At 47.7% G+C, this 60,948-nt stretch overlaps 2 protein-coding genes across 2 annotated transcripts; one reads left to right on the top strand and one right to left on the bottom strand.

Moving 5' to 3' along the window:
• Positions 1 to 11,087: 11,087 nt before the first annotated feature.
• Positions 11,088 to 11,874, top strand: LOC131282867 (uncharacterized). The gene is made up of 3 exons (XM_058312411.1): positions 11,088 to 11,187; positions 11,249 to 11,649; positions 11,716 to 11,874. The coding sequence occupies exons 1-3, from the start codon at positions 11,088 to 11,090 to the stop codon at positions 11,872 to 11,874; spliced, it is 660 nt and encodes a 219-aa protein (XP_058168394.1).
• Positions 11,875 to 17,525: 5,651 nt separating this feature from the next.
• On the bottom strand, positions 17,526 to 41,239 carry LOC131282367 (protein gustavus). The gene is made up of 3 exons (XM_058311804.1): positions 39,697 to 41,239; positions 17,816 to 18,726; positions 17,526 to 17,735 (listed from the first exon to the last, which is right to left on the bottom strand). The coding sequence occupies exons 1-3, from the start codon at positions 39,714 to 39,716 to the stop codon at positions 17,596 to 17,598; spliced, it is 1,071 nt and encodes a 356-aa protein (XP_058167787.1). The 5' UTR covers positions 39,717 to 41,239; the 3' UTR covers positions 17,526 to 17,595.
• Positions 41,240 to 60,948: the final 19,709 nt, after the last annotated feature.

Here is a 60,948-nt window from a genome sequence, read left to right as displayed (position 1 = left end):
AGCATCTTCGCGCATCATCTCGGGTGCATCATTAGTCAGCTTTATCTGATGCGCTTCGCATGCAAGCTGCAAAATGACGCGGTGTGAGGATAGGTCAGGTTGCGCGATTCCCGAGTCCCGAGTGAAAGTTGGCCCCTTCGTAAAGATGGAAGTTGATTGGACATTATCCTGTGGATTAAAATTGAACAATATTGACAAAGGGGAGAGCATTTGAATTTATTGTGCGGGTTATCAAAGTTATGCGCGGTTCACTGTGGTAACATAACGGTCGAAGTTGGATAAAGCAGACTCGTGGTCTGGTTTTATGGTACTGTTTTTTATTAGAAAAAGGTGAAGATCGATAAATTTGATAACATTTTAATTACATTCCTGTCCCATCTTTTTATGACAAAGTTAAAATTAAGTAAGATGACTTGTGGTCTGGTTTCATGATTCTTTTATTATTAAAAATAGGTGCTGGCTGATAAATTGGATACATTTCCAGCATCTTCGCTATCCATCCTTTATTTTACAAAGAAAAAGTTAAGTAAGATGACTCGTGATCTATTTTTTGTTGGTTTTAAAAAAGAGAGAGCACCATAAATATGTTTTTAATATGTTCAATCCGTTTTTGCAAACAAAAAGTTAAGCAAAATTTCTGTTTTTACCTGTTTTTTATAGTAGAAAAATTTAGTTTTTAGTAGAAAAAGATGAAGATCGTTTCATTTGATAACATTTTCAATACATCACTGTCCCATCTTTTTTGGCGAAGGTAAAATTAAGTTAGATGACATGTGAGCTGGTCTAATGATTCTATTATTATTTTAAAAAAATTAAACCCTGATAAATTGGATAAATTTTAAACTACACCTCTCTATAACTTTTGTTAAACAAAGAAACATTTTTCTAAGATGACTTGTGGTCTAGTTTTATGATTTTTTTATTTAAAAAAAAATAGGTAGAGGCTAATAAATTGGATAAACTTTTCAATACGTCTCTTTCCAGCCATTTTTGACAAGAAAAACTTCAGTAATATGGCCCGTGGTTTGGTTTTATGATTCTGTTAATTATAATTAAAAAAAGAGATAGAGGTTGATATTTTGGACACATTTCTATCTTTTCTCTATCACTATTGTATTTTACAAATGTAAAATTACTCGTAGTCTATTTTTTAGGTTCCTGCTGGCTTAAAAAAGAGAGAGCACCAGTGTAATCTTTTTATATGTTTCCGTTCAACCTGTTTTTGCAAACGGAAAGTTAAGTAAGCCCAAATCCTATAAAATATCGAATTAAAATTCCTCCCTTGAGCGTCGTTTATGGGGCTCGAATAATTGTAATTGACACGCAAAACCTGAACCGCAACCCGACGTACAGCATAAGCATTACAAAACCAACCCCGGACCGGACAATTCCGGACGAAATAAAGGCAAACGATCGCTAAACACTTTCCTCCCCGCTTGCATACGCGCCGTGCAGTAACAAATTGAGAGAGGAAAATTAAACATAAAAGAAAACAAAAACATAAAAAAGCATAACTACAAACCAGCGCAGACAACACGAACGCTCAATCACTTTTACTCCCTTCAATCGCGGGCACATGCGCGGGCGAGCTCCCATTTCGGCGTTGAAAATGAAAGCGATCCCGGGGTCGGCCCGGCAAGTGTTTGCGTGTGTGTGTGTGTGAACGGTTGAGTTTTGGGGTGAAAATACTTTCCGGTCCGGGCCGGCCGGTGCGCCGGTGGACACCGGAGAGAGGAAATCATAATTAACTCCACGGCGGATCACGGATCCACGCCGTCCAGACGTAGCGTGTACCAATTGCTTTGCGATTCCTTCATCGCAGACACGCACCTTCTGGTGATCCTTCGATCGGTTTGATGCGATGGGCGCGTCAACGCCATCCGCGAGCGTCGTAAAACGCCCCGAGGAAAAACCCTGGAGGGGCAAGACCTAATACAAAAGATTTGCGACCGGCGACAAGCGACGAACCCTTCGTGGAGGTCTCTCGGTCTGAGGTGAGGGTGAAAGAAACCACATAGAAAGGCCTCCACTATGTACCGTACAAGGCCATAATGGTGATCCTGAATGGAGTGAATGATGGTACGAAGGAATTTCCACATCTACACATTCCCCACTCCGGTTCCCTTGCTTAACCTGCCGGAGGGATAACAAGTTAAACACAGGGAACTCAATGGAATCCGCCGAGGATCGTTTCGAATTTTCGTCTCGGAACAGCATCGGGAACGAAAGCTGTGGGGAAAAAAAGTACGTCAACACATACAGACGCCGGGTTGGTGAAGGTGATGGAAAAAGCATCACCGGCTTTAGGGTTGAACGCCATAAGGGACACACCGTGGCCGGGCTGCAGGATGGCGTGTGCGCTTTGGTGGCAGCAAAATGGCGCAGAAAGAAAGTGACAAAACCCGTTTCGGCTTTCCGTGGCAGCCCTGCAGCCCTTGCTGCACACATTCAGGGCGGCCAGGTCGATCCAATTGATGGCCGTGATTCGCGCGTTCCTTTCCAAAAGTGAAACGCGCGCCTTCACTGGACAGAGAACCGGAACGAACGGTTCCGAGGTCCAGCTGGTGGCGGATCTGCGTGCGTCTGCGCTCTTCGAGCCGGATGGATTCGACCAACTCGAGGAGGCAAATAATCGGCGGACCCATCATAAGCGAAACCCGACGGCGGGTTCGATCCGGTACGGTGTGCCGGACTAATTTAAACAGTCAAACAACGATGGGGACAGGGTTGGCCGTCCGGAGACCATTACGCGGATCGCCTCGGCGGGGAAAACAATTCGGGGAACAAACACTTACTAATTGAAATCGCTTTTTCGAACGCGGCGAAAGCATGTCCCGCCCGCGGCCAGCTCCCAATCGCGTCCGGGCCGGAATCCGTTTCCCGCAACAAGCGCTTGAGTAACACTCGAAACGAGCGCAAACAATTGATCACCAACGGGCGTAGGGTCGCCGTCCCCGTTCGGTAACGGGGGAAAGCTGATGACGTTTTCCGTCAATCGCCACTTGCGATCTGTGCTTCGCTGCCAGATTCGATCATCCATCACCATCCGGCCGACCAGAACACCGTGGTGACGCAACCGAAACTTCCCCGCGGGGGGTCTGCGTGGATGGATGGAGAAACAAATCGGACCTTAACATATTCCAAACTGCCTGGAGTTATCGTTTCATTTGGAGCATTTACAAAGTGAATTAAAATTCCCATCAACCGTTTCGCCATGAGAAATTGCATTTACAAGACATTAGAAAGTGTGGATACGATGGGCTGACTTATTGTCACTTAAGTCTCTTTTCCAAGAGTCAAATGACACAACGGTTGGTTTTTGCATTTGTTAGCATTTTTTAAGCATATTATACAGCGATGTTATACAAAATTCGCTGTTTACGCAAAGCCAATGTTATAACAAATTTAAACGTAAGGACAGAATATAATGTATCGAGTAACGCAAAAGTATAAATTGACCTAATTCATTTTTGCTCGACCTAAAACGCTTGCTATTGGTTTTTACTCAACAATGTGTATTATTCACATCTCTTTTGGCAGTCAAACCAAGCATTTTATTTGTTTCCGGTTTTTAACATTGTAAATATCTTCTAACATTGACGTTAAAATGTCTTCGACTATACTTTTGATTGAAAATGTGAACTTTAGTACTAAGTTTGTTCTCCTAGTTTGTATTTTGTTTTTTGGTACTTGTGTTTTGTTATTCTAGCTTAGAAAAAATAGAGTGATTCATGTTTCTAGAAGCGGAAATGGATTTATGCAGATTTATAATAAGTTTTGGTCTCTCAAATCAAAATAATTTCTTTTAGCAAACAACGTAAACCAAATTACTACGCTTTTTTGTTGCTTAGAAACACGGAATTTCCTTTTTGAAAACTTGTGTTGGCTATCAAATGATGTCATTAAAATAAGCTTTTAACGTGTTCTGATTAAAGTTATATTGTAATTATTCTTATTAGTAAAGTAGATTCAGTAGAGATTGATTATTGTGTTAGAGGCTTGTACTGGCTGACTAGAGTTGTGTAATTTAGATTCTGAATAACTCTTTGCTCAGTTTTCGAGGTTCATGAATCCGACAGATTCATAATTCCCAAAGATTCATTAATGGGTAAAGGTCAGGAAAGTAAAGCCAAAAACTGGGAAGAGAAACTAACACTAGCCGCCAAATTAACGCCTAAGAAACAATAATTAAGCTTCGTGAAAGATTCATCAAAGATTCGTAAAGATTCGTTAAGCTTTAGAAAGATTCAGCAATATTTTAAGATTTGAATCCCAAAAGCGTCATGAATCAATGTGAATGAATCTTAGGTAAAAGAATCATATGAATGAATTTCGCCTAAAGATTTATAAGGCACAACACTAGTCCTGCTCTGTTTTCAAGCAATGTTTTACGAGAAAAACGACTTGAGTCAAGCCTTGTGAAGTGTACCGAAAGCGTTCGAGAAAGTATTTCCCAAAACATTTCATAAATGGAATTTACTGTTTAGATATTTTAAGAATGATTCAAGACACCTCAAGCCACCGTTCCAGAATTTCACACTTTCGTCGGACGCAACGCTTCCTTTCGACGCAACATTACCATACCGGGTTGGGTTGGGTCGCGGCCGCGCTCCACTAACGGGGTTTCTCTTTCCCTCCACGCGTGCCCCCTTCCGCTGAGGCCCTCGGTTAGGAAGTGTGGCAGTGTGTCACCTCGCCGTGCGTCGACTTTACGGGGCTGACCAGATGGGGTTTGTCGCGTCGCCACTCGGACACAAATCGCGCGCCAGGGAATATGAAATTACAACAACGTTTTTCCCTTCCCAGCGGCGAAGCCAATGCAATGGAGCCGACGGACCCCGTTACCTTCGTCCTAAGGGGTAAGACCTTCCGCCCGGGAATGGGAAGTGTTGGATGGAAAACCGCACAACTGTAGCAAACTTTCTCGGGGAGGTTCGAACCGTGCAAGAAGAATGAAGTTTCCCATCCCACGCGCTCGGCTGGTTCCACTGCACTTATCACCCCCGGGGGGGGGGGGGGGGGGCGGAAGGGTGACGAGGGAAAGGTTGCACATGCAATTTTGTAATACGCGCAAGATTTCCCGCAAGAGATTGTGACGGGCGTCGTACGGTGGCCGTCGAAATCGGACGATCTTTCCGAATAATGGCAAACCCTTTGTGCCGCCCGGTCCGGCTTTAATTAGCCGTTAAGTGTGCACACAATGGCGCTCCTTTGGTTCGCGGTCGTGGCGCAACCCATTCATCATCACCGTTCGTTTCCTCCCAACCCCTAACCGACCCCACCTTGGCTCATTCAACACCGAGGAACCGGACTTCGAGCTCTGGCCCCGTTAGAGCGCGCGCGAACTTGCCACATTCTGGAAGCAATTCTGGAAAGAGTCTCGTGTCTTCGGCGCCCCAAGCGACGCCCTCCGATGGGAATGTCATCGAACCCGTGCGCGATGAAAGGACCGTTAGACCGAGCCGGATGCCGAGCTGCCGTTGGGACAACAACAAGTGAACCGGTTCCGCGAAGACGGACCCCAACGGGACCGGAGCTGCAAAGTGCTTCGCTGAAGAGAAAAAAGGGGGCCGTTTGAATGAGGCTTGCCGTTCAGGGCCCGGCTTCAGCCAGCTCAAGTGCAGCTCCAATCCGTTTGCAATCAATCGCATTCCGGGGCCGCGATTCGGTGCATCTCCACCGGTTGCCGGGTTCCGGCGGTGGCACAACCAACCAACAAAGAAAGGAAACCGGTCGTTGATGTGAAAAGCGCAAACGTATTGTGAGCAAACTTTTACTTTTACACCGGCCGAGACAGCATCCGTCCTCATCGTCGTCGTCGTCGTCGGTTTGGTGGCTCAAAACGAAAGTGCTTCGGTCGTTTTGTGGCTGCCAAAGGAAGGGAGACCGCCTTGTTTTTCTTGCCCTGGCCCTCGAATCGGAACCTGAACCCAGGTTATGTTTGGTTTGCAATTTGCCAAGCCGCTTTTCCAACGCATTGCAATGCGCGCTGGTGAACCACGAAGAGGGTTCGTGAGTGGTGTGAGGGGGGGTTTTCCCGCTCGTAATACGAATTTTATTATCTCGTGATTATCGATCAAACGGGAGACACTTTTTTAAATTCACAAAGCAACCGTTTCCCAGTGCTTCCGCCGGGAAAGGGAACATCATCAATCATTGGGAGGGAGGGGGTGCCACTCGGGAAGCATAAATAATAATCATCAATATATTAGAGTCATAAAATGGATTAATTTATATGTTTTCCCAACAGACCCTTCGTTTCGTAGTGGCAATTTAATTTCACTCAAATTCACTCATGTTCTATGTGTTTACATGTGCGCAAGAGAAATGGCATCTGAATGAGAAATGGTGATTAGAAAGCATTCATTTAACTTTTAGCCTTTTGATAACTATGTACTTTCAAAATTAGGCTACTAGTTGTTAAATCAAAATTTGTTAGAAATAATTCTTCGTTCTTTAACGTTGTATGATTCTTCTTGCACTTTCGGAATGTTTTCGATGCCAATGTTTTTATTCCAACATCGAAGGATTTTTCCAGTATGTTTATTACTAACCCTGCTTAACCCAAACATTTTGGTGAGCATTGTTTATAAATTGCTAAATACACTTTTAAGTGTCAGTCAGCTATTTTTAATTTTTTTAAGGGCAAATTTAAGAATCCCCTGTTTTTGAATTCGAGCTTTTGATGAACGCAAAAGAATTGAATAAAAATTGTTTGCTCGGATTACTCTTGTAATTTTCAGAGGTTGATATATGGTGTTTTCCTGATGAAGTTATTATGTTTATGTATAATTTTCGGGACTAAACTTAGAAGCGATTTTTATGCCGCTTTCGAACATCCACTGAAAACAATCGTAAAAATTACTTGTTTTAGTGTTGACGAAGGCCGAAATTGACATAGATCATTCCTAAAGTTGCTAATAGACGGATGCAATATTTCAATACAATGAAATACAATATGACTCTTCAGCCAAAAGCGACAGTCATTGCAATATTCCTGTTCTGAAATATTGCAATGACTGTCATTGTTGGTAGAAATGTCAAATTTTATTTCATTGCATTGAATTATTGTATCCGTCTATAAGCAGCTTAACATGTGGTTAGGAATGAGACTTAACTGCGTCTCTTTCTCAAGTTACCATGAATTCGTCCTAAACTCCTTTGGAAACAGATGATCCTCGTTGTAGAAATTTCCCCTTTTACGAAACATAAAATGCTGCCGTGAAATTCATGAGAATGTGCATATGTTGTTGCAAACTTGTTCTCTCTTGATTTTTCATTTATTAACCATTCTATTTTGTTGCTACGCAACGATCAAGCCCCGGTTTTTAAATCCGTTGTTCATTTTGAGTCCTTATGGCTAAATTTAATTTATTAATTTCTGCTACGTAGGTAGTTTTTCCATTCTTTACATTTAATGTTAACCAGAAAAACCGCAGTAATGCTTATCAAGCTTCATAAATCGTTTCAGAATAGAGAAAAATTAAGCAATGGCATACACATTTGATGAATTTCAAAAGTAAACGACTCCTTATGACTGGTCCAAAACAAAGGCAACAATGATATCTTCCCTTCAATTTGCTTCATGTGAACCTACTTTCGGGCAATTGTTTGTCTCTTTAGAAAACAGTAGTTTGTTGTCGGTTATTATTGCAGTTACCCTCATAGCACGGTGGCTAATCCCCTAGCTGACCTTTGAGGCGACCCGTTGCAACACTCATTCGTATGCAAGGCTCGTGTCAATGGCGCTGCGCTGCAAGAATACATCCCATCCATCCTGTCCCCGGGGGTGTGCTGTCGTAATTCTGCGGCGTCTCGTAACCACGTTTCCGAAAAGGGCACGGACACGGACACCCCTCACACAGATGCGCTGCAAGTCGTGTCAAGCCGCAGCTTGCCCGCCAACCGCATTATGTGTACCGAAAACACCTTCGACATATGCCGCTCGGAGACGTATGTGAGGTTGCCGCTTTTCCGTGTAATGTTTTCTTTTTTTCGAGACGTGCTCAAAATCGTGCCATCCATGTACGATCACCTTATTTGTCTTTTCGCCCGAACAATGACGACGGCATGCGGGCTATTTTTTGTAAGGGGTTTTATTATTCGGACCGTATGCCTCTTTGCCACCACCCGAAACGGGAGAAAGTTTCCGGGGCGTCCGGGAAAAAGGCACTTGAGCTCTTGCTCGAAAAATTGCATCACGCATCAAGAGGTGAATAAAGAACTGTGTCACTAGAGATGGAGCCCTCCACCTTCCTCTCTAGTGGGCCATCAGAAGCAGGAGGCAACGGGTGCATCTCTTCGGCGATTACGTCATCGACGGCCCTACTGGCCTACTCTTCTCCGTGGAAGCCTTCCAATAGCCTCCGAGGAGACTCAACGCTACTCAAACGGCGAAGGGTGGCCTCGGCTTGACAAGCCTTTCGCAACACAACCGCCACCACCATCACCGGTTGCTCATTATCGCACCACAACGATGTACCCTGCCCGTACCCGGTTCCCATTCCCGGCCTCTCCTGCAACCCGAGTCTCTAAGGTCCGGTTAGAGGCCTCGACGTCGACTTCGTCGTACATATATTGACATATATGCGGTGCAGCAGCATCGTAAAACTACCAACCAAGCAACTAGCCTTGGCGAAAGAATGAAGACACCGTTAGCAAAATTCATAAACCCACACACACACACACACCTAAACACATTCCTTGTGCAGAAGGAGAAGAAGGTGCATCTTCGCGTGACCAGATCCGTGGCCAAGATGGGCGCACTTCTGGCGACTTGGCGTTGCACAATCACCATTTCCAAGCATTTCGACGAACCCGACGACGACTTCTTGAGAGACTCGGTGCCTCGGGGTGGCATCCATCCACGCCATCCTCGTGTGAGTGATCGATGAATGATCGAGTTAATGTCTTGATTGGTCACGCGAACACAAACGGATTAATAGAACCCTCCCCTCCTCCCTCTTTCGAGTCCTTGGATGCCAGTTTTTCGGAGGAGTTGATTGGCTTCGGTTCGGGTCTTCTGTCGATAGCCGATCCTTCCTCTGCTGGCCGGGGATCGCGAGCCAAATTGCCGACCCCGTTGTCGGTGGGTTCGTTAAGGGTTCAATTATTCATAATTGCCACCGCAAATGACACCCCGTGGCTCGCGGGGGTTTTCGTTAGCTTCCTCGCCTTGAAAGCGACCAGCAGAAGGAAGCAGCAACCTTCCGTTCCGTTCCCTTTGTGCTGCGCAATTGGTGTTTGATCATGTACTTCCTAATGCTAGGATTGATCGATCCGGAACTGCGGAAGAGATAAAATCCCACCAAACAGAAGTGGATCTACCTATGAGCGGATTGAGTGGGCTGAAAACCTAAGAAAACAAATATATTATTTGTCACTTATATTTTGCCCTTTTGGATATTGACAGCGAGCGAGATCAAACATATTTTGGCATACTTTGATAGTGCTTTATCATTGTTGATTTTCTCCTTCAACACGTTGACTGCTATGCGGTTTTAGCTCACTTTTTAGTACAAGTTTTTTTGATACCATTTGTTTATAATACACAATTAAACCGATGATTTTCGAAGACCAAACCAGGACTTAGTTTCCCAAAGAATGAGTTTTCAATACTATAGTTTTTATGTTGAATTTGCATTTATTTATTAGACACAAATACTTTTTTGAACTAATTACAGCTGGCTATAATAAATGATAGTCATGGCAGGCAAAGTGTGCTTTGGTAGAATATGGTTTCTTTTCCCTTGCGGATGCGGATCTACTCTATTGATTGAATAAGAATTGTTAGACAAAATTGATAAAATGAAACTACGAGAAGTCCGCCAGAAAGTTGATTGATTATAGAATAAAAGTAATAGCTAACATTGGTTTTGTTGAAAAGTATATAATCAAGACGTTCATTTTACCGCTAAGGGCTCCTATGAGTATAAACCCGCCACTGGATACTAGGACACTTTTTAAACTTGTTAAGATTGCTTAGGTCAATATGATGACTTACATATACAACAACATGCAAATAGTGGAAAAGGAAATGTGAATTACTCATCACATCCAATTTTTGATATAGAAATAATTGGAAACTGAATTCGATCGGAAATTATAAAACAAATAAAGCGGCTTCAAACTGTAGCAATTCTTTCAATTCTTCTCCGGATATTTCTCATGTAGATCAGTTAAAGTTAATTATTATAAAATATTTGTCAGGGTTAGAAAGAATAGCAAAATACTTGTTTGGATTTTATTGAAAATCATAACAATTGTATGACAATACCGCAAACAATCGATTACAAGCTTTTTTAAAACAAACAAGTTCAACTTTGGTCTTTGGTACATATGTACGCATGTAAACATGTAGGGTAATGGAAATATCTAGAGGGCGTCGAATACCCTGCCGCTTGTGGCCCCGGAATCGATCGATCCACCATTCTGCCGCCAAGGTTGTGCTGTTTACTTTGCCTGTTTACTACGCCGTTCGTTGGGTTTCCCTTGGCGGAACTGGAAGAGAAAGCAGCTACCAAGCGGTGGAGTAACCAACCGTGGCCACGGTTCATCCAAATTCAATACACCTCCGGGGGTGGAAAACTAGCACACACTACATCCGTACCGAAGTGAAGGTTAGCTGCAGTGAGGGTTGTCATTTGGTTCCGATCATAAACGATCGTTCAATCATCGGCCAACAAAACGCCCAACGTAATCAATTTCATCTGTGTAAGAAGGAAAATAAATGACAAACAACAATCAAACATTGTAGCGATCGGAGGGTGGGGCGTTGGAAGCTGGATTTTGGATAAGGAACAGGGCAGGGGATTGGTTTCGGATGCACGTTGTGTCCACGTGAAGTACAGATGGGTTTGGCAGTGTGGACAATACGTTTGCCGTGGTGACCTCCATCGAGCCGAACGAGGTCTGGTGGGAAACGGTTGTCGATGTGTCTCCCACTCGATCGCGATCGAGAAATATGGCGCCAAAGTGTGATGTTTTTGGAGACCTTTGAGACCTGGTTTGGTTCTGGGACGGTCTTTGACTTTGGAATGTATTAACAGGTGGTTTCCTTTTCTTCTTGCAGCGCCACCGACACCGACATGTCTGTTCTGCGGACCCTGACGCTGCTGGCCATCGGAGCCACCGTCGCCCTGGCCCAGCGCCGCCTTGCCCTGCCCGATCCCCGAAGCTGCGCGAACCGTAAGTAACGCATTCCACTGATCCTCGAATCCGCTTCTCATTGGACCTCTTTCCTACGCAGGTGTCCGACATGCGACGTACCGCGATGCCCGGGGAGTGGCCCACTCGTACTTCTTCAGCTGGGAGCACACGCCGACGCGCAGCCTCGAGGTGGATTGGCTGGACGCGCGCAACATCTGCCGCCGGCACTGCATGGACGCCGTCTCGATGGAGACGCCGCAGGAGAACGAGTTCATCAAGCAGCGCATCGCCCGCGGCAACGTGCGCTACATCTGGACGTCCGGCCGGAAGTGCAACTTTGCCGGCTGCGACCGGCCGGATCTGCAGCCGCCGAACGAGAACGGCTGGTTCTGGTCCGGTTCGGGCGTTAAGATTGGACCGACGACGCAGCGGAACACCGGCGACTGGAGCTACACCGGCGGATACGGCCAACCCCAGCCGGACAACCGTGAAGCCGCTCAGGTATGACGGAGAGAGATTCGAAGGCGTCGAAGCACCTGACTAACCCCATCACCTTTTCCTTTCCAGGGTAACGACGAGTCGTGCCTTTCGATCCTGAACAACTTCTACAACGACGGCCTCAAGTGGCACGACGTCGCCTGCCACCATCTGAAGCCGTTCGTGTGCGAAGACTCGGACGAGCTGCTGAACTTTGTCCGCTCGCGCAACCCGGGCATCCGTCTGTAGAGCACCTCGACACCGGAAATGGGTGTTTCCCACCCCCGTCGATCAATCCTTGCGATTCCGAGCAAGTTTTCACCCCACTGATAGTTGACCTAATCTCAATCCACAATCTCACCCCTCGATCCGATTGAACGGAAGATTCGAAAAAAAAGGTTACATCGCACGGGAAACAAAACAAAACAAAACAAAACAGCTAAGGCAAGTCGCAGGAGTGAGCTTTAACTGTGGAGCTGCGCTGCATTAACTGTGTTTAATTTCTATTTATTGTATTATAAGATCGTCGTTTCGTGCGTGTTTTTGTTTTCAACAAACATCGTCCTCCCTCGCCGGAGGGGATGCAAAAAGATAAGCGGAAAGGAGAGAAAGTGAAGAAGAAAAAAAAACAAATGAAATTTAAGTATTGTTATATCTTGCGCTGATCGAAAGGATCGTAAAGGAGAACGTATTTCGTAATACACATACACACACGCAAAAATGTCAAAACAGAACCGGAGAACATGTTGGATGGATTATTGTTTTTAAATTTGTAAGTTTTTGTTTTCGATCGAAAGAGAATAAAAAGTACTTAAAACAATCGATATGGAAAGACTCAAATGTTTTTTTTGTTTTGTTTATTAGCTGCGATCTCACTGTTTGGGATCTTTTGCCTTGAAATGAAATGAAACAGGTGTATTTTATAATTTATTAACGAGTAAAGTGAACAAAAAATACTACAACGTTTTTACAAACTTAAATTTTCCCTCTAAATTTACAAAATAAATTTTTAAATAAAGATTCCCAAGAAAAATATTTTTTGGTCGCTTGATGGTTTTGACTGGTCCACTTTGATACGATTTGCATTTTTCGTACCAGGAACCAAGAAACAAGAGAAGGTATTTTTTTTTTTATAAAATTGGCATTTATTTAAACACGTACAACATTTTTTTCTTACGTATTATTTTACAATATTACATGTTGGACGGGAAACAAAGGTATTATTTTACATACAGAATGCTTTTAAAAGGAACATGGAAGGACATCTACATCAATCGCAACATCATTGTTTCCAATCATGTGGATGGTGTAGTTTGAAAAAAAAACGGAGAGTATTGCACTACGTGTGACCGCTCTTATCCTGTTTTTTTTTTAATTTATTAACGAGTAAGATGAACAAAATACATTGCCACGTTATTACAAACTTCAATGTTGCCCAAAAATTTAGATAATAAATTTTTAAATTAAGATCCCCAAGAAAAATATGTTTCAGTCGCTTCCGCTTAGCGCTGAGCGTTCCGCTACCGATACGATTTGGATTTTTCGCACCAGGAACCAAAAATCGCAAGAAGGTATCCCGAAAGAATACAAAAATACGTTGCTGTCTTTCTGACCTTCGACTTCGTTATCATTTTAAAAGCCATCTGTTGATCGACGGTGATTGGTTTTTCTAGTTTGATTTAGATTTCGTTATCATTTAGGAAGCCATGTTAGATCGATCGGTTGATTGACGTTGATTGGTTGGCCTGTCACCCGGCCCATTTAGAACGCCAGGTGATATCTCCTATCAATCCTGCGACCCTGGTATCAGAGCTGGCGCAAACATTGGTTTTATTTTGAAGATTCGAGAGTAGAGATTTTGGGGGAAAACGATAGACGATTTCGATTCTTCATACCAGGCACTAAGAATCGAGGGAAGGTAACCCGAAAACTATTTCTACAATACGTTGGCTTCTCTCTCTTTCTCTAACCTTTGCCATATTTGAGTGATCCGGTGATCGACGCTGATTGATTGGCCTATCACCCCGGTCCATTTCCACACCAGGGGACATCTATCGATCCTGCGATCCTGGTCGAACTTGCCACAAAACTCCGTTTTGACGGGATCAGTTTTGCGACGAGTTCGAGTGTTTTGATCCCTTGCACAACTTGCATACAAACTGCATAGCTCGGCTTGCAAGCAAGCAAGGCCTGCTTCGGTTTATTGTACGATACATTGCATACAAATTACTTTGCGGAAAAATTATAGCAATTTGAAACATTTATTTAAAAAATTAATAAGATTTTTTTAAAACTTCAACACTAGAACTACCGCGGTTTTTTGGGTTTCATTATTAAAAAGAAAATTTTATTTTTGAATACATAAAAATTAACATTCCATTGGATGTGTGAAAGTTATGCATTAACGTTTGGTAGAATTGTTCAGCCTTAAGAAATACATGTGATTGAAAAAGTACCTGACCAGTCAGAATGACTGGTCCGGTAGTTCTAGTGTTAAATAAAATAGTATATGATACAACAAAAAAAAAAACAACTGCAAATATTATTCGTTACCTGTAAATGTACCATTCAATAATAAAATTAAAAGCAGTGGGAAATCGGAGTAAACAAGGCGAAAAACAACAGCAGAAATGGAAAAGGAGGTTCATTCTACAATTACCCAAAAGGACTACCGAACATACAATTTCTTTCTCTGCCAAGGGCATACTACCCAACAAGTAAGGGTTAGATCACTTTTCTCACATTGTCAGTCCAGTAGATTTATTAAACAAGAGGAATCATCATCATCATCATTATCATCATCGGGAGTCATTCACTCGATAAATGCACACACTAACGGAAGGGCGCGCTCTTATATTGTTTTTCTTCAAATATTCTTCTGTTACTGCTGTCTCACTTGTGTTTGTTTATTTCTGTTTTTTTTTTTCTCTAAACTCACTCCCTTACTCTTCCTCACATTTTGCTCTATATTATATATACTTTTGTATCCACAGCTATGTGTGTGGGTGGCTGTGGAAGGACCTATTCTGCCTATTCGTTGCCTTTGCCTAGCACGATCATCCCAATCGCAATTTTACTCGAAAAAGTAATCTTGCCGATCCACATTCATTCATCCATCGCTCGTTCTGCTTCCGGTCGACTTCATTCTTCTGCTCGTTCACTCCGAACCGATCATACGATCACTTCCGTTCGATCCTCACATGCCCACAATCACTCGCAAACACACACATGCACACTCACACTTACACACATTGTTTGCTTAACCTCATCTCAGTATCATCAGCATCTTCTTGATCATCATCATCGTCATCATCAGCATCATCGTCAGCATGATCCTTATCATCAACATCATTTTCCCTCTCCCGCCCCCGGTCAGCATTTCGTTCGTCTGCGTTTCACAATAGCGTTTATCATCTTTTTTTACTAAAAAAAACTATTTTACAATTTTTTTGTTTTGTCGTTTAAAAAAAAAGCTTATAAAAAACAGAACACAGTTTTATCGATACTCTTCTCCTTTTCCGCCGCTTGCCTTCCGTCCGATGAGGGAGGGAGGTGTGGGAGGTGTGGGAGGAGGCTAAAGAGTGAGTGGGTGCCTACGAAGGTGGTGGTTGCGCGTCAGGGCTCAGAATACGATACCGCGTGGACCAAGAAGGATTACGCGACAAGAAGGAGGATGTTTTAGACGAGAAAACTAGAAGAGCTAACCGCGCACAAAACTGTAGGACAGTTCGTCGTAGAAAGCAGTTTTCGAAAAGTTCAGCCAGCGTTTGCGTCATTGGTCAACGTGAAGGTTGTTATGGGAAATGTTTTCGAGAAAATATGTTTGAGCTTTTACGAGGAACTATCCAGTATAGGTTAGAAAACAGACGGGCCTGAGACATGCAGTGTGTAGTAGGCGTGGAAGTATGTGCAACCATGCGTCACAGGGTTTGAAGCGGAATCCCGGATGCTCATGCTTTTCGCTTACAAAAGAGTTAGGCTGGAAACTATACATCGAGAAGATTATGATCACGACTGTATTGCGCGATCGTAGAGTTGCTCCCGCAGAGTTCCCTAATTTATTGCATATTTCTACGTCAGCCTATGTTTAGTTCCCTCCCTATACATCATCGGTGGCCACCGTTTGCATTTGCTGCGCTATTCTTCTCTCTGCATCTCCCTTTTTTTCCTCTTGTCACAATCTTACGCGTCCTTCCGTCCTTCGCCAAGGATTTGTGTGTCCCGGTCAATCACTCTACCTTATCGCTAAGCTGAAGAGAGTCTATGTGTCTCTCTGTCTCCACGAAAAATAAATCGATTAATATCTTGCTCTGTTTGCTTCGTTTCTCCTTCAGCCACCGAAAAAACACCGATCTATGGACACTATGAGTACCGTCCGGGAGAACGTATTGGAAGCAGTGGGGGTGGTGGTGATGATGGTGGTGGGTGGAAAATGGAAAATTACTTTTCGCGTGCCATTCCAAGAGCTCCTTCCATTCGTTTCCTATCTCTAATTATTGCTTTTACGCATACCTTCCCCGTGTCCCATGGCGATGCAGCGGAATATTCTGATCCTAACGCACCTCCTCACCTCACCTCACCTTCTCATCCTCTTGCTACCCCAACCACCCTGATCGATACCATCCCTTCCTTCTTCTTTAGAGTTCGAGTTCTCGCGACAAAGTACGAGAAGACAGCTGATCGGCACTATTCCACTCACCCACGCACACACACACGTACACATACACCCAAAGACACAAACACACACATACAACCGCCGGAGGCTCGGTGCGGTTCTTCTTGTTGCGCTTTTTTTTATCACAAAATAGAATAAGGATACATAATAATAAAAAAAAAGAAACTATGGACCACAGAAACAAAACAAACCAACAAACAAAAAAAAAAGGTGATTCAACCGACAGTAGATCCCGTGGTCTAGACTCTAGAATTTTTTTCTCCATGTGTTAGGGGTGTGTGTACAGATGTTTAATTTTATTTTATATTTTCGTACATAGAAGTAATCGTAAGTTTTCTCTTCTCTTCTTCTAAAAAAAAAATGTCCATAAAAATAGCAATAAAACTTATCGTAATAGTAGTAGTCATCGTAATCATCGCCGGGCAGTACCACAATTATTAAAGAATACTTAATAGCCGTGCTGCCGTGAATGCTGTATATTATTGCGCGCGCATCTGCTTGTCGTGTCCCCACACACTCACACACTCACACACTCGTTCAGACACACACACACACACACACACAAACGTTGTGTATCGAAAGGATTGTTCTAAGGTTCCTTCTGCTTGGTTCGCTTCGACCTTAGAAGCTTCACCCCCCGCATGGACTCTCTCACCAGTCACACACACACAGACACATACAAGTGACGAGGGGTGACGTGGTGTAACATGATCGTCCTCCGTGTCCCGATCATGTCCTGTTCGAAAATTTACGGACGAGCAAGATGATCTTCCGTTTCCGGAGAAAGGAAAAAAAAGAGCGGGCTCCAAGAGTCACACGCCGGATACGCGGGGAAGACCGACACTCTTCGCTTGCTTCTCTTCGTTGCGAGCGAGAGAGTGGAGAGAAGATAGTACCCCATCCCCCCAGCAATCGCCAGCGAATTCTACTTGTGTGGAACATGGCTAATGGCACCGCCGGGGGAGGGGTTTATGGAGATTGACTGAGGATTGTACCGGCCCTAGTACTCAATATTTGTGCCCCCGCTTATGCTTTTCTTCCTAAATATTTTGTTCGATTCGTGTTCGCCGTTATCCCTAGCTCGTCCTTAGCGTGGAGGTTATGGTGGTCGTGGTGTGTTGCTGGTGGTGGAGGTGGTGTTGTTCTTTCACTTGGTGGTGAATGGTGGTGGTGGTGGTGGTGGTCCGCTACCGAATGAGTTCGGTGCCTCCTGCCGCCGCTGTTGCTGCTCCTTGTCCTCTATCTTCTCCCCCACCTCCTTCTCCTCCTCCTCCCACTGCCTGGTGGTCGCTTTATTATCTTCGATCCCGGTACAACAGGTAGGTTTTCATCGATTGCGGCAGGGCTAGGTTTGGTATGCGTTCCTCGAGATACGTTCGCCCGATTCTCTGGCGAATGACGCGCCTACAGAGATCCATCAGTGGCAGTGGTTCGGCTGGAAGGAAACAATAGGAAGAGAGTGGTCTCATATTAGCGGGCGAGAAGAATACTCGACGGAAGAAGCGGAATACTCACGATCTAAACCACCGATATATTTCATCGTAATCTCGCAGTGACCCCACACGGCGGACACGATCGGGTAGAGCTTGCGGCCCTTCAGTCCCTTGAACGCCACCCCCAAATACTGGCCGTCGACGATAAAGCTGAGCGTACCCTCGTCCATGTCGAGCGCGACGAGGAACTTGTCCGGCACCAGGAACGTCTCCTCCGGCTTCAGTATCGCAGGGTAGGTGACGCCCGGGCAGGACTTGGAGTTGTGGTACAGCTTGTTCCGACCGAGGTCCCAGCCCCAGCTGTGCTCGTTCAGCCCCACGAGGCTCTGGTAGCCGACCGAGTGCAGGGGCGCCTCGGCCGTCGCCACGCCGATGACCGCGTGCGTGCCGCGCTGCCGGGTCGACCAGAACACCTCCCACACGTGCAGCCCCTTGGTGAAGCCCACCTTGCCCCGTATGCAGTCTGTGCTCTGTGCCACCGGATGCCGGTGGAAGGTCATTTTGTCGTCCTCCTTCACGAACACGTTCAGCGAGCGGTCCTCCGAGTTCCACGAGTACTTCAGCTGCGTTTCCCGCGGCGCCGGGGGCATGTCGAGCAGCACGTCGAGCCGGGCCGGCCGCTGGAAGTGGGCTGCCAGTTCGCGGGGGATCTTCGGAATGAACGGGGACGGCTGGTCGCGGCTGACCGATTTTACGCTGCCACTGATTTTTTGGCCCATGCTCATGCCACTGTGACTGCTGCTGGTGTTGGTGCGGCTGCTTCTGGTGCTGCGGATGGCGACCTTGTACGACACGCGGATACGCTGCTCGCAGTCTCTCGGATCGATGCGGTTCAGGACCACGCGCGGCACTAGTGCGGAGGTGGATGACGATATACTCTGTGGACGGCGACGTTCGCTGGACCTTAGCACCGGACCCCGGCTAGATTTGTATCTGCAAAAAAAGGGAAAGGAAAAGGAAAAGCGAGGCGTAAGTATCCCGTTAGTTGTTTCACCATATCTATATTCCTCTCTCCCCGGGTTGCTAAAAATAAATCCCGCGACTAGATCCTTTAAAAATGGGAAACCCGATCGAGTGTCGTCCTTGGCCCGTCCAAGCCGTGTTACCGTTCTTTCGTAGGCTTTCCTTTTTTGGGGGAGCGAAAAATCAACAAACGTGCGCCACCGTTACACACTCCGTTGAGATTGGGATATGCATGGATCCTATATCGATGGAAGGGAATGTAAACAACGCCACACGTCCAACGAGGAACACGTTTTGGTCTCGTTTCGCCCAAAATGGCCCAAAGAAAGGAAATTACGACCAAGGTTAATCCAACCCAAACGCACACAAACGAGCGAGGGGTTAAAAATAAACTATGGGAATGTCCTGTACTTCGGAACACGGCATGCCGCCGTTGTGTGCCCATTGTGGAGTGGTAGTAAAAGGCAATGTGTAGTAAACAATCCTTGGACCGAAGTGAAAGATGTCGGGCGGATATAAGGTTACACACACCGCCGCGTCATCGGTTAGTCAGCGGAATTACGCTGTTTACCTGGCGAACTTCCCGTCTGGACCTTTCGCCCAGCTTCATTGGCACGCTTTCGGGCTTCCTTTCTCTCTTCCAAATAAGAAGTATTAACCTTTGTTGTCTGTCGCTGGCGCTGACGGTTTCATCAGGTCGGCGACCAGCGGAGGAAAAAGCAGCTGTGACCACCCTGTGTTCCCCTTGTGGCTAACGATAATGGGTATCACGTCCAAATGGGCCGAATATGACGGAAGGAAAAGCAAGAGACGACAAGCTGCAGGTGAAAATGGACGCCTCAAAAGGATTGTACCTCGAGGTCCTCAGCGCCCTTTTGGTGTGGCCATTGCCAGTGGCAGGTGCGTTGCAAACTTTTAACTGACCACGAAATGGAGATAAACAAGATAGGAAACCTCTCTCGCCACAGGATGGAAGCAGCAGCTGTGATCCATCGATCGAACATCACGAGAGGATCGCTTTGTGCGGATCAGCTTGCGGAACAAAGGATCCCCTTTTTTTACTTGACGGAGCATGTGTGTGTGTGTGCAGAAAAACCTTCCCCGACAACGACCTTCCGCTTTAATTGCCAATAATCCATCGCCCCACTCGCCGAGGGTCCTGCTGGTGTTGATATTTATACTGGCCATTTCTCCCCCTCCCCGCCCCTGCCCTCATTATACCCAATTTAGTAAAACCACAATTGATTCAAGTACTCCGTGCTTGTATGTGTCCGTATGTATTCCTTTCTCTCTAATTCCAGCCGCGCTCCTTGCTCCGTGCCGCCGTTCGAGATGTCAAATCAATTTTAAATTGAATTTACCACTTGTCCGTCAGTCATTCAGCGCGCCAGCAGACACACCAGAGGAGAGTGTCTGGATTGGGGGGGGTGGAGGGAGAGAACACGGAAGGGTTCGTATAACGTTTTGTGAGAGTGTGATCTTGCTGGAGCCCAAGAACGCACATCAGCGCACGATAACGTCATCTCTTCGGTCGCTCCGGTCGCGTACCAAACGGCGAGAACGACACAACGAAATGTCAAAATCATTAGTAATTTCCTGCCTTCGGTCGCGTTGTGTGCCGATTGCGGGGAAGCGATAAGCACGAGATTTCCATCACGAAAGAGAACATTCCCATCTCCCGTTGAGCTGAAGGCTTGGGTTCGCTTTCATTCGATTAGCTTTCCGATCGTTTAAACACGCCGAATTGGGATGTTGTTTTTTTTCGGTGGATGTATAAAGAACCGTAAATAACTAGGAAGTGACTCGGTTCCGTAGTGGAGAAAGACGTCAGTGCATGAATTAAAACCACGCGCACCAACACTTTGAGGCACGTTAGAAGGGTCTTTGAGCACACATACGAATCTTTCCAGTAGCAAAGCGTACGGTGTGGGAAAGTATAACCAGAGAACCGTATCGATTAAATGTCAAACAGCAGAAGATGAAAGGGAGAGAAATCACAATTCAAGTGTTCAAGCTATCTCGTGCCGTTATGTACTCTTCCCGAGGGGTTCCGTTGCCAGCTACCAGCATCAGCAGCAGCATCCATCGTGAGACGCAGGGATGTGTTGATGTGAGGGAAAGAAGGCACAGCCTCGGGTGGTACCCCGATTGTAAATGCTTTCGTATACGGCATTTACCAACGCGCGAGTCGTCCCTTCGGAACACGAACAGGATGTGCGGATCATGCGCAGTTCCTGCCAGCGCCGGATGATGCTCTGCTGGTTTCGTCCTTTCGAAACTCCCCTCCAGCAGCCACGGTATATAACGGGCCTTGGGAGAAGAATCAGTTTCGGATCTAAAGCATCCCTTTAGTCGCTTTATATGCATCATCGATCAAGTCTCTGTATACAGAGCGTGGCAACAATTCGTTTGGCGGATGCCGCTGGAAGGATACTCGTGGATGGATTGCAGCACATAGGAGGGGAGGTCGCACGGCATCCCCCAACTTCCGGGTGGCGCAACCGATCGATAGAGGTTGTGCAAACTTTTCGCATTGACAATTGGACAATCCTCAGCCTTTAACGAGGGGGACACATTAGCCGATAATGCCAATCGGAGTCGAAAGCGGCTACGAGGTGAGGACGAGGGCGCCTTGCTTTGACGTTGACTCCTTTGGCAGTGCACTGTGGAAATTAGGAGGGACATAACACGAGCCAGACATCGAACGGTTCCGATCGCTGACTCACGAATAGTTCGGAACGGGATAAATCCAGCGAGAAGGGAACCGATTCGGTGTTTGACGCGTTTGACCAACTGTAAATATGAACGTGAGTCCTTCGTGTGTACAAAGGGGGACAAATAACTAACTGAACCTCATCATAGCGGGTTTGAGGCATTCACACAGCATGCAATGCAAGGAAAAGGGCCTGTTTTTCGAAAGCCCGAGATCTGGAGCTCAATTCCAAATAGAGAGACGTGTGTGTGTGTGAGTTTGTTATGCCGTTGAGAGTTGCATGATTTTGAGGTGCGTCCCAAACCAAACCAAACTACTTCTGGCGGAATCAAACGGTACCCGATTACGGCACGATCATTGCACACACGCACTACGGACTGTGGACGGAGGACGGTGGAGAGGTTGGCTAAGGGAACGGACACTTTGAATGCTTGCGAAACCCAGCCACACACACACACACACCGCCGTCGCACCAATTTGTCATAATTCATTACTCAAAAGGAGAAGTCGGCTTTTTGCTGCACTTCTTATTTCCCTTCCCTCTCCCTCCCTCTCTCTCTCTCTCTGTCTGGTAATTATCTGCAACCCGCATGAGATCACCGGGTGGTAGAGGAGGAGCGGGGGGTAGGGAAGGCAAATACAGCAAAAGTTGCAACCCGGGCCCGGCTCTAAACTCTTTCGGTTAATGTATTACAGCGAAACGCGCGCGGGGCAATAAAATGTGCAACAAATTTAACCAAACTGCCTCGAGAGGGCCCGACGCACACAGTTGGGGACGCCAACAGTTGACGCCTGAGTACTTCAAAGGCGCGCGGAGCACATACGCACAGACGCAACATGCAAACATAAGTTCCACCGCATACCGAACAGAAAAGCAGAAAAAAGCGTACAGTAGTACTTTGTGGTCGAAGAAAGAGAGGGAGAGAGGGACAGTGTGGTGTGAAAGATAAAAAGGTACAACCAGCATAATAAAAAAAAGGTGAAGTGGAATAAAAAGTAAGCAAAACGCCACCAAATAAATCATCTGCCAAAGTGGTGTGCCGACTAACCAAATGTTACACACGGGCTCCGGGTGATACTGTAACACACCGATGTGGCAACATAAGCGCCACATTTTCCATAGCCTTTTCCGGGCAGTCCCGGGATGGCTTCAACGAGTCTGCCAGTAGGAAACTTCAGCCCGATCGATCGATCGATCCACCACTTTCGAGGCGATCAGTTCACTCGATCACTTCCGACGGACGGATGTTGCGGGATTCGAGTCGAGTCGGGACAAATTTTCCGTCCGTCGAGTTCGGCACTTTCGGGTGCACTTGAGTGACTTTTAAAGCGGCCTTCATCGGTAATGCGGATGGGACGGTGTGTGTAATGTGACACCGCAAAAGGTCCCGACAATCGATAACATCGGCTCGGAGTCAGCTTACACCGGAGAGGAAAGGAAAAAAACACAAGTATGGAGCACCGAAAAACATGATCCTGGACGAATCCTGGGAACTTCCACTCCGACGCCGAAGGATCTTACGTCTTTCCAACCCAGTTCGAGTGTGGTGATCGTATTCGCCTGTTCACCACATCCGTTGGCGATAAGTTTGAAAAAAAAAACAGAAGAAAAGGAAAACCCGGAGAAATAGTTTGAAACATTCACAGCAAGAACCCAACAGGCGAATGATTTAGTGGCCGTTCTTTATTTTCCCCAGATGTGCCAGAGATCACAGTCCGTTGTTCCGCCCGCGTTGGCTCCGAGATGCAGCGACATATGGTTAATGTAATTGGCATACAAAGTGGCCGCTTCGTAAGGTTCGGAACGAGAAATGAATCATTCGATTGTTGTTAATGAACCAGCGGAGCCTTTGGGAGCGGGTGGGGGAAAACCGGACGCCTGAGGAGGATAATATGCTGATGACGTCGGCACGATCTTGGGAAATGTTTGCTCCCACACACACACACACACACACTTCCTGCAACACAAACGAGGTGTTTGATGAGGGAATTAATCGTGCCCAGAACGATGTCCTTCAAACGGCTGGTTTGACTCAGAGCACGAAAGGGGGGCGCGGGAGGCGAGGAGGAAAAGGGCCAATGGGGTAATATCAGAGAATGGGCCTGCAAAGGGACAAATATGTAGAGAACCAACTGATGTAATTGCCTACCCGGAGCCAAAGTTCAAGTTGCTTTAAGACAATGGGATTTGTTTAATACGATCCCCCGTCCTATTGATCGATCCTGGGATGAATGAACGAACTCGTAGCGGAACTCACCACCCCTTCGTTTCGAGGGTGGGAATTTTCTGGAGATGAGGGGAGGGGAGACAAAGCCCTTACTAACAGACACCGAACCCATATGCAAACGAAACCAAATGAAACAAAAAAAAAGCCAACCGGCAGAGTCCGGACTCGCACACATAGTCAAACATACACACGGCGACGAAGGCGACAAAGATCGATTGTTCAATGGTTTGCGACCACTGGCCGGGCTGCCGGGCTGCGGGGAAGGCCTTGGGAAGCAATTCGACGTTCGCGAAGGTTGGTTCGCAGACAGTTATGTAAGGTCCGAGAGCATTATGATTGAAATGCAAACGCAGCGGCCTCCCGCCGCCAACCCGCCGGACAAAAACCCGGACCGAACGACAAACGAGTGAGCGAATGGTGGTGGAAAAAAGCGGGAAAAGAAAGAAAGAAATAAAAAAACGTGTTAACCTTCAATCCGACAAAAATCGTGGCCAACTGGCGAACCAGCCAGAGGTGGAAAAGCGCGTGCGAAGGAGGGCAGGTATGCATTTATGCTGCAAAGAGTTGTGGCGCCAGCAACCGAAGCTGGGGCTGTTGGCTCGCGTAGTAATAGAGTTCGATAAAACCACCCGGTGGTTTTTTTTAATGCTATTTTAGGTTGGCTTCCTATGCCTATGGTTTTGCACCTTTTTACATAATTTGCTGCCGGCTGCGGCAACAAAGATCGGGATCGAGATCGCACAGCGTTTGATAGAAAAGCATCATCTCACGCCAGCCGAAACATTCCCAAAGTGTTCTCATCCGTCGTCTCTTCAAAGCGAGTTGACTTAAATACTTGTGGTGAGAAAGTGTAGCATCAACACCACACATTCGGTGCAACAAGAGACGGCGAAAGGAAAGGAAATGCACGGCCCGATACATTTAGCACCCGAATGGCTGGTACCTATGTTCCTTGCCGACAGCCAGCATCAGCTTTCCCCCGCACCCATCCCCGGGCCATGTTTGTTCAGCTCGAAACCGCCGTACGCGCCGAACTCGGAGCTGCTAGAATGCGCGAACGGGGCGCGCGCAACTGTGGGCCGACGCCGACATACGTGTGAGGCACACATTGCACAACGCATTCGAATGGCTGCGTTGAATGCTGCACCCCGTAAACAGCCATCGAAGCAAGGACTGGTCCACCCCGAGTTGGTTAGTCGGTCAACGTCTGAAACTGAATGGTTCGGCGGTTCGGTGTCGATCCAAGCTCTCTAGCAGCGTGTCGTGCGGCCATTACGGTCACACAAACTCAGACCGAGAGAGAGGCACACACACACAGCACACAGAATACACGGAAGGGCAGCACCAGACGGCCACAAGGAGGCTTGGCGCGCCAGCGACCTTTTACCGAAAACAATGGCCATTAAAAAATTTATGCAGATTGAGCATAATGAGCCGACCTTGAGGGGGGCACGACGCTCGACCCATGGTTGTTACTTTGCGGGATGGGGAGGGGGTAAGAAGAATGCAACGTACTTCTTTCCTAGTCGAAGGAAACCTGAACCTGCGTTAAGAAAAGACGAATGACGCTCGGTGCGGTCGAAACGTCAAACTGGATATTCACGCACGATCTTTCTATCCTCTAATATCACCCTCTCTCCCCTTTTGGAACCAACAACCGGGGGGCGGAAAAGTTGGCCAAAGTGGTGCCATTTGCTCAAGAGTTTGCTCTCTCTCTCTCTCTCTCTTCCTCGTCGCGTTTGCTATTGCTACAGATATTGACATTTGCCTATCGAGGCCATCGCCTATCATCATATCCAGGGGTGGTCGAGGGGAGAGGAGTTGAACTTCATCGGGCCACAATTGGAGAACATGGCCACTTAACTCAACAATCAACACAACCGATGCGACCGCAAACGGTATCCCCCCCGAAAGGTAAAGTGAGGTTATGAATGGAAAATGGTGGATCGATGCAAATCAAACTAACGAGGAGAAGAAGGTGTTGAACCGACGCGCGGGTGTCGGACGGATGAAAGCGCAAAGTAGTTCATCTGCTCCTTGAACATCATCGACACCATCGACTTATTGCGTGTGTGTGTGTGTGTTGGTGGCCGCCTGACATATTTTTTAGCAGGTTTCTTGTTGAGCAAACCGATCGAAATGAACAAAAAGCCAAGCGAACCTGTTCGGGTGACAAAAAAGAAGGCACACGCATTCGCATTAGCAACCCTGAAGTAACAGTTTTTACATAAACTTCGCCCAATCGTGCCAACAACGATGGCGATGATGACGACAAAGGCCTCGTCTTCTCAAGTGACGTTTGCTTAAAGTTTGCAGAAGTGGATGGAGTAACACATCGCGGGTTAAAAAATAAACCCCGTACACCGAGTTGGCAACACAACAACAAGCCTTCCATAGTTTGCTTCCTCGTTCCTTCCCGTCCACCACCGGAGAGCACGGCGGACACCTTCGGCGACATCTCAGCAAACACACTCGGCGCGACGGTGTGTCATTCGACAATTAGCGGCAATTTAACGCTCTTTTGCTTTTATGTAAATTTAAATTACAACCACACGAACGCTCGGAAAACGAAACGCTAATGCTAAGCAGCTGCTGCGAAGAGCCATCATGTGCCTTCCGATGGCTTTGAGCTGTCGCCATTTTGGATGGCGATCCACTCCGAGAGCCGAGAGATCTCCACCGGTACCACACGAGGAAGAGCGCGGGAAAACTCCTCCGGAAAGGGGGGGGGGGGGGGGGGGGGAGAGAGAGGGGGAAAAGCGGGTGCTGAAGATGGTGTTGCATTCGCGTGCAATTATGTGTGTTCGGTATGCGCTATCGCTCCGGTTTCATTTGTTGTCGTGTTTTGATGCTGTTTTTCTTGCCTCTTTTTGTGTGGCACGTATTCCTACTATTCGTCTCTGTGCCGGTTGGACCTTGGCCTCACACGTGTCCGCACGAGGTGGCCACCGTTGGATGGACCTTATCACAGACATACACAAACAGGCACGATCGTATACACACGTGGTGTAGAGAGACGTGTGTAGAGGCGTCGCGCTTGTCAAAGACCCTAAGCGATGACGACAACATTATGACGTTGATGGAAAGCGGAAATTAAACCCGCACAATGTTTGAAGAAGAAAAACATTGATCGGAAGGACAGATCTTGTGAGTTCGGCGGCTTTATCCATGCTAATCGACGAAGGTAAATGGTGGAAAACCTTCCTTTCTTCAGCAAGGTAGGTGGAAGCTAAGCAAGCACACGAAACGAACGATTTTGATTATTCAACGACGCGAGGCGGAAAGCTGGATCTCCGCTGGAGAGTAATATAGACGTATGGTTGCCAACACGAACGTGGCCAAGGTCAAGTCATTATTATTTCTATCATTGATACACCAACGACTTAAACACACCATTTGCAGGAGTGCGGCCTAGAGAGAGAACCTGGCAACTCCATTAAAATGGCAAACCAAATCAAGACAGTCGTCAACGTCGTCGTCGTCGTCGTCGCAGGAGCAGCAGGTGGGGACGAGGAGGACATTCAAACACGCTTCTCCAAGTGCGCACGGCTTCACACATTGCGGAGGTGGCGATGCTATCGTTGTGGCCATCACCATATAGGGACCGGACACTGTAGTAGTACGCCATCGCTTCTCCCCAAAGACCCGTTTACCTTTTTATCATTGGCGTTTAAAATTGACTTAAAATTGGTGACTACAAAGTACCTCCTTCCCACTTGAAATCATTTTCGAACAGTCAATAATGGATGATTTATTTAGGTTCTTTGCTGAGGGAGTATTGAAGACTCGAACCCACGTCGTTTAGGATGGGAGTAGAGTACACTATCCCCTACACCATGGTCCCCTCCGCTTGCTGGAAATGTTTTAATGAACCCTATTCATCAACGCAGAATTACTCCCATGACCATCATGTACTCCAGAGAACATTTTTGTGACAGCTGTCGTTTAATGGACCCTTCGTTGAAATGAATCCACTAATCTATGGCTTCGAACCGCTTCATTTAATTCCGCAAACTAGAAAACGGTTAAACAATTGCTCCACAATGCGGGTTGCCTCGTGTCTGTTGGCTTCCTGTGTGAACTATTGGCAGCCATCGGCTATGGAGAGTACTCGAGGTACCCGCAAGATGTTTTGCAGGCACGACACATCATACTCGCTTGGTGACGTGACGAGCCGCTCCATCGGACAAACAAAGCATGAAGGTCAGCATGCAGTACACGCGCGCGTACCCTCATAGCATAAAACCCAGCTCGCGCACAAAAAAAGAGGCACGTTGAGGATCGACCAAACGGCCTCCGAACACACGACGAAGACGCCAACGTCGACGAAGAACCGCGTGAGAGAGCGTAGTGCACGCACCTTTTTGACTTGGGCGCTTAAAATTATTATTTGTATAATCGATATGACCGATTACAGCACCACAAGGTTCACTGGCAGTGTGTGTGTGTGTGTATTTGGATACTTAATCGATGAGAATCAACAACCCGCACTCCCTCCGTCGACGCCGGCTCTAAAGGACGTGACCCTCTGCTGCAATATGTTGTCAACCTTCGCGCAAGGAGGAAGACCCCGTGTCCCCGGTACAGCTAAGCGGTGATGACATTACCCCACCCCTCCTCAGTACCCACAACTCCTACCCATGGTCTCCGCGGGCGTGAGAGGTCAAGGAACGAATTTTGGTTGCGCACGAACCACGAGAAAACCTTCACACCGCCGATGACGACGACGACGACGACAAGCACGGAGGGTTAGTAGTAGTCTGGTGGTCAATTTTGGTGTCAATGGTATCCCTTCCTACAGCTCCACTGTCTCCCCCACCCCTCTGGGAGATGGCCCTCCGGTTGAAATGTAAAAAAACGCAAAAAACCAGATCACATCAACAACCCCGAAACGAATTGTGTGAGCGTCCCCCAGCCGGCGCGTATCACGGTCAGCGCTATATGACGTGCACACACATCACGCACCTCCCTCCCCCCACCCCCCACCCCTTTCCTGTACGATATGACCTCCGGGTGTGTGTGTATGTGTTTATGTTTTAATAAATTAAATGGAACGACCGACGAAAATTCGACCGACTGCAAAGTGTCACTTGGATGTTGGCCAATTTAAATTCGCCGTTAAATGACACGAGAGATGACACCCCTCCGTGTGCCCGTGAGGTTGCATTCTGTCCTGCCGTCACCTCTGATGAGAATCCTTCCCCATCCTGGGGTTGTGCTATTTTGTATGCGTATGTCACGACGAGAACTTTGTGACTTCGAGAAGAAGTTGCTTCATTGTGTTTCATCGCTCGAAAACAGGAAGACGCAGCTGGGAGACGGTGCGTAGCCGGAAAGGTAGCGGAGGCAGCGACAAAGCGAACGTGCTTGGCGAAGCGATCAGAAACCCAGCGAGGTGTGCGAGCGATACACCCTCGAAGAGCGCCGAAAAGACAGCAACAAAACGTTTTGCGTCGACGACGTTGTCTCGGCAGCGCTTCATTTCGTATGCACAGAACGGATACATCGCCCGGTCGATCGACCGATTCCCGTGGAGGAGTCGCCGGTGGCTTCCGTCATTCTTGAGCGGGGTGGTTTCGATTCCTTCGAATCCGGCTACGAATCGTCCGTCCCACGCGACGTGACGCGCCGACTCGGATGCTCAGCTGACCGTTGCTGATCCTGCTGCTGCTGCTACTTCCTCCCCACGGAGAGTCCTCCCACCTCTCCTCCCTTCCGAATTGGCAGCACAAGGCTCATAAGAAGAAGTAACTCCTCAGCAACAGCGCCGCGGCGGTGCGTTCGAACCGTGGAGAACGCGTTTCCAACTGATCGCATCGCTTAGCATCGCGTCATGCATACATCGACGTCGGGTTTCCTTCGCTTGGGCCGTATAGTTTTTTTTTATTTTGCTTTCTGGCTTGTCGCCGCTTGGCTAGCTGACCGCGGAGACGTGCCGCTAAACCTGGCCGGGCCGGGGAGATTGTGGGGTGGTGCGGGGAGCACACCTCAACACACCGACAAATGCGATGCTATGTAAAAACGGCCAAGCGAAACCGACGGAAATCTATTGTCAAACGCAGCTGAACTGTTTACTCGGTCATGCAGGTCGGCCGGTCGGTTGGTCGGCTTCCATTCCGGCCTCCCCGCACACACACACACACACACCGCCATTGTTGCTTCCAGTGGCCTTTTCCCCGCCGGAAAGACGAGACCAAACGAGCGGCAACACCTTGACGTGGTTCTTCCGGGGGATAAACACACACACATACACACACCCAAAGCCTCAAGCGAAGGATTTCGCAAACGTCACCTTAAAAATAGGATCACGATAGAACGAAGAAGGACTAGAAGCTAATAACATGTTGACCTTTTGAACCGGCTTTGAAGATGAACTCTCTCTCCCCAGATGTTTCGGTATGTTACTTTACTCGGGAAACATGACGCATTCCATTGATTCCTCTCCTGACCCCGCAACGCAACCAACCAGACCTATTCTTGGTATCCAACGGCACCAACTTTTCCTCGGCTTTGATGTGCTGCGAGATTTTCCATGACGGAAAATTGGTTCCCGGTTTTCCCCGCCGAAAAACACACCACATTTCGCCGGTGTTGGGTTGGTTGGAAAAGCCGAATTGCTTCGCGTCGCAACCAAGCGCGCCGCAAACTTGGCGCAGGAATGTTAATGAAAGCCGTTGCCGACGCACCAGCGCGCTTTAGTTCTTACCAACCCCACAAACACACACACACACACACACACGAAAGGGTGGAAAAGTCGTTGCCGTGTAGTAAATGTCAGATGGTTGCGCATTTTCCGAGCGTGCGTTAAAACACACAGCGCACTGCAACCAACCACGGGGAGTTCGAGTTAGGGGACAGAGCGGGTGGTAGGGAGAACGCACGCCGGTGGTACGGATCGAAAAGGGAAAAGCTAATTTTAGCACCCATTTTCCAAGCGGAAGCGATGCGACACGCAGCCTCAGCAGAAGTTGCGCGCGAATCGTGGCATTTCCTCCTTAGGATCGTGCAATAACCTTCCACTTGCGGACGGGGAGTGCGTGGTTGTGGGGGAGGGGGGAAGCTGTCACACTGGCCAATTGCAGTTGGCCATTGAACTTCCTTCTCCCGCTCCGTTCTCAGCTGCCTACAAATGCTGGAAGAAAGCGACCAAACAAGACGCGAAAACGTTTCCGGGATTTCCTTCGGCCGCCCGTTGTTGGTGGTCTGCCGGTCGTGCGTGCAGATTTGTTTTAAAAGCTGATTTCAACGCACCCCAAGAAACCCATCCCCCCTACCCTCCACTCTTCATTGACCGGCTGTTCTTTATTCGGTTTGGTCAACGCTCAGAAGAAGAAAGGAAAAAAAAACCCGAAACCGACCTGACCTTCGACGGAAACCAGCTGGACTGTAAAGTAAACGTCGCAGAAGACGGAGGCGAGTGGGTGTTTGGAGGTTACCTCTCATCAGCACCACGGAACGGAACATCGGATGGATCGGCGCGAAACCGAGACGTGTCTCATCTCATTATTATTGGCAACCAGAGAGCACAAAGGCGTCTCCGGTGGCAGATTGTTACCTCCAAGCGGGAACCCCCACCCCACTCCATCCCTTTCACCCGAGGATGTCATGTTTATTTAAGCGAAGAGTCGGTTGCTGAAGGATGACGCGATCACGTCATTCCAATTTGAATATGTTTTAAATATTTCACACTCCGAGCAAAAAAGAACTGTATATCTTTACCAGAAGAAGAAGAAGAAGGAAAAAACGAACCCGCAGCAAATCATCTCTACGCAAGGAAGATGCGCGGGGGCTGGTTTGTCTCAACATGGTACACCCTCCTCCTTGTTCACTCCTCAACCCCGCCGTTCGTTCCGCGTTCGTTGAAGTTTTTCGAGCTGCTCTAGTGGCCGGCTGACCTTCGCGGAACGAAGATCTAGTGGTGGGGTGTAGGTGGTGTTGGTTGGAGACGGAAGTGCCGTCGAATGAGTGAACGGCAAGATGATCCTCACGGGTTCAAAGTCGAAGAGCGCAATGTTGTCACCGAAAACCGAGCGGGTTTTGTTATGTCGCAACCAACCGGGTCGTCCTCCAACGGGAAGTTCCTCCCCTTCCGAGAAAGTTAACACACACACACACACACACGTACACATGCACGGTTAGGCGACAGAAAGAAGTGCAACCGACACCGGCGATGGGAAGAGACGCGGAACGCATGAGTGCAGAGACTCGACTCGATGGCCAGCTGACCATCACGCGCGGTTCCGAAGTCAGCATCGTATTGCTGCTCTGGTCACTGCGCACGGCAGCCACGACTCAGAGACTCCGGAGGCCCTTGGCTGGCTGGCTGGCCCTCGGTTACTGGAGCGCCGCACGGTCCATCTCCGGTTCCGGCAGAGCGGTGAAATACAACAGGGTCCCTCCTTCACGCCACTCGCCACCCGGTTCCTCTTCGTAGCTGGCCGTGTCGTAGCATAAAAATCCATTCGAGGGATCAATCGATCCGAAGCATGCACACACCAACACACACACGCACAGCGGAGGGCCCGGCGAGTGTTTATGTATATTGTTTCCAATGCAGTGAAACGTGAACGGAACACAGCCGAACCTTTCGAGCGAGCTACCAGAGTTTCCATTCCGGATCCATTCCGGAGCCCGCGGGGCGGCCACTCCGGTCGGTTTTCCCTGCTTGTTTTTCCGCTTTCCACGCGCGCGCACCGAGAGTTAGTAGTTGGCGCTAGTGTGTGCACCGATGTGCTAGTGAACTGAAACCGCACGGAACGGTGAGTGCGCTCTTCTCGTTCACGGGAGGTTGGTTTGGCGCAAAATTCCACCCGGCTGGCCCGAAATTCACCACCACCAAATGCGACGACGAGTTCTCCGTAGAGGTTCACGCGGCTGGAACGCACATTCCCCCCCCCTCAACCCCAGAACGCTTCTCGGTTGAGAGGTGAACGTTGAAAAATAAATAAAACTAAATCGAGCAGCAGCATTTTGGTTCGAAAAAAGTAAAACCGCGCGAACCTAACAACACCCCGCCCGAAAGACCCCCCCCCCCCCCAGGGTAAGGACAGAGGGTGAGAGAGGGAGAGAACCCACCGAAGCCAAAAGAAGGCTGGAGAACCTACTATACACGGTAGCTTTTCCACTAGGCTCGTTTGGGGACCTTTTCTCACTCACTCGGATCGGTTCCGTTCTAGCGATCGTGATCGTGATCGTGACCGTCTCTCCCCCTCCCCGCGTTGCGCGCCACGTGGTTCCTTCTTAGCCCCCCCTCACCTCCCATCGTTTCATGAAAGGGGAGTGCAAAAACCGTCAAAAATGGCATCAAAAGAGGCAACATGTGTAACGCATATTATTTTCGATATACCATTTTACGCCAGGGAAGGGAAACCGCGAGACGCTGCGAGCTGCAGCCGACCCAAAACCGACCAACGTGAAGGTGATGCACGGGCCCGGAACGCACCCTGCCCTCTCGGTAAAACCCTCCCCCCCTACTGTCCCTCCCACACCCAAGCAAATACACAAACGAGTGGCAGCGGAGCGAACGGATCTGCTGGTTGCGTTTCGACGGTACGAAAATACGATAATCACACATTATCTCAAATTATTCATTGGAAACTTTTGTTCAATTGTGAAACCTATCCCTCCCCCTCTGGCGACTACCCCCCAACTCCCCCGTTTGGGAAAGGGCACTGAGGCAAGGTTTTAGGTCGCGCACCCGAGCGGACTGACTGCATCCAATTGCACCCGACAACGCGGGCTGCTGTTTGCTGTTGATCGTTCCAAAACGTTTGCTGATAAAGCCCGGGCCTTGAAGGCGAGAGAAGCAGCTCGAGAGATAACGAAGAGGAAACGTTACACCAAGACGAATTACGAAGGATTTTTGGAGATTTGTTTCTAATTGATTCACGAGGTCTATATCACCACGTGGTGGGTTAATTTGTGCCTTTTCTTAGCAGCTGGCGGTCTGGAGGGCGGAAGTGATACGCTAATTATTCTCGACACCACCACCACCACCACTACCAGCATCATCTTGGCAGCTGCAGGCGATATATGCAAAGGCCGATTAACTGGTGGCCCTGAGAACGATGACGAAAACACGGCGCTGAGAGGAGTTCGAGCAGACGTTTAAGTATCGAAAAAGAAGCAAAAGAAAAAACGGGGTGGAAAACAACCAAGAAAACCGACCCCAGACAGACAATGACCAGCTGAACAAGATTCATCCGGCAGATTCCGCCGTTGTGGTTCACCTTGAGACATACACCACCGGCCAAGAGAAAGAAACGGCGCACGCGCGCTGGAATGGAAAAGACTGAAACAAAGAGATCCATCTGTATCTGTTGGCTTTTTTTATTTATTTTTTATTTTTGTGTCAGTTGATAATTGAATGAAGCCGAACGGGACCTTCGCGCGATGAACTGACCCAAGCTTTGAATGCCCGGGACCCTCCGGAGACAAGAGGGTTTTTTTAGCGCCCCAGATCTGGCCTCCGATACGGAACTGTGTCCATTTTGCAAAGGCACAAATTACTTACGGTTCCACGACAAAACGCTGGGCAAAGAGAGTGTGCTAAGAGAGCGATGCTGCGAGTCATCATGCACAGCGCCAGGGTTACGGCGCTAAAAACAAACAGATCCATTCACGTCCACTCAGCGAAAGAAGCACGAGGACTTTGTTTGTTCCATCTGATCTCTGAGCACTCCAAACACCAAACATGACCCCGGCATTGGCGCGGACTCGCGGAGTGTTGCGTCACCACCGAGCGCGAGGAGCATCACTAACTTTGGCAACGGGGAACGTCAAAGCGTCGCATGGGTCTGGGATTCGGGGACAAAGATATAGCTACTTTTAAAGAGATGTAGGAACCGAATGCAACGGGGATCTTCAGAACCCACGTTGTCTCCCGAGTGCATTATCGTACATCACCGAGTCCGGGTGAGAGCAACTGTTCTTCCAAATTTAGAACCAATTCGGTTGATCTCCCTCCTGCCAGCCTAATAACTGCCACCTCCTGCTGCCAGCTCAATGATCTATTGCTCCCACACGGTGCATCACGGAACCTTCCAGCCGAGGATCGACGCGGGTGCGTTTGTGCGGCATGTGGTCTTAGAAGTGGCAGGTTCTTTTCGAGGTCCTCCTCTTCTTCCTCCCCACATACTCTGGGTCTGTGCTCCATAGCGCGCGGAGTTTAAAAGCGACAACGACAACAATCAGCTTCCTTACATGATCGTTTCTGCCTGCGTGGGAGAATGACTTAGTTCTTTGGGCGAACCGTCGAGCCACTTATCGCCGTTCGAGGTCCACAATCGCTGCTTGTGTACGCACAGCGGGGGCAGCAGCAACAGAATCTCTTCCTCCATTTGAGGCAGGCGGCAGTGCTTCGGCATCGACCGGATGGATCGAATTTAGACGACTCCGGGGAAGCAAGAACACACAGCCTCCAACAACGATGATGGCCTCCCACAAGGCGAAATTAAACTCGCTAATGGTACACCAACACCAAGCGCTGGCTAAATCGGTTCAATGCCCCATGCGGGGAGATGAGCTCATATGCGTGTGCCTCTACTTCGGTGACGCAACTGTTCGCCTCCAACGGGCGGTGGTGGTACAAAACACCACATTGTAAGCGCGACACACAATGGATTGGTCCGGTACCCATATGTTCAATATTCCACTCCCGAATGCGGGTCTTTAGATGACAAAAATGGAGCGCACCACCAGACCCCGTCTCCACCCATCCATTCATCCGTTGCATCGGAACGCCGGCTGCGACGACTTTTTATTGGAAAGTCGGATCGGTTTCGCCGAGCTGGAACCTCTTGCTGATCCGCGTGGTTTGCGCTTTCGACCGGCTTTACGCACGCATCGCCATACGTAGTGCAGGTGGTGTAGTGCATGTGGAAGGGAAAAAAGTGATGTGTGATGTACCAAACGCATCCACCCGAGAGCCGAGATCCGAAATCCTCGTCGACCAGCCAGCCAACCAACAACTTTTCGTTCGGACTGAAATTCGCGTACCGAAAACCGCTGCACAGTTGAGTTGAGCCAAGCGAAATCCTCGTTTTGCGGCGGAGAAGTCGCACACCGGATGTACATGAGGAAATCCAGGTAGTGTGTGGCGGTGCTGGCGGTGCAGCATGGCTGGCTGGATTCGACTGGTTTTGATTTCGGTTTGGTTGGCTGGTCAGTTGTTCCTTGCGCATGAGTGGAGTGCAGCGGAGTGTCTTGCCCGGAGTTGCAGGTCCACCGATCACCTCGCCTTGCTGCATCATATGCTGCTGCGCCTCGGCTGACCGTTTTCACAGTTTTAAAATAAATTTCTTTGTCTATCGATCGTGCGCGAAAAATCATAAATCCGCGTAGTAAACTCACCACCAACATCATCTCCCTTCCGTTCCCCCTCAGCGGGCGAACTCAAGAAAGCGCGAAAAGCACGTGGCGGGCCGGTCGCAAAGCTTTTCACGCGTTTCCATCATCGACGATTTCGGGATACGCGTCAGTTGTCACGTTGCTTCCCCGCTCACCGAACTCCGTTTTCCCCCACTCCTCCCAAAAAGGAGTCGTCGCCGGTGGTATTACATTTGTATTAAACGGTTGCAACCCGATGCACACCAAAAACCGGTTCCATACTGCGGGTTTTCGGTTCCGATGGGTGACTCATTTGGTGGTACGGCTTTTCCTCAACCCATATGCCAAAGGGAAGTCGGCGGTTTTGTGGTTCGTTTAAATTGACGAAAATCTGCCAAATTTAAAATTCCCAAGAATCCTGCTGTGTATCTCTTATATCAGGTCAATTGGGTTGGATTGGTCATCATTCACAGATAAATATGTTCCCAGACACAACACACAGATGATTCACGAAAAATTCGTGCCAACCCATGACGTCGCCGCTTCCAAGAACTCTGCCACTCATATCCGCGTGTTGCCACGACCAGATGGCGATAGTGTTTACTCTGGTTGACGATAAGTTTTACGTTACTCATTGCTCCTAGGCGGCCTTTATATTATAGCTGCAACGTGCAGCCGGATCTTTTATGACACCTCTAATTAGCTAATCCTTTCGCCTGCATGTTCGCGACCGCGGTGGAAAAAAATGGGACAGAACTAACCCCGCGTGTACGTTCCTCCGGGACGGGGCATTGACCGATTTATAGCCCCGGCGATAGGCTAGCGACGCCGGGGTGCTGGGCGAAGTTTTGCCACAGGCTTGCCTTTGGTTCGGAGGAACGGCGTCGGCAAACTCGCAAAACCCGTTCCACGAGAGAGGAATTGACAAAAATCCTGGCATTCGTTGGGACGAAAAGGGGCTTGAGACGGCACACTAGTCAATAGTGCGCAACCCCTGCAATGAGTTTTTATCGTTACCCCGATGCATTCGGTCCCTGCTGCTGCTCTTTTCCCTCCGTTTTCGGCCCTTACAGCCGTAATGCATTGTCGCTGACTTTTGCGCTGTTTCGTCGACAGTTTGACGACTCTCTAGAGAGGTCGTCGGTTGGAACTACTCAGTGTGAAACAAAACACAAAAAAAAAACCATACGGCACACACGGCCAGCTGTCATATTTACACTTGAAGGGTTTTAACCGATCGGGCTTATCGTTGACGCGAACGAGAGAAGGGGACCCCATTTTAGGGGAACGGAACATTTGGCTCGTACCAGGCAGCAACAACCAACTTAGAAACCGTTCACCCTTCTACTGGGGACCCCGTTACCAAACCACCATATGACAACCACCGAAGCAATTCTTCCATTCGGTGTGCAGATAAATTGTGAATTGATCACCGAAAACGAGACAAACAACAACCTAATGCAAACGTTTAATTCAATCCGGCGCTCCACGTGGTTCGCCAAAATCGATTGAATCTTGACCGGCGAGCTTAGAACAAGCGGGCGAATGGAAGAAGAAAAAAACGGACCGTCAGACGGTCCCGAGAGCAAAGGCTAACGAAATCCGTACAAAATAACCTTGGAGAACCTTACGTAGCGGCAAGAATAAAGCAGCGACATAAAAATAAAGCAACACACCGAAGCGTTATAACATTGGGCAAAGTTATAACTTCGGTTCAGAATACGTCGACGGGTAGCCCAAACGATGATGATCATCATCATCAGAAGGGTTTTCGGCGTTCGGACTAATCGGGTACCTTTTTACTATCCGTAGGTTGAAGATTTATGGCACGGAAGACAAGATGTCCATTTCAGCTGCTCAAGAGTGAGGTTAGCAGCAAAAAAAAATAATAATAATAAAACATCACAAAACCTAATTCTTTGAACTGGTTAAACCAGTATCTCTCTATCTGTGTGTCTTCTCTCGCTCTCTCTTTCTCTCTCTCTCTGTCTATGAATAATAGTGTTTTTTACTGGAAATCGGCGAAAGATCATCATGATGGCTCCTTTTTGAATACAGAAGGGCAAATGATAATCGGCCTCGGGTAGAGTTTATTACTGTTATAATCTTGTCGTACGGAAAAAACGACAAATCATTGAGCACTATGACATTGAATCATTCAAAGGCCACACGGGGTTTTTTTAGGCAGCGTACCAAAATCCCCTGACTCACCGCTGAAACCGCTGACGAAATACAAGGTATCTATTTTTGTAACGCAAGGAGAAACCGTTCGTGAGAAACCTGGCCGTACCTTCGTACGACATTCACGGGAATTCCCTGCTCAGGATTCACAGGATGGTTCGAGTGGCCAAACATTCACGTATTCATTCGCGGTGTTTGAGATGTTTTCACCATCCGCAAAGCGATGCAAATAACATTGTTACAATATTGAACTCGAAGCCCCCTACTAGCGGCACAGAATAGGCAAAAATTCTATTCCCTCCAGTATGAACAGAGCGCATTCTTTGGTGTCGTGTGGGAAAAGCAAACCGAGATATTGCTGCCGCCGACTTCCCACAGCCCGGTCGCAGCAATTACTCCAGCCCGTTATCAGTATCCTCCGATCCGAACCGACACATTCCCCGGCTGTAACGGTGTAACGTTCTCGGAAACGGTGCTTACGCCAGCGATAACGTTCCACGCTTATCGGAGCGATGATACCCACCGGGCCTTAGGAGCGTCCTATCGATCGTTCGGGCGCACACATTCGTGCCCGCAATCAGCTGCCAAGGTAAGTTCTGTTTGCACACCGTGTGTTTGTGCGTGTGCCGCGCGCGGGAAGGCGGAACCGATCGAAAGGAGAACGGGGCCAAGAGGAACTGGTGTGCTGTGACGACATCCTGCACCTTATCGCAACCGGGAAGAGTCTCGTCACAAGCGGGCAAGCAAACAACCACTATCGGGGTTGAGCGAATGTTTGGTTAGACAAATCGAAAGAAGACAAACGTTTCCAGCTTTGTGCCGATCGATCATTTCACAGCGATCGACGATGGCCCGAATTGGTTCCTCAAAGTGGAATGTCTATGGATACGGATTCAATTCCAAAAAACAAGGTTCCAACACTTTTTTTTAAAGCACCAAATGTCCCATCGGTGACGAAGTATAAGGCATCCAATATGGCGAAAGAGCCATTTTTGTTTCATCCTTTGTTTCGTGCGGCTGTTAGATGCTGCTCGCACACATCCGCACACCACGGGTACGGGAGGGTAACGAACACAGTGGAAACGGCAAGGAAGTGCCGCGTGTGCGTGAGGTTTCTGTACGTGTTTCCCTTCTGGCAGGATTAAATTCTGCGCGCGTGTGAGTCGATTCTAACCGATGTGCCGATTTACGATTTCTCGTGCACGTATCAGTGTTACCATTGGACGTCAAGGATGCTGGCTGGTGAGCTTGAGTAGAGTACAAACGGCGAATGGAAGATGGACGAATTCAAACAAAATGTCTGCGTTTGAACAGCTATTCGCCTACTTTACGCAAATCGTTGCAATTTACTATCAAACGGTCGAGATTCACGACCATCATTGTTCGTGTACGTTTTATGAATGAAAGTAAGGCGCACACGCAAGAATTGGTGGACTACGAAGTCTTCCAACTTTTTAGTGTTGGCCCCTAAATGCGGATGCGTAAATTTACCTTTTTCGTGCTAATTCCATTTAGATGTCTTTTGCTGTTGCCTCGCTGTCGTTTTTGTATTTCCTTTCTCTCTCTCTCTCTCTTTCGATTTTCAGGGACAACGGCTAGGCGTGTATCCCTGGGCCGATTTTACAAGGATTATCCAAGTAGCCTATGGGTTAAAAATACTGCAGATGGCTTCGATGGAGCGAGGCTCCGTTGATTTTCACTGGATTCTTTTCTTTCCCGCTGTCCGGCAGGAACGATGGTTGCTTCGACGTATTGGGACGTGTATCCGTACGAGGGTCGTTTTGCATTTACTTTCACGGCTTTTTCTTTTCTTTTGCACGATTTTTATCACTCTTTGTACAGCTAAAAATTTTGGGTATGTTTTTTTCCTAATTCTTTTTCCTTCAACTCGACACGCTCGAGAACTCTTCTTCAAACAATTTTTGTACTATATTTTCACCGCGAAACACCAAATGCACACTTGGCTAGCAACGGTAGCACCAATTCGGTAGGATCATTTTCCCTTTCGAACACACGCACGCACGCGAGAAGATGTTGTACGTCGGCTTTGTTCTCAGGATCGGGGGAAAAGCTTTCCCCGCGAGGTTTTTTTTGGATAATCGCTCACACACGATGCGACACTTCTTCCCGCAAGCAGTAGGCGAACAAAGATGGCGAACTATTGTTAGTGGTTATCATTTTCTTTTTTCCTGCCAGCAGCGATGGAGGGTTGTTGGCGCCCTTTTTAATTTTCTTCCTCTTCTTCAAGCCCCTCCGAGCTCTTCTAAGGCTGTCGTGAGCCCTTTCGTTTCACGGCGTTTTTGCGAAAACACATATTTTTTCTCTGATATGCACATATACGGGAGACACATGCACCGAAAATACACACACACCGAATGCAACGATCGTGGGGCACGTACTGGCGGCCGATACGACACGTGCGCTCGCAGGATCAGTCCACTACTGGTTGGCAAGTTGGAGCAAACGGCTACTCTGTGCCTTACACACTTAGCTGTTCTTCCGCGCTGCCCCGATGTGGTGGTTGCTATGGCAGCGATAGTATCGGAGCACCTAGCACCTAGTAGCGTTTGATTTCGCGCTCGTGGCGGAACAGAAGGCAGGAATAAAAAAGGCTTTGAATTCCTTTCCGCTTTGAAAACTACACCAAAGGACACTAATTTCCCCGACACAGGCAGTGGTGGTGTGTGGCAGCGAAAAAGGGAACGAACGAAGAACGTCGACACTCGGAAACGAAACGAACCAATAGCGAGAGGTCGCGCAACGCACACCGGAAGCTGATAGCGATGATGTTACGATGGGATGGGTTTTTTTTTAAAATTCTTCCCTGTTGGGATCCGGGATGCTGTGCGCGGAGGACCGTTTGCTAAATCGGACACGGAGCGCGGTCGCGGTCGGTGATGGCGGCGTCGTGGTGAGGCCTGTGTGCAAACACAACGGCAGACACAGCGGAACAGCGCACGAGCTACCTCTCCCGCAGACGGAGTCGAGAAAACGAACAAAATCCTTCGATAGCTACGACGCGACTAAAGCCAGCGGCCGACTCGATGGAGGCGCTAGGTGTCAATCTGCCCTGTACAATCAACCACTCTCCGGCGGCGCTAAAATACGGTGTGTTCATGCGATTCGCTCTCGCGCCGGAGCGGATCCAAACCCTGCAGGTTTTGCTCTCTCACACCGCTCTCGCACCGCTCTCGTGCTCTCTCGCCGGTTCTCTGCGTATTTTTAGGCTCGCCTTCAGTTTACATACAGCGAGTGTATGCATTTCGGGTAAAATATTCGTAAAACAATCTCCCCTCCCCCAACCCCGCGAGCCATGGGGAGCTGTGGGATAACACACCGCGCTCCTGGCTCCTGGCAGGCACAAATGGCAATGTCCTCGCGCTACGAGACCAACTCGATCAAAAAATCGATTCCGCGATAGAAGTACGCGCGCACACACCAGGAAAGGGACGATGGCGTGTCAGTGTTTGTGTGTGTCCGTGTTGCCGCCACGAGCCTCACCTCACGAGGATCCTCCACCAACTTCGCCAAGAGCATCGATCGATCGGTTTTGGATTGCATTTCGAATTAAAGATTGAAAACCACGCGTGAATTCTGTACGCCACACACACTGTTCATTCTCGCCAGCGTGTGTTCATCTCTCGGTGTACACGGAAGAGAGAAATCCTACATGGGATGTCCTTTTGCAACGTTGCCACATTTACGCTTCGGCCTCTCTTTCCTTGCGGTGTTCGCAGGTACGAAGAAAAAGGAACGATAATACCTTCAAATGTGATTGTTTTATTTGACAATAAACAATCAAAAAACATCAAAGGAAAAAGAGAATCTTCCTTTTCAAAACAAGATTGTAAAACAGACATAAAACATATTTGAAGGAGGAGAATGTGATTTTGAAGTATCAAAGGAGATTTTCAAACTATTTTTAAATTTTCATCCCGTTCAACCAGAATCACGTAGAGCCGAATGCCAGAGAAACAACTCCACGAAGAACTTTTACTATAAATATTTCTCCTGGAGTTTTTTCTAGATAACTTATCAAGTTAAAATTCTGCTTCCTTCGAAGTATTATTATTTTAGGTTTTAGAAGAGTACAATTGCCTCAAAATATAGAACCTTAACATCTGCAAATTTGATTCGCTTAAAGTTAACAAATAGAAAGTTTTGAACAAGTTTTGAATTGCATTTTAAAATATCTTTAACAACGTAAGGATTTAATTTAATTTAAATTAATTTTCAAAGAAAAACTAAAAACTACCCCACATTAGTTTAATGGTAAAACCCCCATGTTCAGGATCAACTATAGTAAATATCATTAAGTGTGAGAGTTCACAATAAGCCCCTTTCGGGAACTGCAATTAAAAGCCATCCTGTCTTCCACTCCACACAATTTTCACATATCCTTGCAAACTTGATGCACTTTCTTGCATGCCACATACTTTCCCAGTGAACATACTTAGGCTTATTCCTGTTTTGGTCAATGTAGAGCAGTGCTGTCAAGAGTTGTTGGAGTTCGTTTAGGCAATACAGCCCAACAGCAACATCAACGGCAGGTAGACACACGTAGGCAATCCTATACTTTGTGATCTAATGGCACACATTCGATAAGGAGGACCAACGGCATATGCAGCAAGCAGGCCCTGGAAAAAAGGTACAACGACGAAGGAAATGGAGAAGAGCAAACAGATGCACTGAAAAATTCAACCCTAAATCAACCCAGCCCGATCCCTTCGGAGCGACCTACGCTACGAGTCCTCGACCTGCCCCGGCCGGGTTTCGGTCCGGTTTCTCCCGTTCTATGAAATCAGAGAAACCTGATCATGTACACACAGTGGAGGAAAAAAAACCAAGAACAAGGAAATCGCTCCTAGGCTGCCACTCTTAGGGTAGGTCTTTGATTCATAATGAAAAATACCTGTATTTCAACAAAGGTGCAACAAATTCATCGTTTTTCCCTAGAACCCACCCGTGATGACCGTGTGTCGTCGTGCTCTTCTTCCAGCCAGGTCTCGCTGGGTAGGGATTTCGTTAAGGTTGAGTCGAGTAGATTTTGCTTTCTCTTTTTCCACCATCAACTGGATGATGCTGGATGGAGGGTCTTGCTGGGCGGTTGCCCGACCGAACGCACGCCAGGGATTCTTCCTTGCCCCGGGCAATAACACTGTCCGTGGTGTTGCTGGCGTGTGTTTTGCTGGTGGAGAAATCAACCCGTTCGGTACGCACGTACTCCTCCATTGGGCAGCACAGATTCTGATTCTTGGCCGAGGTGAATGTGTTCGCTGTGTTAACTTATATTTCTCTTTCGTTCCGCGGGCGCACAAAGGGTTCCCGTATCCCCAGGACTCCAACAAGACCAACCGGGGCACTGGCGGGGTATGCAGGAACGGGCACGGAGCCGTGTTACCAAACAGGTTTTCGCTTGCGTTCTTTTCTCCGGACATTCTGGATTTTATTCCACACAAGGCAGAGGCACAGAAGAACTTGCCAAGGGACCACACCACACAGAAAACAACTTTTCCTTCCTTCGGAAGGTTCGAATTCGACGCGGATCGTTTCGAGCTTCGCCGGAGCGCTTTAGCCAAGAACGCTCTTTGTTCCGAGTAAATGGAGTCTGCCCTCCTCCAAACGGGCTCGTAATGATGATGATGATGATGATCGTCTTTAACGATACCGAGGCTGCTCCGAAGATGTCGCCGATGCAGATGATTCTTGTGAACTTGAACTCTGGTGGAATGTGCGCCGATCTACTCGCACCAACCAATGGGGCCATTCTCTCGCAAGATACTCGGTGCTGCGAGCAGGCAAGGGAAGGGAGCTGGAACTGGTATTGCCGCATGGTAAAACAACATACTTTTTAGTCAGACAATCCTTTCATTTTTCAACCTCCCGTATGCCCGAATCCCGCCCGGATGGAATTCAAATCGGAAAGTTCGGGCTGCAGGCACGCGTGACTCATCATCCTCCGGCGTTCACCGGATGCAACTTATGTCGCATAAGACTAGGATGAATCATTAGGCCGAGTCGTTCCGATTTCAAGGGAAGGCAAAAACACGTGTGGACCAAAAGTTCGCTAGCTGGCGACGAGGTCACGAATTTCGCAGGAAATCTGCAGCATTACATTCGTCGAGGTATGATAATCTCGCCCGGCGAACCTTCCTTCTGGCATTCGTTGTTCCGGATGGCCAAAAAGGTGCAGATGGTGCCCACTTGCTTTTGTTCTCGACAAGATCATTTCTACCTGTCCCGCACCGAGAAGATGTTTGACATCGAGTAGAAAAATAACAAAATCCCCCAACAATATATCCAAACCATCGTTGCCCCTACGAAAGTATTAGTTTCTCGAATACCTTCCGCCCTTGAAGGTACAATCGAAACGAATGGAAGTCTGAGGGACGCAAAAAAAACACGATCATTCCAAACGTCGTACGGTGATCCTTACGTGTTTTGAGCCTACACATTTTATGGCCTTTGCCACGGTGCATGCCGTGGTGGTTTGACCTGCCTGCTGCAGGTCTGATCCGGCGAGCAGAGTGCAAGGCTCGAGCTCGAACGGTTAGGATTTTGGGCAGTGCGTTTGCTTCAGGTGGCTAACGAGGGCCAGGTACAGCTCTTGGAATGTGCAGAAGCAGCTGCACGTGAGGTAGCAACTGTTCACAAAAAAAAACACAGGGTTGAACCGGGCAGCTACCCGTATGTACCTTTAGCGTTCAACGATAACGTTGAATAAGAAAATAACTTCGAAAAAGTAACATTATTGGACAAGATTGATGAAGTCCTTCTGATATCTTCTTGGTAAGACAGTAAAAAAAGATGCTTACAGCTGTCTGAAAAACTTCCATCTTCCACAGCATTCTCTTAAGTTTCAATTGAGCCAAAGAGAAAATACGCAACACGAATCCACAGAAATGAGAAACACGTTCAAATTATCGCCAAATACTAATTTTAGCATAACACTGGTTTGCTTAGTATTAAACGAATTATTGTAATTTGCCTCAAGCTTGAACCACATTTAATCTCGCCGTACTTTCTTTTAACCGAACCACACATAAAAACAATACAATATTGTGGAATCACTCAGATGTCTGCGGTCTACACCATAACGAGGATAAATCCTGACCAAACCCCGCTCAACCCCCCACAAAGCCCACGAGAGCTCGATCGAATCGCATCAAACCGAAGAATTACATTCGTTGGTTTTACCGATTTGCATCGCAAATAAATGTTGGCCCTGTCTTCGGAACCGACGATGGCCGCCAGATCCGTTCCGCGCTGGGACAATTACCGTCGTGATGGATTTTGAGGTTTCAGGCGCAAGCTTCTCCTCCATCGATCGCCCAACAACAGCGGAGGGTCCTGCGTTTATCTGCCAACCCGGACAGTCCGTCCGGCGAGAAAAAGACCGTGGAGCCATTTTCCCGGCCGCTTCTTCCCCGGTACCGGAGCACCTTCGCCTCTTGCAGGCTATGCACACACACACATACACACACATACACATGCGCAAATCCACACATCCCCGTGGTGCTGAGTGTCCGGATGCGGCAAAGAAAGCAAAAACGTTTAAACTATTCTCAACGAACGATGGCTTTAGAACGACGATGACGACCACGGCGAGATTTCCTAGGCCCTAGGCCGGCGACAAGAAGCTTGTCCAATTTGCCAAAGGAATCGGTTTAACCGCTCGTAAGCAAGCATCCGCAGCATTATCCCCTCCCCCCAACCGGTCATCCACTCGAACACACGCACGCACACCGGTCGGACGGTGCCTAATCGGGCACCAGGGCGACGGGGTTCGCGGACGGTCAATCGTGAGCTCGGGGAGAACCTCGGGCGCTGACCGCTGACGGTGGTTATAGAAGTTCGGGGAGCAACGAGCCAACCTCAGCCATCCGCTGGCTAGGGGTAACTTCTTTCTCTTCTTTCCGGCGGATGAATCTCAGCTACGAATGCGAGATTCCGCGACTAACTAAAGCCAAACCCTCGGAGTTCTTGAAGGTAACCTCCCCACCTCTGATGCGGAGGGCATTCTTGCGGCCCTTCGTGGCATCCCCGAGCGGCGGCATGGAGCACACCATGGCAGCTACAGTCACCCCATCGGTCGGAGGCTGTACGTTTGTCATGTTTGAACAGCTCCAAAACGCGGCCGGCCCATTGGGGAGTGGGGATGGAAAAAATAAATCTCCTCCATCCGTAGAACAATTTCTCTGCGGTCGACGACGTCGCTCGTTCTAGGAGTTGGAGGGCCGGTGAAGTGTTGGGCCCCCGTCCGGCTCTATGCGAGATTCGTTTTGCTTGTTCTGCTCGTCATCCTGGCCATGGCCATCGCATCGGGGACCATGAGGTGCTTGCTTAATGAGGTTTTTTTGTGTAACCTTACATTATACGGCTGGAGGGGCTCTCACTTGAACTGCAACCATCAATAACGAAGCGTAAAACGGACAGTGCCAGAAGGCAACACCGTGGTGGACGGGGCTGGGCGTCCTAGTCCGTGCTCGAGAATAATATCGCATCGAGAAGAAATCCGTTGCTCGTTGCTCCGCATTTCGGACTTCGGGATGGTTTGGACCGTGTGCGACGATACGATTGTAACCTCTTTGAAGCAGCACGTACAGCGACAGGATGAAGGAGAATCATTGTATCGTTCTATCGCTTGCCCGACAAACAAACTGTGTTCAATTATAATGAAACGAATTGCTATAAGTAACACAAACCCATGGATTAAATACTGACTCCTCAAGAAGCTCATATAAAATTTGAATTAGGTTCAATGTAAATCTGATGTATATTTCGTCTCTGATTCTAATCATTCATTTTTTATTGTTTGATAAACAGGACAAAATAATCCTACAAACGAAAACAGGACTATAATGGATCAAATACGTGTATTTGACAATTTAGAATGAAAAAAGACTAATATTTTGTCACTTTTGAGACGCAATTGGATATCACAGTGGGAAAAGATTAAATGGAGAAAGGAAGTTCCTGTCCTCGTTCGAAAATAAAAAAAAACAACACGACAAACAGAACGAGGGAGGTGAATGTATTGTTTTTGACCACCTTTGGCCGGCAGCAAACGGCTGTGGCAAAGAAGGAACATACTTCTGATCACTTTAGAAAGTTCCTATAAAATGCCCATTCTGCTACACACGGACCATCGGTGAAACCTCCGTCGGACGACATCGAAAGGGGAAAGAACTTATTTTTTCCAAAATCGTTTAAGACACTCGGCGGTGCCGCCGTGTCCATCAGCTTCTCCCGTACACCTCGGCCGACCTTAGACGTCGTATGGCCGATGCATGTGTGTTTGGGGGAGGGGGAGCTTTCCGTGTAGGCGCCCCCGACCACACCGGCCATTCGTTTCTGATCCAATCTGATGTGCTTTCGAGCACACCGGTAGTGAAAGAGAATGATTCTGAAAACGAAGTTCGTACAACTTTTTTATTTCCCTTCGAGCTGGATGCTGCCAGCATGATGAGGCGAACCGAAAGGTGAGTTTTTACTTTCCATTCCATTCCATTTTCATTCTGGTGTAGCGTTTTCGTTTTGTTCTTGCTGGAAGTTACACTTTTCTTCCAGCCGATCCTCGGAGCCGGGCCTCTCGTTCTTTCCCGCGGTTTCCAAATCATCTGCCTTCCTGCCTAATGCACGATTAAAACCTTTTGGGAAAGGCATAAAGGAAACGTTCAAAGAAGAGAAAACTGAGCTGGACCGACGGGAAGAAACCCAACCAAATTGATGCAAGGAACTAAAGAACCAAATTAAGAACCCAGACACGACTGATTCGAGTGAGATTCGGCAAGAAAGAGATTCACAAAATCGAATCGAGTGTTGTTGTGAAGCGAGGAAGAGGGCCATGGAACGAAAAAAACAACAAAAATAGGAAAACAAAACCGGAGGAATCGTATAATTTCCTTTCGCCGGAATTATTGCTGGACCATCATCAACGCACTGCACAAAATTTGGCCAGAGCCGTGTGTGAGATGAAACTGTGCGCGAGTACGTGCGCGGATTTCTTCTGCCTCGAATGCTCGTGTAGGCTCATATGATCCGTGCTGCTGCCCGATTATGATCATTAGTGTTTTGTATGAGAAGCTAATTTTCATAAGTTAGCGAAAGGTGTTTTATTGATGTTCTGGTTCTCCGGGTGAGGCTGAATCAGAGCCAGAAAAAATGAAAGGGAACCGTAGCGACTGACGCAGGAAAGCACTTTCAAATTTTTAAGACCGTTCTCAACGATGTCAGAAGAAGATCACGTTCAGATGGCAAGAAAGAAACTGATCAGTTTGGGCTTCAGTGCATACTTGTTGGCATAGTTTAAAATATAATTCAATTAATTATAGTTACCGTTTTGTTATTGAATTGTGTTGAACAACGTAGTTACCTGAAAACAAAAGGAAAAATATTCTTATTAGTGACAATTTTAATTCATGTAATATGACATATTTAAAAAAATAAGGAAATTTATTGATTCTAGCAGTTAAACAAGACCGTATAATTCATTATTATTCTTGTTGGGACAAGGATTCATAGGAATATGAAGATTATCTTGAAGAATCCTAAGACATATGAATGTGGTTGTCATAACATTCCGCACGTGATATATAGCTGACTTTGAGCACACGAAGACTGATGTAAAAAACATGAAAAACAGAAGAGCAAACCACAAACGTCATTAGGCCTAATTGATTTCATCTTCTTATGAGTGCTGGGGCAGCAGAAATAAAAATGTTCTTCTATCAGCCGCGTATATCCTCACTACACATCAGCACGCAATCGAGTGCTTTAAGTTCATTCGTTATTCATTATTTAGTTTCGTAGCCGTCATGATTGTGGCTTTGTGTGTCTTCCCATAAGATATTAGAGTCAACGTTGAATCGATGTCTCATACTGGATGAATCCTTGCATCCCCAAATGTTCCCCCCAAATAGTCATAAGATGCTGAATATGGCTCTCGTCATTTGATAAATGAACCGTGACCAGAAATTTCGACATTATTCTTCTGCTTTCCAGAGGGGTGGCTATGTCCTCAGAACGGTCTTAAGCTGTGATTGTAATGTATGTAGAAAGATGTTATGTTCCATAGCGAGTTTGTTTGACTATTCCGAGCAAGGGAAAAAGAATACGAAAAACTTTTTCAGCACTAGAAAGGTTATCACAACTTCCAGTCAAGTTTGCGCAATAACATATGAACCGGTATCGATTACCCGATACGCCGGTTAACACTTATTAGATGAATCGATTTGGTTTTATTTGCGTCTGGTGAAGAGAAAAATTTAGTTGAAGAAAGTCTCGATGCAATCCGCTAGAAGGAATGATTCTATTGATTCTGGCGAAATTCTAACAGAAAAGTCTAAGGAGAATAAATAATTTCCTCAAAACCAAGAAAGGAGAGTTGCTGAAATGTAAACTCAAAGCTTATACGTTTATTATTCATTAGATAACAAAACTTGTAAACTTATAAACATTTGTGAATAAAAAAATCCTGAAATCAATTAAAAGTTTTGGATATAAATAAAACAAACATAAAATTGTGCTAAGACTGATCATCAAAAGCATCTCACTATTTCTCAATAACTTCCATGCATAGTCGCTACTTCAGTTAGCATGGGAATATAAATGCAAACATTTGCTTGAAACGATTGCTTCAAACAGGAACATGTGAAGAAGCACAAGAGCCAACTCGTATAAGTGCCTCTCGTGTCCGCGAAACATGAACTTGAACTGGAAATCCTTAATCACTCGAAAGGACTCTGACTGGCTTCGACGAAACACGCGTTGTTCTCGGTTTGCATCCGAGAGGGTCGTATGTGAATCCCACGAGGTCCTTGTGAACAGCACACTCTCTTCGCAGGCGTAACTCCGAACATCCGGGGAATTCAGGCAGCATATATAGAAAGTGAGCAAGAGATCGTTTGTGCAACAGAGAGAGAAAGAGGGAGAGAGTTTCAGGAAAGGAAAGAATTAAACTCCGGCAGGCAGAACAGCTGTTCTCCGGGTCGGAGATGAGGAGGCCGCCGTAGAACAAGTTTTTCTGCAGCGATGGTTACACCATTTTCCTACCAGCAATCTTCCAAAGAAGAGAAGGAAGGAAAAAAGATCCGACCGAGTGGCACAGCGAAGAAGATGCTCTACACAGTGTGTTGTGGCCCAAAATCCCAACAACCAAACTGGTTGCCAGCAAACGCGACCCGAAGCAAAGCCCCCTGCCCCTGGCAGAAGCTCGAGGACCGAAATTCGAAACGGAGTCCCGTACAATGCTGATACCCAAATGCGGCCAAGGCAAGGCGAAGGAGAGAAAAAAATAATACAGGAATACCCTTATATGCTCCGGGTTGCCTGAGTCTAACGATGGCGAGACGGGTTGCTGGAGTGGCAACATTCCCATTCGGTTCCCCGATGAGAGCTAGCGGGACGGCTAGAAAGAGGAGAAGGAAAGGGAAGAGAACCAGCAACCGGGGAACTAGAAACTTTTACAGGATAATTACAAAACAAAAAACTCTAAGCTCGAACGAAAAGGAGAACCAAAGCAAAATAAATAAAAAATAAATCATGGCAAGAACGAGAACTAAGACGGGCCCCGGGAGCTCGAAGGGGCCACGTTTTCCACCATCGTGTGAGTATGCGTGTGCAACATAATGTTGCTCTCAACTACTATGTTGCCGGGTGGTGGTGCCGCTGGCTATGCTGCATCGACTTCCTCGTCGTCGTTTCCTTTCGCTTTGGACAACCATGCGAGGCGACCGTGTAAGAGGCGACACAACCGACGGAGAGCAAGTGCGCTGTCAAGCGTGTTTTTTTTTCTTTTCGGAGGAAAAACAACGGCAACGTGGCGTCTGGAAATGGAAAGGATCTGCGCTTCCTGGGGCCCCGCGAACCGGCCCACAAAAGGGAACGGATGAAAATTACCAGGCCCCACAACAACCTGCGACCGTCCGACCCTGTGTCCCGGACGTGCCCGACGCTTGTGCTGCCTTTGAATGGAAGCGTCCAATAGTCGAGCAAGGACCCAACGTCGCAGCACTGCAACAGATCTCCCCACCACCACCACCAGGGGGAGGCACACGATGCGCTTTTCGCCGTCGGGATTAACCGACGAACGACGGCAGAACTTCTTCGTTCGCTCGCTCGCTCGCTCGCTCGCGGCGATGCACTCGTTCGGCGCGGAGAACGAATCAGGCGTGCACATTGCATTAAGTGGAGTGCCATTTAGAATGCATCTTGTCGCCGTCGCTCGTCCACAGCCTCTCGCACCGGGATGCACCGGGAACGGGTGTGATTATGTTCTGCCGGTGGGTTTTTGTTATTGTTTTTCTCCAGGGCCCGGGCGCAAACTGCGGACATTCGTCTTCGCAGATGCAGGAAGTGGCCGAACGTGGCAACGTCGCGCTGTTGTAGAACGATGCAGCGCACGCGGTGTTTGTGTGTCGACGAGCGCGGTCGATTACACATCCACACACACACACAAACAAGAGTGCATTGGTCGGTGGTATCATGTTCTTCCGCTGCCATATCCCCGGTGCGAAAACATAAACCCATGTTAGCAGCATCCGGAGCAGCATAATCCAATAAAATGCATCGTCCTCGTCCAAAGGGGGTCGCGCGTGTGAATTGTGTGCATCTGTCTACGTTGCAGTCGGTAACGCGAGGCAATACAAATAGCATTGCATGCCCCAGTATGCGTTCCGTTCTTTACACATCGCTTTGACCGTCTGTCTGTCTGTCTGTGTGTGCAGCAAATAGCACACAAACCCGGCTGTGTTATCCTCTGCGGTGAATTAATTTATCCTAGGATCAAGAGGATCACACTGCACCACACCAATACGGACGAAAGTCCGCTGCGTTTGTGTGTGTGCATGGTTGACGGTGTTTGGAGATAATTCATGGTGGATTAATTCACCAAAGGCTAAATCATTTTACGCCACAGTATTACGGCACGATGGGAATCAATAGAACTGCTCACGGGGGAACCATTTATCGACAGAACAACTCTGTATCACATGCAATTGCATCGTTAACACTCGATTCCTGCAATTGTACACAAAGCTGTACCTAAAGATTGTTTTTAACATATCCTGAAGATGCAGCCTGATGGAATACTACTTGTAAGGTTCAATTTGTGTGGCGCAACGTACTTTAAAATGCAGTTGAAATAATTATAAATGCTTCTGTTCGAAAGTTTTGCACAATCACAATGCACAAGAAAAATAATTAGTAAAACACCGTTAAATAGTTGAATAAGTTAAATTTTAGTGTTTGAGAGATCAATTGGTTATTTTCAATACAAAAGGACTGTCCGTTACTCAAACTCTCCTACGGTGCCGGTTTAGATTCCCCCTAACGATTCCCACACTGAGCGAACCTCGTGCGACTCAGTTTTGACGCCACCGTCAGCCACGATGGAGAGAACTATCTCTGCCCCGGCCAGCTGTGAAGTACGATCAGTGATCCGATTTTTGCACTTCAAAGGGACTCCACCTATTGAAATTCGTCGGCAATTGACCTCCGTATACGGGCCCACGGTGATGGACGTCAAGAACGTCAGGAGATGGTGTAGAGAATTCACTTCGGGCCGAACAAACGTCCACAACGTGCCGAGCAGCGGGCGTTCATCCATCTCCGACGAGACCGTCGCACGCGTGGAGGCACTTGTGTGTGAGGATCAACGTTTGACCGTTCGACAGATTTGTACGATGGTTCCTGATGTGTCGAAAACTACTGTTAACAAGATTTTAAAGGAAAAATTGAACTACCAAAAGGTGTGCAGCCGATGGGTACCCCGAACGACGGAGAGGTAACGGCGTAAATAAGAAATCATTATTGCGGACACGCTACGTACATAGTACGTAAAGAAGAAGAAAGGAGTAGAAAGAAACGAATTAGGCAGAAATAACGAATATAAAAATACTGTAAAACTTTATACCTCCGTTTAAGATCAATAAATTGTTTAGAGGAAAAGCATATCAAAATAAGGAGTATTAGTATTGTTTAAACTTTGCAGAAATATCAAGACTAGTTGGTTGACCTTTGGTATAAACTCTAGCACCAACCAATAGGTACACATTTCCCGACAAAAGTATAACTAAGAACGAAATAAACCAACTCTCTCTCTTGCTCCGCGCACTTCGTTGTCATCATTTGAATAATTATTCCAACACATCCGAAACTTCGCGCTGGATCAAGTATGATAAATCGTTTACACCTACTAGTTAAAAGCAACAAATATCAAAATGGGGGCATATGGAATTAAGTGTAATTAACGTCGAAACTTTTAATCTGGTCGTTCGTTAAAATTTAACTGAATTCATTTTCTATTACAAAAAAATATAGATTTAATAAATAATATGTTGTGCATTGTAAAATTCTACTGACTTTGTCCATTGAGTATTCGTTGGGTAAACTATCATCTCTGATCTATACTGATTTTCCAAATATCTCCATCCTATCTTCATGAATCAAAGAATTGGACATTTTTCAACAACCTTAATATGAATCTTATATGATTTGCGATGATAGCTAAAAAATCGTGTTAAATAAGTTTTCTTTACCATGCACAACACATCAAATCAGAACGACTCTGTCCTTCAGACGGTAAGGTTCAATCTGGTTCGTAGCAAACAAGTGGAACCTTTATAGTTGGGCACAGTTTGGAGGAGAAAAAACGGAGCAGAAAAGGCAAAGAACTTTGGAAAACATCTGCAGCGCAGCTTAGGAGACGATTCAAATGTTGCAACATAAAAAAAGGCTTAGCCAGTGACTAATAATAAACCATACGCAGAAGGGAAACAAGAACACAGTATCGCGAGAACGGTATCGTGGGACAAGATAGTTATCTGCAAAAAAAACCTCAAACCACAAGATTCCCGCTAAACTCATAAACTCCGGCTCGGATTCTCGGTGGCTATGAAGGCCCCACAATGGGTGGACATCCACCGTTGGTGTCAGACTTTGCCAAAGCAAAAAGGGTTTTGCGGCGAAAAACCAAGGAGACAGTGTTGCGATTTTTGCGTAAGTTTTTCGAGGAATATCAAATTTACCGACGCGGCGACACATAGGCAATGCGTTATGTTCCCAAAACATGTGCCGAACAGAGCAAAAACGGACTATGTGGGATCCCACAGACCCACCATTGCGACACCTCAAAAGAGACACAAAAAAAGAACGGAGCCATCAATCTAATAAACGCCGACCCCGCGGTCTCCAATATTGAGAGGAAGTCGCCGCGAGGACGGTCTACGTCTCCGAAACCAAAGAGCCCCCGTTAAGAAGATGAAGAGATGAGTGCAAAATAATCCCAAAAGGCTCCGCAGCCAATAAAAAAAGACGGCATCGAAAACTTGCCGGTAGGTCTTGCCGTTTTCTTTGGTATGTTAGGCCAAGTTTTTACTTAACTTTTTTCTATTATTTTTCCGTTTTTTTTTGTTGTTGTGCGGAAGCCCAAGGACGTAATCGATCGTTGTACGGTTGCGCGAACTCTTTCGGGTGTTTGATCGCTGATCTGTTGCTGTTGCCGGCCGGACATGGGTAGGATTTTTCGCGGACTCACTCACCACCATGCGAACCCAGCCGCCCCCCGCTAGACCCCACCGTCGAGGCGGTACGGATCGCGTTAACGCCATTAGCCGATTGGCTGAGGAGGTTTACTGCTAATGTCTTTATGCGATTTCGGGGCCACCCGGAGCGAGGCGAAGACCCTCTCGAAAGGGGACCGGAAAGGACACACGCACTAGCTGCCGATGGTGCCTGCACGAGGGGCAATGTCTAACCATGCAGGCGAACGTTCAACTTTCCGCGCGCGACTTCGGTTCAGATCCTGGCCCTGGGCCGCATATTGACCTAGCGGAGCGCCAAGTGTGTACAAAATTGGCGCAGCATAATTGAAGACAACTTTCTTCGCGCGCAATGAGGACGCGCTGGAGTGGGAGGGACAGAGAGAGAACGAAAGAAGCCCCGCTATCGCAGCGGAGGAAAGACACCATGCACCATTGCTGTAATGGCGGTTAATTAGTCATCGCAAACAACGGCGAGGCCCCAGACAACAAGGAAGCGACGACCGAGCGTTGTCAACCATCGTTGTCGTCGTCGTTGACACACAATCGTTGTCGCACCTCGCCCTTTGCCACGCGGGGTCAGGCACGCAGTTTGGTTGATAAACCAGCGAGAGGGTGGGTGGCACACCTTCCCCCTTCCAAAGCACACACACCTACACAAACTCTTCTTTCTGCCCTTGTAGAGACAACCAATTCATCCCACAGCGATATCGCACCCGCACGAAACAAGGAACATCATACGACGCCGAATTAAGGGCGCAAAGCAATGGAGGATTCCTTTTAAACCGAATCCACACAAAGGTTCGCCCGATGGCGCATCCACATGTTGGTCCTTTCCCATCCCCAGGGAGCGGAACCGGAGCACCCCATCGGCACTCGTACGAATCGGGCGGTGGCAGGAAAAAAAAAACACAACAAATCGTTGAATTCAGAGAAACAAAATAAAATTAATATCGACGCGTCTGCGGCGAGATGAGCCGAGCATATGGCGTACCAGTGCTTATGCTTTTTTCTGCCCCGAGCGGACCGTAATGCGTTCGTTGTCCCCGCGCTTTTCCAGGCGCGAGTGTGAAATACAGTCCCCGGTGTGTGTGTGTATATGGCGCAATGGGGGTAAATTATCTCTCCCTTCATTGTTTGCTAATGCAATTGCTCTGTAGCGTACATAAGTGGAATGGACGACGACGGTAGGTGGTGCTACATCTCCTGAAACTTTTCTTTTTTTTTTTTTTTTGTTACACATATTATTGTTGCGGGTTGAAGGTTGCGGCAGCCAAACCACCATATTATTTTCCCATCGTGCCTGTGAGAGCGAGGACCAACGCATACGCAAGGATGTGGGACGATTGTGTCCTTGGGATGAAACTCGTAACAACAACAGCAAACAAAATGAGGCGAATCGGGTTGTCATAAGGACTTTAAAATAGATTGTTTTATTGTGGCAATATTCAAGCCTGGAAGGCATGCTCTTGTCTTTAATCAGCAGACGGTCCCAGTATTACGGGAAAGAGTAAACTTTAAAGCTGTTCGGGAAATTTAATAATTAATTTTTCACACTCGCACTAAAAAAAAAGAAAGATTCAAAAGCGAAATCGATTTTATACCAACGTAAGTAAGCGTTTTCTATAAACGTAACCCAAGGCAAAGTGTGATTATGATAAACACATCTTCCTAACCGCAACAAGGAAAACTTGTGAAATAAAATTACATAAATTTGCATAGTTGAAGCAAATTTATTTTTGCAAAATTTGCATAGTTGAAGGAATTGTAGAAAAGATATTAAAAATACAATTACAATTCAAAATGAGAATTATTTTATCGTATTATAATTATCATAATTTTTTAATAAAAACAGTTTTTTGTTGAAACAAAATAACAAAACCATTGTTCCATTTCTATGTACAGCATTCAGTATTGATACATTTTGACGAATTAATGAAATAATTGACACAAAAAAAAGGGATTAATGTAGTTTTACTTGAAATGAATCTCAAAATCTACACAACAATTGCCTTTTCAAACTAAAGTAACATTTCGCAAAGATTACTTCTAGGGTCTCAAAGAAAAGCGCAGAACATGACTTTTACAATATGTCAACTGCTTACAACTTGTTCATTTAATAAACGTCAGAAACAAAAACACAAACGATTTGACATAGACTACGGAGCGAGGTGGTATTGAAAACTTTCCAAACATGTTTTTATCGACATTGAACGCTACAGCTAAACCTAGCTGTAACTTTCTTACTATCAAACTCTTGTATGCTGCATGACAATGATCACAATTGAGCAGACACTCGCCATTGATTGGTCACGGAGGCAATGGTCCGGAATCCCGTCTCCAGATAATAGAGTGATTTTACTAATTAGCATCCTTGCGCTAACAATGCACCGAGCATTCTGCATCCGCAGCATACCGGCGTACAGAGAGGAATGCCTCAGAGTACCAACGCGACTGCCACATGGGTCCTGGGAAACACAGTCAGGCCGTGACGAACCGGCAGAAGCGTATTCTTTGAAACCGATTCATTCAGCCCGTGGAATGAACCGTCTTCTGGCAACGCCAGTCAGGTTGAGGCGGAACCGGTGGAAAACGAAGACGACCCAAAACATAAACACAACGAACGAAGTAACATTTCTGGATGATAAAAATAAGCGTGTTTATTAATAAGATCCTCTGTCTTCGGGGGGTTCTTTGGGATAGATTATTTTTCTTTACCGTTCCACGGGGTCGCAGCATAAGAGCAGCCACCCAGAAAGACTGGATGGGCGTCTGTCTTTCTGACGGGAGAAAAACAACGTACGGCGCCATTCTTCCAGCGGCCCAACCTAGACGCAGTCCAACGACTCTGGCTCTCTGAACCGATGGCCGCGAGTCGCTGGAAATGGCCTTCCGGCGGCCATATGTGTAGTATTTCTCACCCTTTTAAGCTCTATTATCGCATTCGGTTCGCTTGTCGCACAGCGCCTCAAGAGATAAAACATTCCGGCAGGGTGAAGAAAGAAAGTCCCAAGCAGTGATGCTTTAAGCTTCTTCGCTCTAAAGGTTTGGATGATGGTCGAACATAATCTGGCTCTGTAACCAATGAGCAGGCCTTCAAATGACCACAAAGTTTAAAGTCTTTTCCAAGCCGCGCGTCAGAACGGATTGTTTGTTTACATACACGAACGTTCTGAAGGTGCCCGAGAGAAGGGTGGTCTAAGGGCGGGACGAGAAAACATAAGAAATCTTTGGGGAGATGATTTCCCTCACCTTTGGAGTTTCTCCAGTCAAACACAAAACACATCTAGGGACAAAAAGAATTCTTCGCGGTAGGAAAACTCAAAGATATATAGAAACGGAAAGAAGTAAACGTTGGATCAGAGAGCCTAAGCAGGCGCAGGAGGACAAGACAAGCTCGGACTAACGAAGAGCCAGCAATTTGGAGGCACGGAAGCAAGCGACGGTGGCGAGTGGACGAAGTGGACCCGTTGCCGATCGCGTGAAGAATATTGAGCATTTGAGTGAAGGCTGATTAGTTCAAGCCCCTCCTGTTTCCTTTTTCCAACCCTACCCCCCACACCGCCGCAGCTGTTGGATCGCTGCTCCGGAGCCCCCCGAGCGAGAGTGAGTCTGCGGATCAAGTTCTGGAGTTCGCTGGGCTTTCGCTGCGAGCGCCAGATTTATGACGCTCGCGCCCCGTTCGACCGTCGTCGACGTCGTCACGGGCTTTGCGAGCGCTGGAGAAACCGGTTTCCAAACCCGGCGTGCTTCGACCCCGGTCCTAGCGTGTCCCCTGCTCAGCTTCCTCGCCAGCTCGCGCCAACTCCATGCCCCTGGTCGTTCCCTCCAAATGAACTCTCGGACAGTGGAGTACGTTCTAAACGGGTCGGGAAAAGGTGAACTAGGCGAAGCGAAGGGGTAAGGTTGTTCCAAACCCCACTCCCGCCCTCCCCTCGCCGAGGCTGCATTCCACCCCCTTCGGGCTCGCGCGCGCGCGCCATATGTGCTCGTGCCCTCCACTTGCGTACGGTGGTCACAAACCTCAGGCCCAAAACCGGAATCTTTACGGCCCTGCCCCCCACCGGGTGTGTGTGTGTGTGTATGTGTGTGTCTCATGTTTACCTACCAGCAGCGACTCGCGGCACACACGCACGCGTGCGCACACACGGGTGTTAACTACGGACCGAGAACCTACGAAGAACGGCGACGACGCGAGCAGGAATGATGGAACGAACATGTAGGATAGAATACGAAAAAGAAACTCCCAAGACAACAAACTTTGGAAACTGGTCCCCGCGACCGGGATAAACCGAGACCCATGGTTTCGGAGGGCACCGTGCGACGTCTGTTCCGATCGGCGTCCATAACTGGTTCCAAAGTGCCAGATTTTGGCCCCGAAACGGTGTCACTTGCCAGGTGTGGGAGGAAAATTTTCGCAAACTCGCCCACCGACCCGGCCACGCTCCGCCAAAACCGCCAATATGGAACGGATTCCACGAGTGCGACGCAGCTCCAAAACCCCGGCTTTATGGGGAGCTCTAACGTGCGCAGCAGCCTTTAAGCCAGGCTTGAGTCACGCCGGAGCTAAGTGGCGTGGTAGCGAAGAGCTGAAGAGAAATAAGTTGGAAGGGAAGGAAGCCAGAACAGGCCGGAGGAGGAATCGGAGAGAACGTTGGTGAGGCATGATCTTTTTCCTGCGATGCTGGGAGCAGAACAACCAGAAACCCCCACCATCACCACTATGCCTCAAACCAGCCCAGCATCTTTCGGTGTCAGTGAACTTGTCCCGCCGCCGCCGCCGCCGTCGTCCACTTCCTCCGGCGGTCTTCCTCCAGCGGCGAGTGCTAGACCCGAGCGGGGGTTTTCTTCCTCCCATGCAAGACGATCGATCTTCAGCTTCCTCGACCACTCTCTCTCTGCGTCGCCTCTCGACTCTACGCGTGGAACCCCAAACTTGGACATGAAGTTCTCTAGCTAGAAATCTGGTACCGCTTCGAGCGCGCGAGTAGGATTATTCTCGAGGAAATTGCGTCTCGCGGTGGTAGATTTTCGCTGCAACTTGGAAGTGGCAGCCTCCCGGATCGGAAGAGATCACCTTCGGAGACGCCGAAGCTAATCTCGCACGATCCAGTTTCCAGCCTGATTGGCAGCATGTGTGTGTGTGTGTCTCTCTAGCTCCAGTAAGCTCTACACACGCGGGTTGGGCAACCCAAGATCATGGCCACATGTGGCGGCGTTCAGTTCATGGCGATCGATACCGATCCCCAACAAGAAGCAACCGATGGGCGCCTTGTGGGCGGCTAGCAAAGCAGGCGAAGAACCCATACCGCCACCGAACGAGTGCTGGGAAGATGAAAAGCAAAGCAGTTTGTTTATGTTACAATTCCCCAACGGTTACGACGCCCGACGCGTCCGATTGAGTGAAACGTTCATTAAAGAATGATTAAAGATTGCCGTGCCGTTCACTCGGCGTTGCGTTTGTAAATAATCGACAGACGATGTGTTTGGGGAGTTTTCCCAAACCGACCTTCGGGAAGAAAGCTGCCACAGTGCTCTCGGCCAACTCGGATGGTCTTCCGAATCCCCGACTCCGGGGGTACTATTTTTAGGGTACAACACTACGGTAAACCCCTCGCGGGAACGGAACGGAACGGAACCCGAACCGGTGGAGTGTCGTTCGGTCTGGATTTATTTACACATCGCGGATGCTCCGGCCCCGGGTGCGTAATGCGCGCAATGGGAAACTCCACCGCCATCGCAGAGGTGCGAGCCGGTTATACCCATTTTCGACTGCCGGGCGGGAGGCGCGTGTTCGTCCATTTATAGAATGGGACGAGAGCAGGTCTTGCCAAATGTATCAAACCATCCCAGCCCGACCCGGCGTGTGTTTCCGGGTGAAGCAAAGACGATTGGAACAAGTTAAATTTACCCATGTTGGTTTGAGCGGGGGGGCAGATATTTCCAACCAGGAGAAGTTCTCTGACTCACACGCCTAGCGAGTGTAAGCTTCGAACCTTTTTATAGCATTCTTTTGAGCGTTTCTCAATTCGCTACAATATTGCAATATTTGATGTGCAAGCCGATGTAAAGCAGATGTTCCGTCAGCGGTAATCTGAAGGGAATTTAAAATGCCGAAGATAAAATAGATATGTTGGCTCTGCTTCGAATGAATTATCCACCAAAGTCGACTTCCGGAAAACTTAGAATCGTTCAAGTAACA

Source organism: Anopheles ziemanni, chromosome 2 (genome assembly GCF_943734765.1).
Source record: "Anopheles ziemanni chromosome 2, idAnoZiCoDA_A2_x.2, whole genome shotgun sequence".
Classification (NCBI taxonomy): Eukaryota; Metazoa; Arthropoda; class Insecta; order Diptera; family Culicidae; genus Anopheles; species Anopheles ziemanni.
This window is presented reverse-complemented; position numbering and strand designations above follow the sequence as displayed.

Coding starts and splice junctions, on each gene's coding strand:
- LOC131282867 (XM_058312411.1), top strand. CDS start 11,088: ATGTCTGTTCTGCGGACCCTGACGCTGCTGGCCATCGGAGCCACCGTC. Junction 11,188..11,248: donor TCCCCGAAGCTGCGCGAACC/GTAAGTAACGCA, acceptor TTTCCTACGCAG/GTGTCCGACATGCGACGTAC. Junction 11,650..11,715: donor ACAACCGTGAAGCCGCTCAG/GTATGACGGAGA, acceptor TTTCCTTTCCAG/GGTAACGACGAGTCGTGCCT.
- LOC131282367 (XM_058311804.1), bottom strand. CDS start 39,716: ATGGAATTAGCACGAAAAAG. Junction 18,727..39,696: donor ATGGAATTAGCACGAAAAAG/GTAAATTTACGC, acceptor CTTTTTTTGCAG/ATACAAATCTAGCCGGGGTC. Junction 17,736..17,815: donor ATATATCGGTGGTTTAGATC/GTGAGTATTCCG, acceptor GTTTCCTTCCAG/CCGAACCACTGCCACTGATG.